A 72089-nucleotide genomic window follows, 5' to 3' on the forward strand; every position below is an offset into this window, starting at 1 on the left:
GAGCTATCCCCCATACCCCTGTATTCCCTCACTTGTACTGAGAGCTATCTCCCATACCCCTGTATTCCCTCACTTGTACTGAGAGCTATCCCCCCTACCCCTGTATTCCCTCACTTGTACTGAGAGCTATCTCCCCTACCCCTGTATTCCCTCACTTGTACTGAGAGCTATCTCCCCTACCCCTGTATTCCCTCACTTGTACTGAGAGCTATCTCCCCTACCCCTGTATTCCCTCACTTGTACTGAGAGCTATCCCCCATACCCCTGTATTCCCTCACTTGTACTGAGAGCTATCCCCCCTACCCCTGTATTCCCTCACTTGTACTGAGAGCTATCTCCCCTACCCCTGTATTCCCTCACTTGTACTGAGAGCTATCCCCCCTACCCCTGTATTCCCTCACTTGTACTGAGAGCTATCCCCCCTACCCCTGTATTCCCTCACTTGTACTGAGAGCTATCTCCCCTACCCCTGTATTCCCTCACTTGTACTGAGAGCTATCTCCCCTACCCCTGTATTCCCTCACTTGTACTGAGAGCTATCTCCCATAACCCTGTATTCCCTCACTTGTACTGAGAGCTATCCCCCCTACCCCTGTATTCCCTCACTTGTACTGAGAGCTATCCCCCCTACCCCTGTATTCCCTCACTTGTACTGAGAGCTATCTCCCCTACCCCTGTATTCCCTCACTTGTACTGAGAGCTATCTCCCCTACCCCTGTATTCCCTCACTTGTACTGAGAGCTATCTCCCCTACCCCTGTATTCCCTCACTTGTACTGAGAGCTATCTCCCCTACCCCTGTATTCCCTCACTTGTACTGAGAGCTATCTCCCCTACCCCTGTATTCCCTCACTTGTACTGAGAGCTATCTCCCCTACCCCTGTATTCCCTCACTTGTACTGAGAGCTATCCCCCCTACCCCTGTATTCCCTCACTTGTACTGAGAGCTATCTCCCCTACCCCTGTATTCCCTCACTTGTACTGAGAGCTATCTCCCCTACCCCTGTATTCCCTCACTTGTACTGAGAGCTATCTCCCCTACCCCTGTATTCCCTCACTTGTACTGAGAGCTATCTCCCCAACCCCTGTATTCCCTCACTTGTACTGAGAGCTATCTCCCCTACCCCTGTATTCCCTCACTTGTACTGAGAGCTATCTCCCCTACCCCTGTATTCCCTCACTTGTACTGAGAGCTATCTCCCATACCCCTGTATTCCCTCACTTGTACTGAGAGCTATCTCCCCTACCCCTGTATTCCCTCACTTGTACTGAGAGCTATCTCCCCTACCCCTGTATTCCCTCACTTGTACTGAGAGCTATCCCCCCTACCCCTGTATTCCCTCACTTGTACTGAGAGCTATCTCCCCTACCCCTGTATTCCCTCACTTGTACTGAGAGCTATCTCCCCTACCCCTGTATTCCCTCACTTGTACTGAGAGCTATCTCCCCTACCCCTGTATTCCCTCACTTGTACTGAGAGCTATCTCCCCTACCCCTGTATTCCCTCACTTGTACTGAGAGCTATCTCCCCTACCCCTGTATTCCCTCACTTGTACTGAGAGCTATCTCCCCTACCCCTGTATTCCCTCACTTGTACTGAGAGCTATCCCCCCTACCCCTGTATTCCCTCACTTGTACTGAGAGCTATCCCCCCTACCCCTGTATTCCCTCACTTGTACTGAGAGCTATCTCCCCTACCCCTGTATTCCCTCACTTGTACTGAGAGCTATCCCCCCTACCCCTGTATTCCCTCACTTGTACTGAGAGCTATCTCCCATACCCCTGTATTCCCTCACTTGTACTGAGAGCTATCTCCCATACCCCCGTATTCCCTCACTTGTACTGAGAGCTATCTCCCATACCCCCGTATTCCCTCACTTGTACTGAGAGCTATCTCCCATACCCCTGTATTCCCTCACTTGTACTGAGAGCTATCCCCCCTACCCCTGTATTCCCTCACTTGTACTGAGAGCTATCTCCCATAACCCTGTATTCCCTCACTTGCTAAACAGCCATTTAACCCCTTCTTAAAGCTATCTAATGTATCAGCTTGAAGGTTCACCTTCAAGTTAACTTTCAGTATGTTATAGAATGGCCAATTCTTAGCAATTTTTCAATTGGTCTTAATTTTTTTTTAATTTTTTTTTTTCATTATTATTTGCCTTGACCCCAGCAGCCTATTAACTATTGCTCTAATAGGCTACAATGTGATTGTTAATGTATTTATTTATTACTTATCTTTCGATAAAGGCCCAGGCCTAGGGCGGCAGAATTTTAGAGGAAGCATGTCTCCTAGCCGCATCTGAATTCAGTCCCAAGTACTGGGGAAGTGTGGGAAATTTGATAGCTCTTTAAATCTCCTTCATGCTAGTCCACAGTGCTCCAGACGCGAGAAAAAATACCTATGTGTGTGCATGCGTTTAACACCGGGGAGAGAATGGGGGGCTTAGGGACGCCTGCAGTTTAAATCTGGCCCTGTTCAGGCCTTCTCCTACTTATATTCCAGTATCTCATTCAGACCACTGACTGGTTGCTAGACTAAATTGGACCCTAGCAACCAGATAGCTGCTAACATTTCAAACTGGAGAGATGCCAAAGAAAAAGCTAAATCATTTAGTCCTGTGGCACATGGGGAATCTGCACTACCCATGGTACCCAATACTTGAAATATCTTAGCATCAATGTCAGTGGGAATCAATGGTGGTCACCACTAAGAACTGTCCTAACCAGGGGTATAAATAAAAGAAAATGCATAAAAATACAGATTTGACATCTGGAGAGCAGTGGTTTATTTATTTATGAGCGGTAGCTTTAATATAAATACAGCCGGAGAGTTCCTGCAGAATTCTGCCAACGGAGTTTGAAGGATGAGGGGGTAAGCGCCCGTGACATGCAAAAGTGATGGGTGAAAAGGGTGGCCCCGGCCCTAACTACAGCCTTTCTGAATAGGTAAGTGTGGAATGAATGGGGCAGCAAGGGGCAACCTCAGGTGGATGTAGGGCCAAAGCGCCCCTAGTATGTATTTGTTTATAGAGCAGGGAGACGGACAGATACTTATAGGGTAATTGAGATTTTAGCCTATGTGATTACTTACTATTACTTTGTCTGTGCAACAATGAAAGACAATAAGAGACTCAAATAAAATGTTCCTGTGTCAGGCAAATAGCGAGGTGTGATTTCTAGAATGAAGAAAGCAAGTGTGATTCTAAGTATTGGGTCTGAGGTTAATATGAACAGCACCAAGGCTGAAAAACTTCCTCTATGCCCATGTATTTGTATGCACAATGTGCCGTGCTGCTCAGGATGTGGTGATTCTATTCTCAGAACCAGGGACTCAGGTCGGCTTCTTCTGAATGGCTCATTAATGTGCGAGGCTATTGGCTGCCACACTGGGCAAAAAAATATTTTTATTTCTAATGGCAAACGTCTGTGCACCAGTGTCAAAGGGGAATGTTGTAGGCCTAACTACTCTGCTGCTATTGTGTATGTGATGTCCAGCCGTTCCCAGTACTACAAGCTTATACAAAGTACCCCAAGCAAATGAAATTAGCCCCTTAATGTGGCTTAGAATGTTATTTGGCATTTAATATGCAACTAAAGCCATTACTTGCAGAGTAAAGTGCTATGTGCTCCTATTGGGGAATAATCCATTTATTCTATAACATAGGAATTATCAGACGTAGTGTATTGGTTCAATCCTTAATAGCAACGTTTTCGACCACCAGTATAAACGTCTATCCCCATATGTAATTAAAGGCACTAAGTTTGCCCAGTAGCAGTAACCCATATCAACCAATAAGATGTTTGCTTTTAAACAGATGACCAGTAAATACTATCTGCTTATTAGTTGCTATGGGTTACTGCTCCTGGGCAAACTTAGTGCCTTTTATTACATAAAGTAACATTACCAAAAGTGTTTGCTCACATAAACCCTATGGAGCGGCCAGACTGATTGTAAAGTCGTATAGAGTATGGGATTCCTTATCTGAAAACCCTTTATCCAGAAAGGGTGCTGGGCACGTACCTCTTCTGCCTACGCTCGCCTAGTTTGGATCCTGGAGGATCTAAAATGCCACTTTCAGTGGTCCCCAGCACTCTCCCGCGGAGATTAACATGGGTTGCCTAGGGTGCCTGTTGAAATTGGCCCAGCCCTGATATCATTTGCTGTTAATTTTATATTGTTTTTTGTGTTATAGGTGGGCCTGTACGGCAAGGGTTAACATGCAGAGCTGTGCGCTAGTACAGTTTCAAGTTGCCCATGACATACTTTGTGGGCAGTTTATAGGTGCCCTGCATTCCTGAGTGCATCCTGAGCATTGGGCCTTATCAGTTATTGTGCATTTACGGCCGTAGGCCCAGCTGCAAGGTCACACTCCTGAGACTCCCCTTTGGTTCCCAAGGTTTTGCTGTTCCCTCACAGTTCCCTCCCTAACACTCCCTTCTACAGAGCCTGGTACAGGTATGTTTGAGAGGGTATAAACCCCTCCCAGTCCTTTGGGCTCTATTCTCACTGTCTTTTGTTCATTCATTTCGCCATCGGTGGATTTTTTTAAACGCGCAATTTTTTTTGACACAAGCAAAAAATGTTTTTTGACGTCATCTTCCGAGTTTCATAAAATTTTTCAGCGAAACAGGACAGATTCGCTAATCGCTAGTGTCGGTACCTCCAGAGATCTCCTGCCTTTTGAAACTCCACAACATGTGCAAACGGATCTTTATATATACAGGTATAGGACCCATTATCCAGAATGCTCGGAACCAAGGGTATTCCGGATAAGGGGTCTTTCCGTAATTTGGATCTCCATACCTTAAGTCTACTAAAAAATCAATAAAACATTAATTAAACCCAATAGGATTGTTTTGCATCCAATAAGGATTATTTATATCTTAGTTGGGATCAATTACAAGGTACTGTTTTATTATTACAGAGAAAAGGGAATCATTTAACCATTAAATAAACCCAATAGGGCTGTTCTGCCCCCAATAAGGGGTAATTATATCTTAGTTGGGATCAAGTACAGGTACTGTTTTATTATTACAGAGAAAAGGGAATCATTTAACCATTAAATAAACCCAATAGGGCTGTTCTGCCCCCAATAAGGGGTAATTATATCTTAGTTGGGATCAAGTACAGGTACTGTTTTATTATTACAGAGAAAAGGGAATCATTTAACCATGAAATAAACCCAATAGGGCTGTTCTGCCCCAATAAGGGGTAATTATATCTTAGTTGGGATCAAGTACAGGTACTGTTTTATTATTACAGAGAAAAGGGAATCATTTAACCATGAAATAAACCCAATAGGGCTGTTCTGCCCCAATAAGGGGTAATTATATCTTAGTTAGGATCAATTACAAGGTACTGTTTTATTTCTACATAGAAAAAGGAAATCAGTTTTAACATTCTGAATTATTTGATAAAAATGGAGTCTATAGGAGACGGGCTTTCCGTAATTCGGAGCTTTCTGGATAAGGGGTCCGATACCTGTATATATCAACAGATATAGAATGGCTTATTCAATAAGTCTTCATTTTTAATGTTTTTTTTTATAGTTTTTGATTTATTTGCTTTCCTCTGCTGACTCTTTCCAGCTTTCAAATCACTGGCAAAAAAAAAAAAACGATTGCTCAGTGAGGCTACAATTGTATTCTTACTTTTTATTACTTATTTTTCTATCCAAGCCCTCTTCTATTTATAAACAATAAAAGAAACCAAAAAGAAAAAGAAATTATATATTCATTAGTGTTACATCCAAGTGGATATTAGGGCTCTGGCACATAGGGAGATTAGTTGCCCGCGACAAATCTCCCTGTTCGCGGGCGACTAATCTCCCCGAATTGCCATCCCACCGGCGACAATGTAAGTTGCCGTTGGGATGGCACATGCTGCGCAGGCGATTTCGGCAAATCACGCCGCCGTGTGTGCCATCCCACTGGCGACTTACATTTTCGTTGGTGAAATGGCAACTGATGTCAACTCGGGGAGATTAGTCACCCGCGAACAGGGAGATTTGTCGCGGGCGACTAATCTCCCCGTGTGCAAGAGCCCTTATTGAAAGCTGTGGCAGATAAAGTTAAACAAGTATTGCTGCAAACACAATACCTAAATAATAAATTAGCCAGGGTGTCCAAACCCCGGGCTCCTCACTCCACGTGTGCACAGACAATCTGCAACAGTTTATGAAAAACTCACCGCAGTCGATATGTGGTCCGGGTGCTTCAAGCCTCGGACCCGTAGCCCAAGGGAACTGATCCAATTCCAATCATATACGGCTTAACGTACACCGGATACCCATAGGATGTTAAAAGCTTACAACCTTTATTCACATCTTTAAAAACAGAGTGCCTGACACATTTCATGCGTGTGCGCACTTAATCATAGGCATATATCCAGAAGCTTAAATAGCCAATCAGTACATGACATCACAATATTAAAAACATATGCAAAAATGGAATACAAAAAGCAAAAACAAACAAAGGGAATATAACAATTTATGTCAAAGATAGAATTCAAACCATTAGGCTGGCGTGTGCCTAAAATAAATATCCACTTAACTTCCGTCCGTAGCAATTTGGTCCACATATCACTATTTCTCTCATCTGGGAACACCCTGTCAATCACTTGAATTTGTAACTACGTCACATCACTAGTGCAACGCGTCAGGCACTGAACAAAAAGCTAAATGAACAAAAAGCTAAATGAACAAAAAGCTAAATGATTCAGAAACAAATAATAAAAAATCAATACCAATTGCAAATTGCCTTAGAATAACACAGAATTCTACTTGTTGTGCTTTGCGCTCTACGAATCGCTCCTACAAATAAGCTACAAGATTCGGTGGTGCCATAGAATTGTCTCTCTAAACCCACATGGTAATAAATCTGTGGGACATGTGAGTTTTACTGAAACAAAGTGTTAATTCCCACACCTTGTGTCTCAACCCTTTCTCCTTGTAGATTGTAAGCTCTTTTGGGCAGGGCTCTCTTTACCTCTTGTATCGGTTATTGATTGCTTTATATGTTACTCTGTATGTCCAATGTATGAAACCCACTTATTGTACAGCGCTGCGGAATATGTTGGCGCTTTATAAAGAAATGTTAATAATAATAATAACAAGGAGAGAGGATATTCATCTACACCGATGATCACATTTTTATTTTAAAAAGTGTTTAGTAGTGCGGCGACATCCACTGGGCACATTGCATACTGCAGCTTAGCAGGCTAGTACATTAGATTTAACCTTATGCTGATGGCGCACACATCTTCTTATCAAGTTACCCATGAAATATGGAATTCTCATCTTGTCTTGAAAATTCCTCTACTCTACTCTATATATCCCCCATACATCCCTTCCCTGCCCCAATCTCCCCATACACTCTTTAACCCTCCCCATAACCCGCTCTTCGAACTCCAGCAGAGCTCATCGACTCATATAATCTGAAGCAAAGAGTCTCTCTGTCTCCTCTGCCCCAGAATCTGCATCACTCTCATCTGAGGTACCCGCTTCCTCTGAACTGCCCTCCCCCGAAACTGGCACCCAGCAAGCACCCAGGTTTAGTATATTAGTATTGAGCCTGAGATCATGGGGACCCTGAGGGACATTGGGCGCATCCCCGGCCGCTTTATCTACTTGTTCCTCTATGAGGGGCATCTTGTTTTTGCAGCCTGTCCCCAGAACTTCTGGATTTCCCACAGACACAGAGTTCAAGCTGATTTTCAAGACCTTGGGGGTGTTAGACATCATGGGGCTTGGGGAGGGGGTATCAGCCGCCTGGGGCAGTTCTGAACCAGAGGCAACGCTCTCACAGAGATCCAACAGCGGTTCCTTTGGAATTCCCTTCTCAGCAGAACTACAGATTTGCCCGCTGGATTCAATGGAAAACTGAACAGCTGAGCTCTCCCCTTCGCTGGAGTCATTCTGAGCACTGTCCAGAACCGTATTCCTTTTGGCGTAACCTTGCATGCACATTCCCGTATCACTAGCGCTGCGCTCCTCCTGCTCAGTATTACTGAGTATCTCTACGGGCGCAATCGGTGCAAGGCAGACATATTCCTCCGTATTTCTATCCATGCTCACTGATGCTGGAAAGGATTTCTAGATATTAAACACAAAATGAAAGAAAACACTCATAATGGAAATGACTGGATGCATTTGCTTTGTCTGTTTAAAAACAACTTCATATCAGTGACACCCCCTCCCAACCCCCCCCCCCAAAAAAAAATGACAACAGCTCAATGAATGGCCAAGAATCAGGGGGCCAGTCCAAAGTTACGCTGGAAGTATCAGTGTCAGCATTTGCTTTTTTTATTACACTAAAGGGCAACTAAAGCTCTTAGCACACCAAGGGCATATTGTACATTGCCTGGGCTTAACTGACCGCTCATTTTTAGCAAGCATTCTATAGTTTATTTCCTACCATGCATTAATCATTGTTTTTGTAAGAATACCAGCCTCACTCCTTCTCTAGAGGTGAAAAGCACGGGAAGCAGATTCTGCAAATGTAGGGTGGGCACAGAAAGGCATAGAGGCTTCATGATTTGGCAAATTTGAATATACTATATATACAGGGGGACTGGTACCCCAATGTTTCTATATATCTGTAACCTTGTTATGGGCTAAGGGGGCCCAGCCTGAAGGCCAGTTAGGGGGGGATTTGGGGTGAGTGCTTATTTGTGCCCTGGGTACCCCTGGAACTATAGCGGGTGACTGTTACCCCAATGTTTCTATATATCTGTAACCTTGTTATGGGCTAAGGGGGCCCAGCCTGAAGGCCAGTTAGGGGGGATTTGGGGTGAGTGCTTATTTGTGCCCTGGGTACCCCTGGAACTATAGCAGGGTGACTGTTACCCCAATGTTTCTATATATCTGTAACCTTGTTATGGGCTAAGGGGGCCCAGCCTGAAGGCCAGTTAGGGGGAGATTTGGGGTGAGTGCTTATTTGTGCCCTGGGTACCCCTGGAACTATAGCGGGGTCACTGTTACCCCAATGTTTATATATATCTGTAACCTTGTTATGAGCTAAGGGGGCCCAGCCTGAAGGCCAGTTAGGGGGGGATTTGGGGTGAGTGCTTATTTGTGCCCTGGGTACCCCTGGAACTATAGCAGGGTGACTGTTACCCCAATGTTTCTATATATCTGTAACCTTGTTATGAGCTAAGGGGGCCCAGCCTGAAGGCCAGTTAGGGGGAGATTTTGGGTGCTTGTTAGTGCTCTGGGTACCCCTGGAACTATAATAATCTGCCCCTCAGATATGTGGTATTTTTTTCTTCAGTGCTACCCTTGACAAAATATCATAGTATGAGTATCTCAACTGATTAGAGAAATGAACATTAAATATAATGTATGGATATAAATATATCTTGAAACCTCCTAATCTATTCTTACTACAGTATGTAAACCCTTGTTTAAGTATTGTAAGATCCCTGTTCATTATAAATTAATGTTAAGCTCTGTGTAAATAAATGAAAATGATAATGATGAAAAAAAGGATAAAATTGGATATTCCCCTATGGAAGAACAAGATGAAGGACTGTATATGCCCCAACAACACCCCTCAATCAGAGACTCTGATGGATGTGCACCTTTAGGGGGTTGAAGAGTAAATGGGTTTGGTATTAATTGCGCCATTTATTTGATGGAGCCGCCTGTAAGTTATACAGTTTTAGGCTAATTGGGAATAAAGCATTTGTGGCTCAATTTAATTAAATTCTTTAATCCACCTTTCCCTGAACATATGAAACAAACCCAAAACAACCACATGTAAGAGTGATATAAAGGTGTACAGAAACATACCAAAACTTTGGGGAAAAACCTCCATCCCATGCAAATGTACCCGGCTCTGTCGAGTGCAAACAGTACACACACTAATCCAATCAGTATTAGGATGGCAACGACAACAGCAATAACATATGGAGACAGGGAATCTGCGGAGAGAAACAGGACAATACTTATATGGATATTCTTACGAGGGTTTATGTGTTTGAACATTATTTACTGCTAAATTAATTTAGCATTGTAGCTGTGGGATAGCAGGTAAGGTAGGGAGAGATGGTGCCTATAGTAGCAGTGGGGAGATAATAGCCTCTGGGAAGGGACTGGGGCTGTGGGATAGCAGGTATAGTAGGGAGAGATGGTGCCTATAGTAGCAGTGGGGAGATAATAGCCTCTGGGAAGGGACTGGGGCTGTGTGATAGCAGGTATAGTAGGGAGAGATGGTGCCTATAGTAGCAGTGGGGGGGGATAATAGCCTCTGGGAAGGGACTGGGGCTGTGGCATAGCAGGTATAGTAGGGAGAGATGGTGCCTATAGTAGCAGTGGGATAATAGCCTCTGGGAAGGGACTGGGGCTGTGGCATAGCAGGTATAGTAGGGAGAGATGGTGCCTATAGTAGCAGTGGGGGGATAATAGCCTCTGGGAAGGGACTGGGGCTGTGGGATAGCAGGTATAGTAGGGAGAGATGGTGCCTATAGTAGCAGTGGGGGGATAATAGCCTCTGGGAAGGGACTGTGGCTGTGGGATAGCAGGTATAGTAGGGAGAGATGGTGCCTATAGTAGCAGTGGGGGGATAATAGCCTCTGGGAAGGGACTGGGGCTGTGGGATAGCAGGTATAGTAGGGAGAGATGGTGCCTATAGTAGCAGTGGGGGGATAATAGCCTCTGGGAAGGGACTGTGGCTGTGGGATAGCAGGTATAGTAGGGAGAGATGATGCCTATAGTAGCAGTGAGAGGGGATAATAGCCTCTGGGAAGGGACTGGGGCTGTGGGATAGCAGGTATAGTAGGGAAAGATGGTGCCTATAGTAGCAGTGGGGGGATAATAGCCTCTGGGAAGGGACTGGGGCTGTGGGATAGCAGGTATAGTAGGGAGAGATGGTGCCTATAGTAGCAGTGGGGGATAATAGCCTCTGGGAAGGGACTGGGGCTGTGGGATAGCAGGTATAGTAGGGAGAGATGGTGCCTATAGTAGCAGTGGGGATAATAGCCTCTGGGAAGGGACTGGGGCTGTGGAATAGCAGGTATAGTAGGGAGAGATGGTGCCTATAGTATCAGTGGGATAATAGCCTCAAGTTGCAGTCTTACCAGCAGTTTGGGCGGATGAGGTAATTACACATTGCCGAGTGGATGGGAATTTCTTGCCTTTTGTATTTGTAGCCGCTAGTGTGACTTTAACAGAAACACAGTAGTTTGTTTTTGGAGGCAAAAAGGGTTCCACAAAAGTATAGTTATCCTCAAAGACCATTTTGTCATAGTCTGAAAGCTTCTAAAAATAGAAGAACAAAAACTGTTAGAAGGCAAGTTGTCAGTCACTCTCTTCACTTGACAGTGGGGGTGCAGGGAGGGCCTAGAGAGCCCAATGAAATGAGCAGTTTCAATATATATTAATAAAAAGAAGTTAGCTTAGTGACGTTTTTGGAGGATCCTAAAATGAATTTGCTGTGGGGCCCAGTGACATCTAGTTACACCACTCCAAGGCACCACTGAATCATGGGAGAGGGCCTGCCCATTCACTCAAACAGCCCTGTATCACTGTGTCACTGTGTGGCACGGCTGTATCTGTATAGCCAAATCTAGAAGCCTTTTAACTTCTAATAAACCACCATACCGCCACCACGGGCACCAACCTCCCTCCTGAGCAGCGCAGCACAGGGGTATATCTATACTAAACAAAGTTAGGGGTTTGCTCTAGGTTTGCACCAAATCCAATATTCATGCTTAAGCCTATTATTATGGGGCAGATCAAAATGTGAGTTTAAACTTACCGTAATACATAAATACTCACCCATGTTCTATTCATTCCTATGGGATTTATCAATGGGTGTAAGTAACAACTCACTATTTTATAAATATAGTTATAAAAGGAATGAATAGAACGTGGGTGAGTATTTCTGTATTAAGTTTGCCTAGGGTAGCAATGGGCCTAAATACAGCCCTGGGCCTGACCACTGATAGATTAACTAAAATGGTTAAAGTGCTGTAAAACATACCTGGTCGCCTTGCCAACGCTCAATGCCATAAGTTAATATTGGGTAGACGTCGTCATGCAGCATGGAAGGGGCTCCCTTAAAGTAGGATATTGGTGGGCGAATATTAATGGTCACGTTGCTGCCTTGGGCAGATAGTTTAACTAGCGGAGGACCCAGGTCGGCTACAGAGAAACACATAAGATTATCGGCACGCAATGATTCTCACATCTTAAAGGAACAGTTCAATGTAAAAATGAAACTGTGTAAAATGAATAGGCTGAGCAAAATAAAAAATGTTTTAAATGTTAGTTGGGCAAAAATGTCATCTATAAAGGCTGGAGTGAGCAGATGTCTAACATAATAGCCAGAACTCTACTTCCTGCTTTCAGTTCTCTAAACTCTTAGTTAGTCAGTGACTTTAGGAGGGGCCACATGGGACATAACTGTCAGTTAGTTTGTGAGCACGCAGGTCAAATTCAAAAGCAAACTAACTAGCAGTTATCTCCCCTTAAGTCACTGATTGGTTACTGACTGCTAACAGCTTAGAGAGCTGTAGAGGAGGAGTGTTCTGGCTATTATGTTAGACATCTGCTCACTCCAGCCTTTTGGATAGGTCACTAAACTAGCGGATCTTGGCCTAATTTGGACACCTATGAGCAGACCAGCAACATCATCATCAATCACATCTTACAGTGTGTAAGAAATTGCTTATCATGGTTTTGTCATTATTTATATATATATTTTCTATGTGTGTGTGTTTGTATCCACCGAGTATATGGGTAATGTTGGCCTAGTAGAGAACCTGTTGTCCAGGAAGCTTACAGCTCACACCCACAGTCAGTTTTCCATATCAAAGGGGTTCCCATAACTGGTAGTCCAACTGTTTGTGGGTTACAGTGACCATAAATCATGTGAGAAACTCTCTCAACAGTCTTAGAACAATCTCACAAGAGTGGCCTACAGAGATGATGAGGACCTTATCAAAGTGCCGGTGTCTTCATCCAACGGGATATTCAAACCTGGTGGATATTTAGCTGCTTTTCAGTGGGACAGCCCTGTCTGTGGGCACCATATGTGCGGCATTAAACTTTTATTGGTCTGTGTATGACCAGCTTTGCTATGTCTGTAGAACTACAAGAAAAACCCTTGTCCGTACTATGCAGAGTAGGGATGCAGTAAATCCAGTTCTCTGGAACCCTTCTGTGGCAAATTAGGATTTGGACTCAGTTCAGTATTTTCCCAAAATAGTGGATTTGGTGCATCTCTTATGGAGAGTGTCCTTTGTAATCTCGTTCAGTTGGCCATAGCTCATACAAAAAACAAAACACTTAGAGAGAAATAACTCAAAATCCAAGGATATACACAAGGACTTACATCCTTTTATACATTGTAAGGATATTAGAAGTCACTAAAGAATTCCAGAGCCAAATAAAGGCACAAGGCTGCAGGCTGAGTTATACAGTATCCTCTTGTATTATATGTTCCCCCTACTGTAAATGATAAGGATATTAGAAGTCACTGAGGAGTTCTGTGCCCATATAAAGGCACAAGGCTGCAGGCTGAGTTATACAGGGAACTCTGAGTATCACTCATGTATTATAAGGGATAATGTACCCCCTACTGTAAATGATAAGGATATTAGCAGTCACTGAGGGGTTCTGTGACCATATAAAGGCACAAGGCTGCAGGCTGAGTTATACAGGGAACTCTGAGTATCACTCATGTATTATAAGGGATAATGTATCCCCTACTGTAAATGATAAGGATATTAGCAGTCACTGAGGGGTTCTGTGCCCATATAAAGGCACAAGGCTGCAGGCTGAGTTATACAGGGAACTCTGAGTATCACTCATGTATTATAAGGGATAATGTACCCCCTACTGTAAATGATAAGGATATTAGCAGTCACTGAGGGGTTCTGTGCCCATATAAAGGCACAAGGCTGCAGGCTGAGTTATACAGGGAACTCTGAGTATCACTCATGTATTATAAGGGATAATGTACCCCCTACTGTAAATGATAAGGATATTAGAAGTCACTGAGGGGTTATGTGCCCATATAAAGGCACAAGGCTGCAGGCTGAGTTATACAGTATCCTCTTGTATTATATGTTCCCCCTACTGTAAATGATAAGGATATTAGAAGTCACTGAGGGGTTCTGTGCCCATATAAAGGCACAAGGCTGCAGGCTGAGTTATACAGGGAACTCTGAGTATCACTCATGTATTATAAGGGATAATGTACCCCCTACTGTAAATGATAAGGATATTAGCAGTCACTGAGGGGTTCTGTGCCCATATAAAGGCACAAGGCTGCAGGCTGAGTTATACAGGGAACTCTGAGTATCACTCATGTATTATAAGGGATAATGTACCCCCTACTGTAAATGATAAGGATATTAGAAGTCACTGAGGGGTTCTGTGCCCATATAAAGGCACAAGGCTGCAGGCTGAGTTATACAGTATCCTCTTGTATTATATGTTCCCCCTACTGTAAATGATAAGGATATTAGAAGTCACTGAAGGTTTTTGTTACCATGTAAAGACACAAGGCTAATATATATAATCATGGAAGTCGTTTGTATCATGTGGCTGCAAGGGACCACTGGAAAGTCACAGTATAATATAGGGGTATATGTATATATATATATCAGAAGCCCAATATGTAAATATGGCAAAAAGTAATGACTAACTAGAAAGCCTACAAGGGACAATACATACTATGGGAAGCTGGAATGAACATTTTTTTGGAGGTCGTTGCATTTGAAGTCTCCTTATGCGTAAAACTGACAACTTGCACTATGTAAGATCCATGCGGGTTTTTAAAATAATCCGTCAGATCACATCGCTGCTCAGTGATATTGGTGCAAGTGGAGACACTGTCCCAGCCGGAGCTAAAGAGAAAAGCAAGAAGGAGACGTTAATAATACAGTCAGCATTATAATATGCCATGACAGCAAATAAGCAATTCACAAAGTGTCTCTTCTAGAAGCCCCATTCCCATACTGCCTGATGAAACATTGCTGCTACACTTTCATAAACACACAGGGGCTGAGCCCCGCTTTCACTATACTCGTTGTGCCAGTCATATTCTTGTTATTCCCATACTGCAACACTGCCATATTAAGTACTACTATTAAGTACTACAGTCTGTTCTTGCCCACACACACACCAAGGACTCACACACTGATAGGTTTCATCAGCCAATCAATGGACAGAGGTTTGTCTTTTACTGACACGTCTTCCTGTTATATTGAGCAATTGCATTATTTCCTGTCAGGTGATCTGTGAGGGAGCACACAAAACATCACAAAATGGCGGCTCAAATTAGAAGATGTAAGTAGGCAATATTCACTGATGTGTGCATGCCCATTTGATATCTTGTTTAACATAAACTCTCAGCACCTGACAAGGGCTTGCTGGACATCTGTGAACATCCAAAGTATAATTGTATTACCCTAAGGTTGGACCTACCTAATATCTTTATATTGTACACTGTAGTAGACAAGAGAGCTATTGTTGTTGTCCTCCCATGTCAGTATGTGCCGGAAATTATCAGAATGGATCTGGACATTCTCCAGACTCCTCAGGGCAGCCAGAACTACAAAAGAAAAGAAAAGTCATATTTATAGTAGGTTTGCCACCTGGCCGGTAAGAATAATGCTTGATCCCAATGTTATTAATAGGGAAAAAAAAGATAAAAATATAGGAAGGCTGGTATTTTTTCTCAGAAAAGGTGGTAACTCTAATTTATAGTCATGGCTGATTAAAGTTACACACATGCGCAATGACTGGGATTGTGTAGAGCAGTACTGTCCAACTAGTGGCGTCACACCTCAGACTGAAGCAGTACTGGTATTGTGTCACTGTATGTACTGCCCGCCCTATGCTGCCTGTGTGTGCCATACTCTGCCTGCCCTATGCTGCCTGTGTGTACCATACTCTGCCCGCCCTATGCTGCCTGTGTGTGCCATACTCTGCCTGCCCTATGCTGCCTGTGTGTGCCATACTCTGCCTGCCCTATGCTGCCTGTGTGTGCCATACTCTGCCTGCCCTATGCTGCCTGTGTGTGCCATACTCTGCCTACCCTATGCTGCTTGTGTGTGCCATACTCTGCCTGCCCTATGCTGCCTGTGTGTGCCATACTCTGCCTGCCCTATGCTGCCTGTGTGTGCCATGCTCTGCCTGCCCTATTCTGCCTGTGTGTGCCATACTCTGCCTGCCCTATTCTGCCTGTTTGTACCATACTCTGCCTGCCCTATGCTGCCTGTGTGTGCCATACTCTGCCTGCCCTATGCTGCCTGTGTGCCATACTCTGCTTGCCCTGTGCTGCCTGTGTGCGCCATACCCTGCCTGCCCTATGCTGCCTGTGTGCGTCATACTCTGCCTGCCCTATGCTGCCTGTGTGTGCCATACTCTGCCTGCCCTATGCTGCTTGTGTGTGCCATACTCTGCCTGCCCTATGCTGCCTGTGTGTGCCATACTCTGCCTGCCCTATGCTGCCTGTGTGTACCATGCTCTGCCTGCCCTATTCTGCCTGTGTGTGCCATACTCTGCCTGCCCTATTCTGCCTGTGTGTACCATACTCTGACTGCCCTATGCTGCCTGTGTGTGCCATACTCTGCCTGCCCTATGCGGCCTGTGTGCCATACTCTGCTTGCCCTGTGCTGCCTGTGTGTGCCATACCCTGCCTGCCCTATGCTGCCTGTGTGCGTCATACTCTGCCTGCCCTATGCTGCCTGTGTGTGCCATACTCTGTCTGCCCTACCCTGCCTGTGTGTGCCATACTCTGCCAGCCCTATGCTGCCTGTGCGTGCCATACTCTGCCTGCCCTATGCTGCCTGTGTGTGCCATACTCTGTCTGCCCTACCCTGCCTGTGTGTGCCATACTCTGCCAGCCCTATGCTGCCTGTGTGTGCCATACTCTGCCTGCCCTATGCTGCCTGTGTGTGCCATACTCTGCCTGCCCTATGCTGCCTGTGTGTGCCATACTCTTCCTGCGCCATGCTGCCTGTGTGTGCCATACTCTTCCTGCGCCATGCTGCCTGTGTGTGCCATACTCTTCCTGTGCTATGCTGCTTGTGGGAGGGTTACAGATTTACAATACGCTGCTGTATGCAGACTAACAAATAAATATTGTAAGATATAAATCTAGTATATACAGATACACAAAGGCACACACACAAGCACACTGTGTATTCTTTTTATGGTGCTTTTTCCATTTCACTTGTGCCCACAGTCCCACGCTTTCTGTTATGGTGGTTCCGACTGCCTGACTGCATGTACTCTATTATTTGAGGTGGTCTCTGGGGACTGTCCCTTTTGCCATCAGTATTACAGTGACAAAGGAAACTATATTCACACAGTTTATAGGTCCAAACTGAACGTGGTGACATTTTTTCCCAGTTGCAAAGGCAACTTTAGTATAGTCTAGCCCAGCAGTTCTCCCTAGAAGGAACACTTTTTAAAGCCATTACTTACAACACATAAATATGCAATGGTGCCATGTTAGGAGTAATGGGGGATAGCAAATTACTATGTAGGGCATTCTGATAAATCTGCTCCTAAGTCTTTCATTTCAGCCAATATAACTGCTGTAGGTTTCCCATAAAACACCTACCAGAAGTGCTTAGATGGCAGATCAGCAGCAGAAGACACAGCCCTGCCATGGTGCCTGAATATCACAGCCAATGAGATATCTTTATTATAACCTTCGCCCAGTCCTGTTGAAGGAAATACAAACTGTGGCAATGAATATGTCAGCAAGGAAGCAGCAATTTCCCACAGCCCAGCAAGTGTCTCATACACACACAGCTACAATAAAACATTCTAAGGGGGTTCTTTAAGATGTAGCAAGCATCGGGTAAATGACTAATATTTTCTAGAATTGATATGGCCTAATCCGACCTTAATAGTTCTTAAACAAGTCCCTAAGAGTTGGATGCAATGTCTTTCATAGCTTGGTGCTGGATATTATACACACAACAAGTAAAGTTATACCGGATATTTGTTACCCCAAGTCTGAGACATAAGGATATACGATGCAACTGCTTGCAAGGTCACTTAGATGGACACGTTATGGGCACTTGTTAAAGCAATCCTGTCATGGGAAACTCATCAGTTAATAGAGCTTCTCCAGCAGAATCCTGCATTGTAATCTGTTTTTCAAAAGCACAAACAGATTTTTTATATTTAATTTTGAAATTTCAAATGGGGCTAGCCATATTCTTCATTTCCCAAGGTGCCACAGCCATACAGCCATATGATCTGTGTTCTGATAAACTTTAGTCACACTTTACTACTGCGCTGCAAGCAGCCGATCAGCAGAACAATGGGAAGGGAGCAAGACAGCAGCTCCCAGTAGGTATCAGAATAGCACTCAATAGTAAGAAATCCAAGTCCGGCTTGGGACTCCTCCAGTTACATGGGAGTAGGAGAAACAATAGGTTAGCTGAAAGCAGTTCTAATGTGTAGCGCTGGCTCCTTCTGAAAGCTTAGACTCAGGCACACTTTACTGCTGCGCTGCAAGTTGGAGTGATATCCCCCCCCTCACCCCCAGCAGCCGATCAGCAGAACAATGGGAAGGGAGCAAGATAGCAGCTCCCAGTAGGTATCAGAATAGCACTCAATAGTAAGAAATCCAAGTCCGGCTTGTGACTCCTCCAGTTACATGGGAGTAGGAGAAACAATAAATACACATACAGAAAAAAACAAATTTAAGTAAAAAATTAGGAAATCTTATAGGCTCAAATATAGCAAAAAGCGCTACTATGCTTAGTTAGTTAATTCGGTTCGTAACAAGTGAGAAAAGAGACACAGGTGTATAAACCCTGGGTCCGTTGCTAGTGCATCAGTCACAAACCACAGCAACGCGATGTTAACTTTTAGTTAGTGAAGCCCCGAACCTGTAGCTTAAAGTGATACTGACACGAAAAAACTACTTTTTAAAATATGAATCTACATAGAAAGTTACCTATATGTCATGTTGATCATTTTTCACTGATAGGGCTGGTTTTGTAAGTAATTGTTACTAGGAGTCCCAAAACCTGACTGTTTTGCCAGCCTGACTGTCCCTTCTCAGCCTGTCAGTAGACATAGAGGGACATGGGGGATCAGATAGGGAATGTAAAAGCTTGGACAAATAATTTTATGGCAAAAATGAAGGTCTTGTAAAGACAATGTTATGATAGATGTAAAAAAAAGGTTTAATTTCTGGTGTCAGTATTGCATTAAGAGGGAAATAAACCAAGTAACAATTGAAGACTTCAAGAAACACCGGAGAAGCGAGGATATCACTGCCTATGACTAAGTGCGCTTGCGCACGAAACGCGGCAGGTGTGATGTTTTTAATGGATGAATAAAGTCATTTTTTAAGTGGATATCCTCGCTTCTCCGGTGTTTCTTGGAGTCTTCAATTGTTACTTAGGAGAAACAATAGGTTAGCTGAAAGCAGTTCTAATGTGTAGCGCTGGCTGAAAGCTCAGACTCAGGCACAATGCACTGAGATGGCGCCTACACACCAATATTACAGCTACAAATACATGTGTTGGTTCAAGAATAAAAGTTTAAATGGCAGAGGGAATTATTTGCTATGTAAATAGTGTAATTTAGAAATAAAAAGTGCCCCATCAAAATCATGACAGTATCCCTTTAAATATGGTTGCCACTCAACAGACAAAAGGCTGCCTAAAGCTGCCCCATTTGGTTGGCATTTTGGAGATTTAGATCATATAATAACCTTTCTAATGTTTTATTTACCAGTAGGTCCTTCCAACGGACACGAGGGCACCCACTTCGTTTAGAAGAAGGGAGGTTCCATTTAAACATTCGGAAAGGATTTTTTACAGTGAGAGCTGTGAAGTTCTGGAATTCCCTCCCCGAATCAGTCGTACTGGCTGATACATTATATAACTTTAAGAAGGGGCTGGATGGATTCTTAGCAAGTGAGGGAATACAGGGTTATGGGAGATAGCTCTCAGTACAAGTGAGGGAATACAGGGGTAGGGGAGATAGCTCTCAGTACAAGTGAGGGAATACAGGGGTAGGGGAGATAGCTCTCAGTACAAGTGAGGGAATACAGGGGTAGGGGAGATAGCTCTCAGTACAAGTGAGGGAATACAGGGGTAGGGGAGATAGCTCTCAGTACAAGTGAGGGAATACAGGGGTATGGGAGATAGCTCTCAGTACAAGTGAGGGAATACAGGGGTATGGGAGATAGCTCTCAGTACAAGTGAGGGAATACAGGGGTAGGGGAGATAGCTCTCAGTACAAGTGAAGGAATACAGGGGTAGGGGAGATAGCTCTCAGTACAAGTGAGGGAATACAGGGGTAGGGGAGATAGCTCTCAGTACAAGTGAGGGAATACAGGGGTATGGGAGATAGCTCTCAGTACAAGTGAGGGAATACAGGGGTAGGGGAGATAGCTCTCAGGACAAGTGAGGGAATACAGGGGTAGGGGAGATAGCTCTCAGTACAAGTGAGGGAATACAGGGGTAGGGGAGATAGCTCTCAGTACAAGTGAGGGAATACAGGGGTAGGGGGGATAGCTCTCAGTACAAGTGAGGGAATACAGGGGTATGGGAGATAGCTCTCAGTACAAGTGAGGGAATACAGGGATAGGGGAGATAGCTCTCAGTACAAGTGAGGGAATACAGGGGTAGGGGAGATAGCTCTCAGTACCAGTGAGGGAATACAGGGGTAGGGGGGATAGCTCTCAATACAAGTGAGGGAATACAGGGGTAGGGGAGATAGCTCTCAGTACAAGTGATGGAATACAGGGGTAGGGGAGATTGCTCTCAGTACAAGTGAGGGAATACAGGGGTAGGGGAGATAACTCTCAGTACAAGTGAGGGAATACAGGGGTATGGGAGATAGCTCTCAGTACAAGTGAGGGAATACAGGGGTAGGGGGGATAGCTCTCAGTACAAGTGAGGAAATACAGGGGTATGGGAGATAGCTCTCAGTACAAGTGAGGGAATACAGGGGTAGGGGGGATAGCTCTCAGTACAAGTGAGGGAATACAGGGGTAGGGGGGATAGCTCTCAGTACAAGTGAGGGAATACAGGGGTAGGGGAGATAGCTCTCAGTACAAGTGAGGGAATACAGGGGTAGGGGGGATAGCTCTCAGTACAAGTGAGGGAATACAGGGGTAGGGGAGATAGCTCTCAGTACAAGTGAGGGAATACAGGGGTAGGGGGGATAGCTCTCAGTACAAGTGAGGGAATACAGGGGTAGGGGAGATAGCTCTCAGTACAAGTGAGGGAATACAGGGGTAGGGGAGATAGCTCTCAGTACAAGTGAGGGAATACAGGGGTAGGGGGGATAGCTCTCAGTACAAGTGAGGGAATACAGGGGTAGGGGGGATAGCTCTCAGTACAAGTGAGGGAATACAGGGGTAGGGGAGATAGCTCTCAGTACAAGTGAGGGAATACAGGGGTAGGGGGGATAGCTCTCAGTACAAGTGAGGGAATACAGGGGTAGGGGAGATAGCTCTCAGTACAAGTGAGGGAATACAGGGGTAGGGGAGATAGCTCTCAGTACAAGTGAGGGAATACAGGGGTAGGGGAGATAGCTCTCAGTACAAGTGAGGGAATACAGGGGTATGGGAGATAGCTCTTAGTACAAGTTGCCCCAGGGACTGGTCCGATTGCCATCTTGGAGTCAGGAAGGAATTTTTTCCCCTCTGCGGCAAATTAGAGAGGCTTCAGATGGGGTTTTTGCCTTCCTCTGGATCAACTAGTAGTTAGGCAGGTTATATATAGGCATTATGGTTGAACTTGATGGACGTATGTCTTTTTTCAACCCAACTTACTATGTAACTATCTGGGAGGTCGTGTGATTCTGGTGCATTACGGATTATCCAACCTGATGAAACATTTCTATCATTTGTTCAAAAGGAAGTGAAGAGGAAATCTGTGGCTTTAACACTTGTTACCACTGCACAGGTTAGCCTGTTATGACCATTTTAGCTGGAGTCTGTGTTAAAAATGTATCAGCAATGCATTTACCAGTAAAAGAAAATATAGCCTTAACAGTTGTTATTTGCTCAAGCCTACACGGTTACTTTACCAATATGAGATTCATAAAGTATTATTACACGCATTTCTAACTGTGCATTTTTATTTACAGTAGTAAGAGCTCCCATACTGGTTCCTCTGTAGAAGTTATATATATATAATACACAAGAGCCTAGAATATCTTGTAAATTATATCCTTATAAACAGAGTGTAGTTATGTCATCGGTTATAATTGGTGCTTAGTGATGTCATTTCGGTCACATGACTCACTGAAACTTGTGTATTATAATTAATAATGTACTCCCTGTTTTAAAATATGAGGATATATTATATTATATTATATGGTCATGGAACTCCTGGGTGACTTATAATATCCCTATATTTTACAACAGGGGGTACATTATTCACTATATGTTAAATAAAGGGTAATAATAATATAAGTGATGTAAAACGGTGTGGGATTGATATAATTGCTGAGGTTTTGTGCCATTTAGGGGCAGTGGAACAGCTCTGATAGGCTAATGTCACACCATGGGGCCCATTTATCAAAGTCCGACTTCTAAAAGTACGATACAAAAAATTCGTATTAAATCCAATATTTTCTGATGTGTGCTAAAAGCGCAAAAATTTTGCATCGTTGTCGTACGAAAATATCGCGGTATGATCGGAAAGTTCCAAAATTTTCGTATCGGAATGATTGTAAACAGCATGAAAAACTTTCTGACTTTGATCCTTCTGTGCATGATTTTTGAAGTCTCCCATAGGGCTCAATGGCACTCTGCAGCTCCAACCCGGCCCAAGGAAAGTCTCCCATAGGGCTCAATGGCACTCTGCAGCTCCAACCCGGCCCAAGGAAAGTCTCCCATAGGGCTCAATGGCACTCTGCAGCTCCAACCTGGCCCAAGAAAAGCCTCCCATAGGGCTCAATGGCACTCTGCAGCTCCAACCTGGCCCAAGGAAAGTCTCCCATAGGGCTCAATGGCACTCTGCAGCTCCAACCCGGCCCAAGGAAAGTCTCCCATAGGGCTCAATGGCACTCTGCAGCTCCAACCCGGCCCAAGGAAAGTCTCCCATAGGGCTCAATGGCACTCTGCAGCTCCAACCCGGCCCAAGGAAAGTCTCCCATAGGGCTCAATGGCACTCTGCAGCTCCAACCCGGCCCAAGGGAAGCCTCCCATAGGGCTCAATGGCACTCTGCAGCTCCAACCCGGCCCAAGGAAAGTCTCCCATAGGGCTCAATGGCACTCTGCAGCTCCAACCCGGCCCAAGGGAAGCCTCCCATAGGGCTCAATGGCACTCTGCAGCTCCAACCCGGCCCAAGGAAAGTCTCCCATAGGGCTCAATGGCACTCTGCAGCTCCAACCCGGCCCAAGGAAAGTCTCCCATAGGGCTCAATGGCACTCTGCAGCTCCAACCCGGCCCAAGGGAAGCCTCCCATAAGGCTCAATGGCACTCTGCAGCTCCAACCCGGCCCAAGGAAAGTCTCCCATAGGGCTCAATGGCACTCTGCAGCTCCAACCCGGCCCAAGGGAAGCCTCCCATAGGGCTCAATGGCACTCTGCAGCTCCAACCCGGCCCAAGGAAAGTCTCCCATAGGGCTCAATGGCACTCTGCAGCTCCAACCCGGCCCAAGGGAAGCCTCCCATAGGGCTCAATGGCACTCTGCAGCTCCAACCCGGCCCAAGGAAAGTCTCCCATAGGGCTCAATGGCACTCTGCAGCTCCAACCCGGCCCAAGGAAAGTCTCCCATAGGGCTCAATGGCACTCTGCGGCTCCAACCCGGCCCAAGGAAAGTCACCATCCCGAAGCTTGGATGAATAACGAAACTTTGTACTCCTTGCGACAAATACGATTTTGAATTGTCGCAAAGTACAAAAAGTTGTGCAAATTAACGGAAAAAATCACAGAAAATACGCACAGTTCTAAAACTTAGAAAAAGTACGAATTTTTAGTATTCAATCGTACTTTGATAAATGGGCCCCCACGTGTTTCCTGCACCAGTGCAGAAAATTATAATGCTGTGTCTTGTGTGTACAGGTATGGGACATGTTATCCAGAATGCTTGGGACCAGGGGTTTTCTGGATAAGGGATCTTCCTGTAACTTGGGTCGCCATACCTTCTGTATAAGCCCCACCTACAATATTTTGCCCATTCATTGCAATGATCAGCTGCCCCACAAATCTCAATGAATTCCTTATGGTGCAAAACCGCATACAAGAGCTGTGCTAGAAAGTCATGTTTCAGAAGATTTGTGCAATAACATAAATAATAATAATTATAATAGATAATATAAATGATAAATTCTAGATTCTAAATAAATAATAGTAATATATTATAAAGTTATACACACATACATACATAGAGAGACTATAGGCTAGATGCACCCAGTTACAGTCAGACTTACCAGCCAGGTACGAACTTGCTCTCTGTCTCCCTCCTCCCAGCACTGACAGTCATCAATACAGGTATGGGATCCCTTATCCGGAAACCCGTTATCCAGAAATCTCCGAATTACGGAGAGCCCGTCTCCCATAGACTCAATTTTAATCAAATAATTCAGAATTTTAAAGCTGATTTCCTTTTTCTCTGTAGTAGTAAAACAGTACATTGCAACTGATCCCAATTAAGATATAAATAATCCTTATTGGGTGCAAAACAATCCTATTGGGTTTATTTAATGGTTAAATGATTCCCTTTTCTCTGTAATAATAAAACAGTACCTGTACTTGATCCCAACTAAGATATAATTACCCCTTATTGGGGGCAGAACAGCCCTATTGGGTTTATTTAATGGTTAAATGATTCCTTTTTCTCTGTAATAATAAAACAGTACCTGTACTTGATCCCAACTAAGATATAATTACCCCTTATTGGGGGCAGAACAGCCCTATTGGGTTTATTTAATGGTTAAATGATTCCCTTTTCTCTGTAATAATAAAACAGTACCTGTACTTGATCCCAACTAAGATAAAATTACCCCTTATTGGGGCAGAACAGCCCTATTGGGTTTATTTAATGGTTAAATGATTCCCTTTTCTCTGTAATAATAAAACAGTACCTGTACTTGATCCCAACTAAGATATAATTACCCCTTATTGGGGGCAGAACAGCCCTATTGAGTTTATTTAATGGTTAAATGATTCCCTTTTCTCTGTAATAATAAAACAGTACCTGTACTTGATCCCAACTAAGATATAATTACCCCTTATTGGATGAAAAACAATCCTATTGGGTTTAATTAATTTTTTATTGATTTTTTAGTAGACTTAAGGTATGGAGATCCAAATTATGGAAAGACCCCTTATCTGGAATACCCTTGGTCCCGAGCATTATGGATAATGGGTCCTATACTTGTACTGTAGCTGTAGGGAACTCTTCCCTACTAACCCCACCCCATGCTTGGCCCTTATTGGCTATAAAGCAGTGTGTGCAGTTTGTGGTATCAAGTAGCTTCATTCATCTATTCTCTAAAGGTTTTACAAATCAAATAAATGCTTCTTTATGCAGCCACAGGCATAGAGGCAGGGCAGGCAATATATGATTGACAGATCATATTTTTCATTACAGTTACTTTCACTGTCCATTCTGCACTTCCTACATGTCACCTAGATGGTGCATACACAAGATTTTGGGGTTATACAAAACTTTCCTCAATAAAATGGTGCCTGCCCTATTGCTGTTATTGTTCATTTTAAGACTGAAGGAAACAAAATAAAAATAATTTATATAGTGTAAGTAAAATAGATTTTGCTTGACTAACACAACAGAAAAGGATTTGGAATGATTTCTGTGTTTAAAGCATCAAAGGATACGACGCACGTCCCCAGTTCTGCTGTAGTTGGACGTGCTGGAGTAGTAAGGGTCTTTCTGTTGTTCTGCTATGAGATTTATAGAGAAAAGGACTCACCTGCAGGGTCCCGAGGTGCCGGAAAGCAGTGGATGAAGGGGATCTGTCACTTAGGGTAAGGTAGGGATCTCTTCATAGTTTTGGAACTATAACTGATAAATACATGTTTTATATATCTCTAAGCTATGAAATGAGGGACCACTAACAGCAAATAGTGGCTTGAAGCAAAAACATTTTTCAAAACAACTTATAGGTGATGGCGACAAAACTTGACACCATCTATTTCCTGTGGTATTTCCTCTCATCTGCTCTCTACAGAGTCTAACATTGAATAATACAACAAACTGCACTTTGGGCTATTAGATACCAATACTGTACAGCACTTTGGGCTATTAGATACCAATACAGTACAGCACTTTGGGCTATTAGATACCAATACAGTACAGCACTTTGGGCTATTAGATACCAATACTGTACAGCACTTTGGGCTATTAGATACCAATACAGTACAGCACTTTGGGCTATTAGATACCAATACTGTACAGCACTTTGGGCTATTAGATACCAATACAGTACAGCACTTTGGGCTATTAGATACCAATACAGTACAGCACTTTGGGCTATTAGATACCAATACTGTACAGCACTTTGGGCTATTAGATACCAATACAGTACAGCACTTTGGGCTATTAGATACCAATACAGTACAGCACTTTGGGCTATTAGATACCAATACTGTACAGCACTTTGGGCTATTAGATACCAATACTGTACAGCACTATGGGCTATTAGATACCAATACTGTACAGCACTTTGGGCTATTAGATACCAATACTGTACAGCACTTTGGGCTATTAGATACCAATACTGTACAGCACTATGGGCTATTAGATACCAATACTGTACAGCACTATGGGCTATTAGATACCAATACTGTACAGCACTATGGGCTATTAGATACCAATACTGTACAGCACTATGGGCTATTAGATACCAATACTGTACAGCACTATGGGCTATTAGATACCAATACTGTACAGCACTTTGGGCTATTATATACCAATACTGTACAGCACTTTGGGCTATTAGATACCAATACTGTACAGCACTTTGGGCTATGAGATACCAATACTGTACAGCACTTTGGGCTATTAGATACCAATACTGTACAGCACTATGGGCTATTAGATACCAATACTGTACAGCACTATGGGCTATTAGATACCAATACTGTACAGCACTTTGGGCTATTAGATACCAATACTGTACAGCACTTTGGGCTATGAGATACCAATACTGTACAGCACTTTGGGCTATGAGATACCAATACTGTACAGCACTTTGGGCTATGAGATACCAATACTGTACAGCACTTTGGGCTATGAGATACCAATACTGTACAGCACTTTGGGCTATTAGATACCAATACTGTACAGCACTTTGGGCTATGAGATACCAATACTGTACAGCACTTTGGGCTATGAGATACCAATACTGTACAGCACTTTGGGCTATTAGATACCAATACTGTACAGCACTTTGGGCTATTAGATACCAATACTGTACAGCACTTTGGGCTATTAGATACCAATACTGTACAGCACTTTGGGCTATGAGATACCAATACTGTACAGCACTTTGGGCTATTAGATACCAATACTGTACAGCACTTTGGGCTATTAGATACCAATACTGTACAGCACTTTGGGCTATTAGATACCAATACCGTACAGCACTTTGGGCTATTAGATACCAATACCGTACAGCACTTTGGGCTATTAGATACCAATACCGTACAGCACTTTGGGCTATTAGATACCAATACCGTACAGCACTTTGGGCTATGAGATACCAATACCGTACAGCACTTTGGGCTATTAGATACCAATACTGTACAGCACTTTGGGCTATTAGATACCAATACTGTACAGCACTTTGGGCTATTAGATACCAATACTGTACAGCACTTTGGGCTATTAGATACCAATACCGTACAGCACTTTGGGCTATTAGATACCAATACCGTACAGCACTTTGGGCTATTAGATACCAATACCGTACAGCACTTTGGGCTATTAGATACCAATACTGTACAGCACTTTGGGCTATGAGATACCAATACTGTACAGCACTTTGGGCTATGAGATACCAATACTGTACAGCACTTTGGGCTATGAGATACCAATACTGTACAGCACTTTGGGCTATTAGATACCAATACTGTACAGCACTTTGGGCTATTAGATACCAATACTGTACAGCACTTTGGGCTATTAGATACCAATACTGTACAGCACTTTGGGCTATTAGATACCAATACTGTACCGCACTATGGGCTATTAGATACCAATACTGTACAGCACTTTGGGCTTTTAGATACCAATACTGTACAGCACTTTGGGCTATTAGATACCAATACTGTACAGCACTTTGGGCTATGAGATACCAATACTGTACAGCACTTTGGGCTATTAGATACCAATACTGTACAGCACTTTGGGCTATTAGATACCAATACTGTACAGCACTTTGGGCTATTAGATACCAATACTGTACAGCACTTTGGGCTATGAGATACCAATACTGTACAGCACTTTGGGCTATGAGATACCAATACTGTACAGCACTTTGGGCTATTAGATACCAATACTGTACAGCACTTTGGGCTATGAGATACCAATACTGTACAGCACTTTGGGCTATGAGATACCAATACTGTACAGCACTTTGGGCTATGAGATACCAATACTGTACAGCACTTTGGGCTATGAGATACCAATACTGTACAGCACTTTGGGCTATGAGATACCAATACTGTACAGCACTTTGGGCTATGAGATACCAATACTGTACAGCACTATGGGCTATGAGATACCAATACTGTACAGCACTTTGGGCTATGGGATACCAATACTGTACAGCACTTTGGGCTATTAGATACCAATACTGTACAGCACTTTGGGCTATGAGATACCAATACTGTACAGCACTTTGGGCTATTAGATACCAATACTGTACAGCACTTTGGGCTATGAGATACCAATACTGTACAGCACTTTGGGCTATGAGATACCAATACTGTACAGCACTTTGGGCTATTAGATACCAATACTGTACAGCACTTTGGGCTATTAGATACCAATACTGTACAGCACTTTGGGCTATGAGATACCAATACTGTACAGCACTTTGGGCTATTAGATACCAATACTGTACAGCACTTTGGGCTATTAGATACCAATACTGTACAGCACTTTGGGCAATTAGATACCAATACTGTACAGCACTTTGGGCTATTAGATACCAATACTGTACAGCACTTTGGGCTATGAGATACCAATACTGTACAGCACTTTGGGCTATGAGATACCAATACTGTACAGCACTTTGGGCTATTAGATACCAATACTGTACAGCACTTTGGGCTATTAGATACCAATACTGTACAGCACTTTGGGCTATTAGATACCAATACTGTACAGCACTTTGGGCTATGAGATACCAATACTGTACAGCACTTTGGGCTATTAGATACCAATACTGTACAGCACTTTGGGCTATTAGATACCAATACTGTACAGCACTTTGGGCTATTAGATACCAATACCGTACAGCACTTTGGGCTATTAGATACCAATACCGTACAGCACTTTGGGCTATTAGATACCAATACCGTACAGCACTTTGGGCTATTAGATACCAATACCGTACAGCACTTTGGGCTATGAGATACCAATACCGTACAGCACTTTGGGCTATTAGATACCAATACTGTACAGCACTTTGGGCTATTAGATACCAATACTGTACAGCACTTTGGGCTATTAGATACCAATACTGTACAGCACTTTGGGCTATTAGATACCAATACCGTACAGCACTTTGGGCTATTAGATACCAATACCGTACAGCACTTTGGGCTATTAGATACCAATACCGTACAGCACTTTGGGCTATTAGATACCAATACTGTACAGCACTTTGGGCTATGAGATACCAATACTGTACAGCACTTTGGGCTATGAGATACCAATACTGTACAGCACTTTGGGCTATGAGATACCAATACTGTACAGCACTTTGGGCTATTAGATACCAATACTGTACAGCACTTTGGGCTATTAGATACCAATACTGTACAGCACTTTGGGCTATTAGATACCAATACTGTACAGCACTTTGGGCTATTAGATACCAATACTGTACCGCACTATGGGCTATTAGATACCAATACTGTACAGCACTTTGGGCTATTAGATACCAATACTGTACAGCACTTTGGGCTATTAGATACCAATACTGTACAGCACTTTGGGCTATGAGATACCAATACTGTACAGCACTTTGGGCTATTAGATACCAATACTGTACAGCACTTTGGGCTATTAGATACCAATACTGTACAGCACTTTGGGCTAATAGATACCAATACTGTACAGCACTTTGGGCTATGAGATACCAATACTGTACAGCACTTTGGGCTATGAGATACCAATACTGTACAGCACTTTGGGCTATTAGATACCAATACTGTACAGCACTTTGGGCTATGAGATACCAATACTGTACAGCACTTTGGGCTATGAGATACCAATACTGTACAGCACTTTGGGCTATGAGATACCAATACTGTACAGCACTTTGGGCTATGAGATACCAATACTGTACAGCACTTTGGGCTATGAGATACCAATACTGTACAGCACTTTGGGCTATGAGATACCAATACTGTACAGCACTATGGGCTATGAGATACCAATACTGTACAGCACTTTGGGCTATGGGATACCAATACTGTACAGCACTTTGGGCTATTAGATACCAATACTGTACAGCACTTTGGGCTATGAGATACCAATACTGTACAGCACTTTGGGCTATTAGATACCAATACTGTACAGCACTTTGGGCTATGAGATACCAATACTGTACAGCACTTTGGGCTATGAGATACCAATACTGTACAGCACTTTGGGCTATTAGATACCAATACTGTACAGCACTTTGGGCTATTAGATACCAATACTGTACAGCACTTTGGGCTATGAGATACCAATACTGTACAGCACTTTGGGCTATTAGATACCAATACTGTACAGCACTTTGGGCTATTAGATACCAATACTGTACAGCACTTTGGGCAATTAGATACCAATACTGTACAGCACTTTGGGCTATGAGATACCAATACTGTACAGCACTTTGGGCTATTAGATACCAATACTGTACAGCACTTTGGGCTATTAGATACCAATACTGTACAGCACTTTGGGCAATTAGATACCAATACTGTACAGCACTTTGGGCTATGAGATACCAATACTGTACAGCACTTTGGGCAATTAGATACCAATACTGTACAGCACTTTGGGCTATGAGATACCAATACTGTACAGCACTTTGGGCTATGAGATACCAATACTGTACAGCACTTTGGGCTATTAGATACCAATACTGTACAGCACTTTGGGCTATTAGATACCAATACTGTACAGCACTTTGGGCTATGAGATACCAATACTGTACAGCACTTTGGGCTATTAGATACCAATACTGTACAGCACTTTGGGCTATTAGATACCAATACTGTACAGCACTTTGGGCTATTAGATACCAATACTGTACAGCACTTTGGGCTATGAGATACCAATACTGTACAGCACTTTGGGCTATTAGATACCAATTCTGTACAGCACTTTGGGCTATTAGATACCAATACTGTACAGCACTTTGGGCTATTAGATACCAATACTGTACAGCACTTTGGGCTATGAGATACCAATACCGTACAGCACTTTGGGCTATGAGATACCAATACCGTACAGCACTTTGGGCTATGAGATACCAATACCGTACAGCACTTTGGGCTATGAGATACCAATACTGTACAGCACTTTGGGCTATTAGATACCAATACTGTACAGCACTTTGGGCTATTAGATACCAATACTGTACAGCACTTTGGGCTATTAGATACCAATACCGTACAGCACTTTGGGCTATTAGATACCAATACTGTACAGCACTTTGGGCTATGAGATACCAATACTGTACAGCACTTTGGGCTATGAGATACCAATACTGTACAGCACTTTGGGCTATGAGATACCAATACTGTACAGCACTTTGGGCTATGAGATACCAATACTGTACAGCACTATGGGCTATGAGATACCAATACTGTACAGCACTTTGGGCTATGGGATACCAATACTGTACAGCACTTTGGGCTATTAGATACCAATACTGTACAGCACTTTGGGCTATGAGATACCAATACTGTACAGCACTTTGGGCTATTAGATACCAATACTGTACAGCACTTTGGGCTATGAGATACCAATACTGTACAGCACTTTGGGCTATGAGATACCAATACTGTACAGCACTTTGGGCTATGAGATACCAATACTGTACAGCACTTTGGGCTATTAGATACCAATACTGTACAGCACTTTGGGCTATGAGATACCAATACTGTACAGCACTTTGGGCTATGAGATACTAATACTGTACAGCACTTTGGGCTATTAGATACCAATACTGTACAGCACTTTGGGCTATTAGATACCAATACTGTACAGCACTTTGGGCAATTAGATACCAATACTGTACAGCACTTTGGGCTATTAGATACCAATACTGTACAGCACTTTGGGCAATTAGATACCAATACTGTACAGCACTTTGGGCTATTAGATACCAATACTGTACAGCACTTTGGGCAATTAGATACCAATACTGTACAGCACTTTGGGCTATTAGATACCAATACTGTACAGCACTTTGGGCAATTAGATACCAATACTGTACAGCACTTTGGGCTATTAGATACCAATACTGTACAGCACTTTGGGCTATTAGATACCAATACTGTACAGCACTTTGGGCTATTAGATACCAATACTGTACAGCACTTTGGGCAATTAGATACCAATACTGTACAGCACTTTGGGCTATGAGATACCAATACTGTACAGCACTTTGGGCTATTAGATACCAATACTGTACAGCACTTTGGGCTATGAGATACCAATACTGTACAGCACTTTGGGCTATGAGATACCAATACTGTACAGCACTTTGGGCTATGAGATACCAATACTGTACAGCACTTTGGGCTATTAGATACCAATACTGTACAGCACTTTGGGCTATTAGATACCAATACTGTACAGCACTTTGGGCTATGAGATACCAATACTGTACAGCACTTTGGGCTATTAGATACCAATACTGTACAGCACTTTGGGCTATTAGATACCAATACTGTACAGCACTTTGGGCTATTAGATACCAATACTGTACAGCACTTTGGGCTATGAGATACCAATACTGTACAGCACTTTGGGCTATTAGATACCAATACTGTACAGCACTATGGGCTATTAGATACCAATACTGTACAGCACTTTGGGCTATTAGATACCAATACTGTACAGCACTTTGGGCTATGAGATACCAATACTGTACAGCACTTTGGGCTATGAGATACCAATACTGTACAGCACTTTGGGCTATTAGATACCAATTCTGTACAGCACTTTGGGCTATTAGATACCAATACTGTACAGCACTTTGGGCTATTAGATACCAATACTGTACAGCACTTTGGGCTATGAGATACCAATACCGTACAGCACTTTGGGCTATGAGATACCAATACCGTACAGCACTTTGGGCTATGAGATACCAATACTGTACAGCACTTTGGGCTATGAGATACCAATACTGTACAGCACTTTGGGCTATTAGATACCAATACTGTACAGCACTTTGGGCTATTAGATACCAATACTGTACAGCACTTTGGGCTATTAGATACCAATACTGTACAGCACTTTGGGCTATTAGATACCAATACTGTACAGCACTTTTGGCTATGAGATACCAATACTGTACAGCACTTTGGGCTATGAGATACCAATACTGTACAGCACTTTGGGCTATGAGATACCAATACTGTACAGCACTTTGGGCTATGAGATACCAATACTGTACAGCACTTTGGGCTATGAGATACCAATACCGTACAGCACTTTGGGCTATGAGATACCAATACCGTACAGCACTTTGGGCTATGAGATACCAATACTGTACAGCACTTTGGGCTATGAGATACCAATACTGTACAGCACTTTGGGCTATTAGATACCAATACTGTACAGCACTTTGGGCTATTAGATACCAATACTGTACAGCACTTTGGGCTATTAGATACCAATACTGTACAGCACTTTGGGCTATTAGATACCAATACTGTACAGCACTTTGGGCTATGAGATACCAATACTGTACAGCACTTTGGGCTATTAGATACCAATACTGTACAGCACTTTGGGCTATGAGATACCAATACTGTACAGCACTTTGGGCTATGAGATACCAATACTGTACAGCACTATGGGCTATGAGATACCAATACTGTACAGCACTTTGGGCTATTAGATACCAATACTGTACAGCACTTTGGGCTATTAGATACCAATACTGTACAGCACTTTGGGCTATGAGATACCAATACTGTACAGCACTTTGGGCTATTAGATACCAATACTGTACAGCACTTTGGGCTATTAGATACCAATACTGTACAGCACTTTGGGCTATGAGATACCAATACTGTACAGCACTTTGGGCTATGAGATACCAATACTGTACAGCACTTTGGGCTATGAGATACCAATACTGTACAGCACTTTGGGCTATTAGATACCAATACTGTACAGCACTTTGGGCTATTAGATACCAATACTGTACAGCACTTTGGGCTATTAGAGACCAATACTGTACAGCACTTTGGGCTATGAGATACCAATACTGTACAGCACTTTGGGCTATTAGATACCAATACTGTACAGCACTTTGGGCTATTAGATACCAATACTGTACAGCACTTTGGGCTATTAGATACCAATACTGTACAGCACTTTGGGCTATTAGATACCAATACTGTACAGCACTTTGGGCTATTAGATACCAATACTGTACAGCAGGGACCTTCTCCTGCTGCTTCTGTTGTGCTCTGAGTAATGAGCTCCCAAAGGCGCTGCTCCTTACTCACTCACTGCCTGTTTATGGGACAGGGAGGTGCTGTTTTCCCAAGTAGCAATATGCTCCCCCATCTTCCCTGTTGTAGCACAGAAGAGGTAAGCAAGGTGGGCGAGGGCAGCAGAAAAGAAAACCCCCCAGTTTAACATTTTGTAGAAATTGTTTGTAATATTTAAAAATCTTCCTCTATGCCCATGTATTTGTATGCACAATGTGCCGTGCTGCTCAGGATGTGGTGATTCTATTCTCAGAACCAGGGACTCGGGTCGGCTTCTTCTGAATGGCTCATTAATGTGCGAGGCTATTGGCTGCCACACTGGGCAAAAAATATATATTTTTTTTAATGGCAAATGTCTGTGCACCACGTGTCAAAGGGAAATGTAGTCATTAGTCATTTTGTGCTTAACTTTCTTTTGTGCAGCTTTCCATTGAGAGAGAAATCAGTAAGTATAGTAAGTAAATAACCAGCGAATGTGCTGCCCAGCCGTGCCCCGGTACAGAGCAGGGTTGGATGCCTAGACTCTAGACAATGATATTCTGAGACAACTGGCAGTTAGTCATCATTTTTTAAGTTATTTAACTTTTTGTTCATCAGTTCTCCAGTTTGGTAATACAGCAGCTATCTGGTTGCTAGGGACTTATTCTTTCCTAGCAACCAGTGAGTGGTTGAAATGAGAGACTGAATAATGAATAGGAAGGGGACTAAATACAAAGATAAGTAATAAATAGTAACAATAAGAGTAAAATTGCAGCCTCACAGAGCTGCCGGGGTCAGATATCCCCACTTGAAATCTGGAAACAGGTAGAAGAGGAAGGTAAATAAGTCTAAAACTATAAAGAATAAATAATGAAAACAAATAACAAAGTCATCTTAAAGGTAACCCACCCCTTTAATAATATTTTTCTAGTTTTCACTATATTAATAGTTTTTACACTGAATTTAAATTCATAAATTAAATAATGCATTTAAAGGTGGAGGAAAGGTATAATCAAATGAGGGTGGGGGCAGTGCTAATATATCAGTATTAACAGTACTTTAACCCTTTGCGGCATTAAGTTTGCCCAGATACAGTAACCCAATCGGCAGATAGAATTTACTGATCGCCTGTTTAAAAGCACACTTCTTATTGGTTGCTACAGGTTACTGCTACTGGGCAAACTTAGTGGCTTTTATTAGATATAGAGGGGAATATCTTGGAATTATAAAACGAATGTAAATTGCTAAAGTGCTTAGAATAGCTCTCATCAATTTTAAATCAAATTATTTCTTCTCCTTCAATGAAAGCGGGCCTCCTTTGCCTCCGGCATACATATCCAGAGCAGTGGGGTGAGTAGGGTTTAGTAACAGGGTCGGACTGGGCCACTGGGACACCGAGAAAAAACCCTGTGGGCCCCGGCGGCCCAGACCCAATCCCTGTTGCCACTTTCCCTGGCCCCGATATCCTCCCCTAATGAATTTCACTTACACACGCTCAGGGGAGGACGTTGGACAGGGGCCCTTGCAGGGGGTGTGGATGAAGCGACCAGTGGGGGCACCTTGGGGGGTGCGGGGCCCGTGGGGCGGCAGCCCTTGTGGGCCCTGCATACCCTAGTCCGACCCTGCTTAGAAACCTGGCACACTGTGTGTGTATGGAACTGCAACTCTCTACAAACCTCTTGTTGTTCAATGGTGTCTTCTCTTCGTCCCCTTTTCTGCCTCCACTATCCCTTTGTCTCTTATGTCTTTCCCCCAGCGTTTCTCTTATTCTTTCCTTTTCGCTTCTGTATCCTCCGACCGTGGGAAGGCCCGCCCCTACATGCCCCACAGAATACGCTCAGCTGGAAAGACCGCATGCTTCTTGAAAAATTAAAAAATGCGGTGAAAGTGAAGTTCATGCGAGTTGAATTCCCACCTTGTGTTGCATTTAGAGAAGCATGTGGTCTTTCCAGTTGGAAGTGTTGTGTTCCATCAGGCCCAGTACGGACAAGCGTTTCTTTGTGAGCTGCGGCTTCATATTGTGTCTGTAAGGTAGGCGCAAGCGTGTAAGCCTTTAGATGTAGCGTGCCCACAATAAAGCAACACTGTCATGGGAAAACATGTTTATTTCCAAACCCATCAGTCAATAGAGCTTCTCCAGCAGAATCCTGCATTGTAATCTGTTTTTTTCCCATGGGGCTAGCCATATTCTTCATTTCCCAGGGTGCCACAGCCATGTGACCTGTGCTCTGATAAACTTTAGTCTCACTTTACTGCTGCGCTGCAAGTTGGAGTGATATCCCCCCCCTTCCAACAGCCGATCAGCAGAACAATGGGAAGGGAGCAAGATAGCAGCTCCCAGTAGGTATCAGAATAGCACTCAATAGTAAGAAATTCAAGTCCAGCTTGGGACTCCTCCAGTTACATGGGAGTAGGAGAAACAATAGGTTAGCTGAAAGCAGTTCTAATGTGTAGCGCTGGCTCCTTCTGAAAGCTCACACTCAGGCACACTTTACTGCTGCGCTGCAAGTTGGAGTGATATCCCCCCCCCCTGTACCCCCAGCAGCCGATCAGCAGAACAATGGGAAGGGAGCAAGATAGCAGCTCCCAGTAGGTATCAGAATAGCACTCAATAGTAAGAAATCCAAGTCCGGCTTGGGACTCCTCCAGTTACATGGGAGTAGGAGAAACAATAGGTTAGCTGAAAGCAGTTCCAATGTGTAGTGCTGGCTCCTTATAGTTAGTCCCGAACATTTACTCACTTTGCTTTTCCCTCTGGTCCTTCAGCCACTTCCACCTTCAGTCTCCAGTACCTTTAGGGGGATTTGTACTTAACCCAATGGTACCAGCAGTGCCTGGTGCTATTTCTTTCTTCTGACAACTTCCTCCACAAGGTCATGGTTGGAAACTGACCAGCAGGTGGTGCTATTGTGACATAGTTCATTCATATTGACAGTTATTTATTAGTAGTATGCCCTTTAGGGTGGCCACCTTTACCAGTGGCGCAACCCGAACAATGGGTGCAGGGCTTATGGCATTGGGGGGAAGTGATGCTGGGGGGGCATGATGATATTGGGGGGTTATGATGCTGGGGTGGGGTTATTGCACCACTTAGTTGCAGTAAGTTTATTCTTTTAATTAAGGTATGGGATCTATTATACAGAAACCAGTTCTCCTAAAAGCTCAGAAATACAACAATGGTAATTTAGAAAAACAATTCCACATTTTGCTTTTTCTTTCTGTAAGAAATGAACTGTATTTAATGGTAACTAATCCATGTTGATAGAAAGTATCATGGTGAGTATCTTAATATAAAAATGTATTTAATTTATTGGCCATTGATTGACTGCTGAGACCTGAACAGGTCTGAGGAAAACTGAACTGTTTTGGTCAAAACCAAATAGGTGGCAACCCTAATGCCCTTCCTCCCAAACATTTGATCCTATAGCACTTGTCATTTTTTGTTTTGGGAAATTGAGTTAGTTAGAAAGGGATTATGTTGTTATGTTCTTTGCTTAGCTCTGACCAAGCCAAAACATTATCCCAAATACAGTTTCCGGAAATAGGGAAAGAAGCTATTCATCTCATGCAGTCAGAAATGTATTTCTGTAAGTCTTGCATAGTGAAATAGAGCCATCTACTGGGCATATTTGATATTGCAACTTAGTTGGATAGAAAGTGTTCACCCTTGAGTTAACTTAAGGGCCTATTCATAGCAACTATTCGATTGGTATTTTTTTTTTTTTGTCGTTTTTAAATTATTTGTGTGGTTTTCCATTGAGAAGGGAATATGACCATGTAAATAAGGATGTGATGCCCAGGTGTGCCCCAGTACTAGCCCATTATCAGATCACATGTGCATTATAGTAAAATAATGAAAAGTCTGGGTAGGTTGTGTTCTGTAAAATGGGCCTCTAGTTGGACTGCCTTTTTTAAAAGGGCTCTGTTGAGGACCAAGAAGCCATAGCAGCCTTGGCACCTGGGGTAAACTGAACCCTAGCAACCAGATAGCACTTTGCTATAGTTTTGTTTCTCCTTAGCTTCTATGAAGGTAATACAGGCTCAGCTTGCAGTTTCAGTCTTACATAAACTGCCATTGTCTCTGGATGCTAAAGGCCTCTTCCTATTGTGTTATTTTTCACTTGTAAGAAAATAGTAGAGGGAATGGTCTGTAGGATGTAGACTGGCAGACTGTGTATTCTGGCAAATGCCAGAGAGGCTGCTGTAAGGTGCCATAGACAGTCACTATTTATTGGGCTGGGGGGCTGTTTGTGCCTCTGGGTACTGGGAATGCCAGGGGGGCTGTAAGGTGCCACAGACAGTCACTATTTATTGGGCTGGGGGGGCTGTTTGTTCCTCTGGGTACTGGGAATGCCAGGGGGGCTGTAAGGTGCCACAGACAGTCACTATTTATTGGGCTGGGGGGGCTGTTTGTGCCTCTGGGTACTGGGAATGCCAGGGGGGCTGTAAGGTGCCATAGACACTCACTATTTATTGGGCTGGGGGGGGGGCTGTTTGTGCCTCTGTGTACTGGGAATGCCAGGGGGGCTGTAAGGTGCCATAGACAGTCACTATTTATTGGGCTGGGGGGCTGTTTGTGCCTCTGGGTACTGGGAATGCCAGGGGGCTGTAAGGTGCCATAGACAGTCACTATTTATTGGGCTGGGGGGGCTGTTTGTGCCTCTGGGTACTGGGAATGCCAGGGGGGCTGTAAGGTGCCATAGACAGTCACTATTTATTGGGCTGGGGGGGCTTTTTGTGCCTCTGGGTACTGGGAATGCCAGGGGGGCTGTAAGGTGCCACAGACAGTCACTATTTATTGGGCTGGGGGGCTGTTTGTGCCTCTGGGTACTGGGAATGCCAGGGGGCTGTAAGGTGCCACAGACAGTCACTATTTATTGGGCTGGGGGGGCTGTTTGTGCCTCTGGGTACTGGGAATGCCAGGGGGCTGTAAGGTGCCACAGACAGTCACTATTTATTGGGCTGGGGGGGCTGTTTGTGCCTCTGGGTACTGGGAATGCCAGGGGGCTGTAAGGTGCCACAGACAGTCACTATTTATTGGGCTGGGGGGGCTGTTTGTGCCTCTGGGTACTGGGAATGCCAGGGGGGCTGTAAGGTGCCACAGACAGTCACTATTTATTGGGCTGGGGGGGGCTGTTTGTTCCTCTGGGTACTGGGAATGCCAGGGGGGCTGTAAGGTGCCATAGACAGTCACTATTTATTGGGCTGGGGGGGCTGTTTGTGCCTCTGGGTACTGGGAATGCCAGGGGGGCTGTAAGGTGCCACAGACAGTCACTATTTATTGGGCTGGGGGGGCTGTTTGTGCCTCTGGGTACTGGGAATGCCAGGGGGGCTGTAAGATGCCACAGACAGTCACTATTTATTGTGCTGGGGGGGCTGTTTGTGCCTCTGGGTACTGGGAATGTCAGGGGGGCTGTAAGGTGCCACAGACAGTCACTATTTATTGGGCTGGGGGGCTGTTTGTGCCTCTGGGTACTGGGAATGCCAGGGGGGCTGCTGTAAGGTGCCACAGACACTCACTATTTATTGGGCTGGGGGGGCTGTTTGGGCCTCTGTGTACTTGTAATGCCAGGGTGTATTTTGACTCCCATTCCAGACCTGCTGTCTAGTGTCCCATGAGACTGGAAGGGCCACGTGCTCCCTCCCCATGAGTGTGAATAAGGCAAGTGATGAGTTAATATCTTTCTCTTGGGTCCCCTTATGGATAAAAATGTGTCCAGAGACTGGTATAGGCAAGCCCCATTACAACCCACTCTAGGGAAGGAAGAGCCGCTTCCCCTATTTGTTCCTCAGTTACCCGATTTTGCATTCTCTAAAGCCAGTTCAGGGCTTGATCAACTGTAGTTTTAGGAGCATAAGGTACCCAGGGATATGGCTAACCAGACCTGTCAGCCTTCCAGAATTTGTCATGGGTCATGCATATTTATACCCCCTGCTGGGGTGGAGTAAGGGCTAGTGCCCAGGTGCAAAAGGGCATAGTGGGGTGTAACTGGATGTGACCTGGCATAACTACCCATGGCCTGGGTGGGTCATAGGAAATTATGTATAGAGGCTACTAAATAGCCAATCACAGCCCTTATTTAGCATCCCATAATTTTTTATGATGTTTATGTTGCTTCCCAAGTCTTTTTACATTTGACTGTGGTTTATAAGTATGGTTTATAAGTAAGAAGGATTGGGGATCCTGGCATTTGATGAACCTGTGACCCAAAGTCTGACAATCTGTGCTGTCTCTTACTTATATTGGAGCTCTATAAATAACATAATGGTGATGCACAGGGCTGTTTTTAAGTACAGCAACCTAACCTATAATAACTCCAAAGCCAATCCAAGTCATTTCTTACTTTGAACACAAGGTGGCACTGTTGCGCTGAAAAAGCTGTATTAACAAGGGTGTCAATCAACTCCTATTGCAAACTTCCTATCATTAACATGTCCTAGCAAGCACAAACAACCTGGCCATACACGGGTAGATGGCGATGTCGCCAAGCGAACGGATCTTCACCCAATATCCCCACCTACGGGTGGGCGATATCGGGGAGGCGTGTAGGCGAATTCTACACGCGGCAATGGGGCAGTCAGTTTGGGGACAGCATCAACGAGCCGATGTGGTCCCCAATCCGAATGGATTTTCTAACCTGGCCGATCGATATCTGGCCAATTTCAGGGCAGATATCGGCCGGCCAGGCCCCTCGCTTCTGCCCCTACACGGGCCGATAAGCTGCCGAATTGGTCCAAGGGACCCATATCGACAGCTATATTCGGCCCGTGTAAGGTATGTATGTATGTATAACTTTATTTATAAAGTGCCACAAGGGTACGCAGCGCTGTACAGTTTACAGAATACAAAATTACACACAGGGAGGACAAGTGATATAATAAATAAATACAATAAATACATATATGTATATATATATAAGTGCCATGTGGTATGAGACACAGTAGGAAGGAGGTCCCTGCCCCGTAGAGCTTACAGTCTAAGTAGGTCCTCAGCATTCACCCATTATCTATATATATAGGACATTCTGAGCATTAAGCTACCAATAAATGCTCTCCCCTTTAAACAAAACAGGGATTGGGAACTGGGAAGGGTGGGAGCTACAACATGGAGCTGGTCACTGCTCCTGTATAAACTATAATAAGGGAAAGTTGTGCTCACAACTAAATTTTTCACCATTAGGCGGGTGCAAGAGATCCTCTGCCCTCACCCATTATCAGTATAAATAGGGCATTTAAACATAATGTATATTAGGCTGCCAAGCAATGCCCTCCTCTTTACAAAACAGGGATTGTTTGTCCATATATTGCAATATATACAAGCTGGCCAACAATGTCAAAGTCATCCCCGGTCCCAATAATGGCACATTTTCCTGCCTCATTTGAAAGAGAACATCACCTTGTAACAATAAACAGCAGTTTAGAGCTCACATATATCAGCTGGGATTTCTCTGTGCAGCCTCTACATCCAACTGGGACCAATCATGTCACTGGTAATTATGCAGCTTCCAGCTATAAATGAACAGGCTGTTTATCCTTCCAAAACCTTATGGTACTGTATGTTACTGCCTGTTGGCCTTTCGTTTGCTCTACAAAAATATGGTGTTAAACATAGATCAGTGCCTAATATATAGGGGCAGAGACAGGGGAAAGTGTTGGAAGGGTTACTGCCTGCCCTGCTCTCATTTCCCTACAGAAATAGGGGTTGGTAGCACTAGGTAGGTACCTAATATATAGGGGCAGAGACAGGGGAAAGTGTTGGAAGGGTTACTGCCTGCTCTGCTCTCATTTCCCTACAGAAATAGGGGTTGGTAGCACTAGGTAGGTACCTAATATATAGGGGCAGAGACAGGGGAAAGTGTTGGAAGGGTTACTGCCTGCCCTGCTCTCATTTCCCTACAGAAATAGGGGTTGGTAGCACTAGGTAGGTACCTAATATATAGGGGCAGAGGCAGGGGAAAGTGTTGGAAGGGTTACTGCCTGCTCTGCATTTACTGTCATTGGAAAACATGTTTTTTTTAAAAACCCATCAGTTAATAGAGCTTCTCCAGCAGAATCCTGCATTGTAATCTGTTTTTCCCATGGGGCTAGCCATATTCTTCATTTCCCAGGGTGCCACAGCCATGTGACCTGTGCTCTGATAAACTTCAGTCTCACTTTACTGCTGCGCTGCAAGTTGGAGTGATATCCCCCCCCCCTCCCAGCAGCCGATCAGCAGAACAATGGGAAGGGAGCAAGATAGCAGCTCCCAGTAGGTATCAGAATAGCACTCAATAGTAAGAAATCCAAGTCCGGCTTGGGACTCCTCCAGTTACATGGGAGTAGGAGAAACAATAGGTTAGCTGAAAGCAGTTCTAATGTGTAGCGCTGGCTGAAAGCTCAGACTCAGGCACAAGGCACTGAGATGGCGCCTACACACCAATATTACAGCTACAAATACATTTGTTGGTTTAAGAACAACATTTTAAATGGCAGAGGGAATTATTAGCTATATAGAAATAAAAAGTAACCATCAAATCACAACAGTATCCCTTTAAAGAAATAGGCATTAGTGGGAAATGTTGGAATCATTGCTCCCTGCTTAATCTACAGAAACAGGCAGAGCTATCGGCTGGGGCACAATAATATAAATTGCCAGACACCCTCTTGCTCTATTTACTCTTTCTACCAGTAGTAAGAACAGATAATAGGATTTACATTAGAAACACATGTTTGCTGGCAGAATAAATCCATTTCCAAGGTGGGTTTTGCAGAAACAGAATAACAGAATTATTGATATTTGTACATTTCGCATTTGGCCAATATTCCGTGTGTGCTGGCAGCACGTTCCCCTCAGTGCGCGGATATTTACTCACACTAGGTCTGTACATAATTTGCAGTAATGAGGCCCCAGATGACCCTGCTGCAGTCAATACAGGGAAATAAATAAATACAGCAATTACCCGGCACTACAGGGCAAGCAGCAAGCAGGACTCTATGGCAGCCTGATGATGAGACACTAGCGGCAGGGTTAGCTATTAGTGCCACTGTCGGTGCTGCTGTAGGCTGCCAGGCACGGTGCCCTGAGAGTCGGGTTGCTGTTTCACCCCTTTAATACTGGCCACATATTAAATCCACAGTCTGCAGCATGCCTCTAAATTATTTGCCATCGGTGTTGGACTGGCAGGGCACTGGATAAAAATATGGTGGGCCCCACTGACCCAAGCCCCTCTCCCATCACAGCCGCAAGGAGGGGGTACACGAAAGTGTAGCAGCTCCTGACTAGTGTGGGGACCCCCAAACGGCAGCCCCGGTGGGCCCCGGACACTCCAGCCTGACACCATGCACCATGCAGCATGTGGATTCAATATGTGACTGGTATTACAGGGGAGAGGTAGCAACGCTACCCAATAGGGAGCACAGGGGGGGTATGCAGGAGAGGTACCTGCCTGACATCCCCCATCATTGCACCCTAGGCAGGTCCTTCTTCTGCCTACTCCTAGTTCTGGGCCTGAAAGAGACCAAGGTTTGGGTGGGGGGTCAGTGAGAAGCCAAGTAGTTCTGCCTTGGAAACCAATAGTACTTGGCCCAGCCGCACATTATATCACTATTGCACCCTCTTCCCTAATGGGCACGTTTCATAGGAAAATTGTTCCCCCACTGGAGATGTGGGCATATAGGGTGCAGGCAGCATAGTGCTTGCTACAAGCATTTTTTTGGCAAAATAGTATCGTTTTCCCCCACTGGAGTGCAGGCTTTGCCCTTAAAGCGCACGTAGCCATAAAGGAATTAGCGGGAACATTGGCCCTGGGCCTGAGCTTGTAGCATATGTATGTATGTATAACTTTATTTATAAAGCGCCACAAGGGTACGCAGCACTGTACAATCTTACAATATACACAATTACACACAGGGAGGACAAGTGTTATAATAAATACAATAAATAAGTATAAATACACAGATTAATTGCCATGGGGTATGAGACACAGTAGGAAGGAGCTCCCTGCCCCGTAGAGCTTACAGACTAAGTGTAACCCTTTCCCATAGTCAGCGGGTAACTCAGTACGTAACTGGATAAGCACTTATCTCCCCCCCAAATTCTGCTGCGTGGCCATTAGTTGCCTAGGCAATGGCTTCTGTCCCCTCGCACCCCACTAGTCACTAAGTAGCTGCAGGCGGACAGAATGATCCATATCTGCCCACCCTACACACCTACGGTGACATTCACTCCCAGACAAAGTGGCAAAGAGGCAACATTCCGTCTCTGCAAATATTGTTCCGGGAAACAAAAGGAACAAGCGCCGCTTAATTGTGAAAAGAAACAACAAACAAGTGTCCTGGGGAGGGAGGACTGGCTGCTTTGCCAGAGCGGGAGATACAGATGTGCATCAGATCTGGGCCTGTCTGGGCAGGGGGGGCAATGATGCATGGGGGGCCTTTGACTCGGTTCCGCCGTGACATTGTCTGCGCTGCTATTCAGATGTGCACATACCCAGCAGGCAGGCGGGACAGCAACCCTCTACAGAAATGTGCACCAAAAGCATCATTGCATCAGTGTGTATTTGTTTTTATGAAGGGCAACTTAAACCTTCTAAAAAAAACCTACTATGGTGACAGCAGATTTAGTTTGTAACAACTTTCCAGTCTATATTCATTCAAACTTTGAAGTGTATTGTATGTGCACTTACTGTTGAAAACAGCATCTACCCTGCAGCCTTGTGCCTTTATATGGTCACTGAACCCCTCAGTAACTTCTAATATCCTTATCATTTACAGTAGGGGGTACATTATCCCTTATAATACATGAGTGATACTCAGGGTTCCCTGTATAACTCAGCCTGCAGCCTTGTGCCTTTATATGGGCACAGAACCCCTCAGTGACTGCTAATATCCTTATCATTTACAGTAGGGGGTACATTATCCCTTATAATACATGAGTGATACTCAGAGTTCCCTGTATAACTCAGCCTGCAGCCTTGTGCCTTTATATGGGCACAGAACCCCTCAGTGACTGCTAATATCCTTATCATTTACAGTAGGGGGTACATTATCCCTTATAATACATGAGTGATACTCAGAGTTCCCTGTATAACTCAGCCTGCAGCCTTGTGCCTTTATATGGGCACAGAACCCCTCAGTGACTGCTAATATCCTTATCATTTACAGTAGGGGGTACATTATCCCTTATAATACATGAGTGATACTCAGAGTTCCCTGTATAACTCAGCCTGCAGCCTTGTGCCTTTATATGGGCACAGAACCCCTCAGTGACTGCTAATATCCTTATCATTTACAGTAGGGGGTACATTACCCCTTATAATAATAATTGTTTTACATGCACACATTGATCCTGTGGTGCTGGTGCAGCATATATTGGGAAGCTTACAACACCATCACCAATGCAACCTGTGGTCCATTTATAAAACGGACTGAACCATTACACCAGGACTGACCCATCAGGTACATTTAGCTGTGGGAATCAGTTTTGTGGAGCCTGCATGTAGGCTGGAATTCTGGGCAAGAATACTGCATTGTGGGTAAATAATGAAGGTTTAATTTGAAGTGTGTTTTAAATTATCCTATAGAAATATATTTGTGTGTGGCTCTGGCTCACGTACCGGTGGCTAAAGATGGCCATACACGATAAAAGCCTAAGAGTCAGCAGCTTATTGGCTTGTGTTTGGGGACCTCCTGCCAGCCTGCCCCGCTCATATTTGGCATAAAACCGGGCAGATATCTATCAGGCAGATCTGAAAATTCTGTCCTGTTGGCAAAGTCACCAGTTTAGCGCATCTCTGGCAGCCCCCAATCAGATCATACTGTATTCAGAGTCTATAAAGACCAGATGGGTGAGGGCTGCATCAATATGCCAATGTGCCCAAACAGATCTCCATAGGCCTGCAGTAACTATGTCTTGGCCAACCCTACAGTTATTTAGTGCAAGGAGAATTCCTCTGGGCTGTCCCCCTCCATCATCCCCACAAAGCCCCCTGCAGTGCCCTGGCCCCCTGTTACAAGGCTTTGTAGCTCACAACAGGCTGTTCCTGCTGACTGAGCGTAAAGTTATCATTGCAAACGATCCTACTCCTCCTCCTCTGAGCCTTCAGATTATTTTAGGGAAATACCTGTCAATTTAGATTTCAGACACCCTGTGTATTAGCAGCAGTCGCTTTCCTTTATAGGGAATAAGCCCATTAATTGCAGGCAGCTTATTCCATGCTGATAGCGGTCGGCTCAGTCCCACACACTTTGCTGTAACCCACACAGGGGCAGAATGATTAACTCGCCGTGCCTACCCTGGGGCAATACCTTGGGGGTTACACATGGTCGAACAGACAGACATCAGGGGGCAAACAGATTCTCCTTTCATAATGGGGAAGACACAATTCCTTTATAGTTGATCAGTGTAAAACACCGAGTTTGGCTTTTTGTTTTCCTGTCTTTGTTTTGACTGCTGCTAATTGATTGGCTGATGTTCTTTCAAGTGACCCATGTGGCCGCTATCTGGGGAGACAGAGACATCCCAGCCAAGGACAGGAGAGGTTGCTAGGAGGACACTCTCTGGTTGCCCCCTATAGGGCTCCAGGAGCCGACTCGCTGGCTGTGCAGCCCACTGGCTTGTGTCCAGCAGCAGCGTCCGGCCTGTTCTGTGCCGCAATGTTACCCGTGGCACGCTGCCCTGAGCTGTGGCATTTCTTAATTAAGGCATGCCGCCCAGAGAGGCCCATCTGTTACTGAGGGCTTAAAGTTTCAGCAAATTGGGTTGTAGGCAAGAGAAGCAAAAGGATCTCACTCTCAATTAAACTGGGAGATACAGTATATAGTATAAGGGCACCTGGGTACAAAGCTGGCACTATATAATAAATTATAATAAATAATAATAATAATAACAACTGTCGTGGCAGCCAAACAGTGGCATCTGACAGCAACAGGTGTAGGTAGGGAGATGTAGTTGTCCCTAAAGGGGCTGATCACCTTTAAATGAAAGGGGTTGTTCACCTCTGAGTTAACTTTTAGTATAATGTAGAGAGTAATATTCTTGACACTTGACACTTGATCTTCATTTTTTATTATTTTCAGTTTTTTAGTTATTTAAGTTTTTGTTCATCAGCTGCTATTTGGTTGCTAGGATCCAAATTACATTAGCAACCAGGGTGTGGTTTGAATGAAAGACTGATATATGAACAGGAGAGGACCTAAATAAAAAAAAAAAGTAATATAAAAGAACAATGTAGATACACACATTGATATTCTGAGACAATTTGCAATTGGTTTTCATGTTTTTATATTTTGTTGTTTTTATTTTGTGGTAACAATAATACAATTGTAGCCTCACAGAGCACTAATTGTTGCCAGGTCAGTGACCCTCCATTCTGAATCTGGAAAATTTAGAAGAAGAAGATAAATAATTTAAAAACTATAAAAATAAATAATGAAGACCAATTGCAAAGATGATAGTTAACCCCCCCCCCACACCTTTTAAGGTTTTCTCCCATTCCCTCACCATGATCATTTCTCTGACCTTAGGCCATATACACCTGTCGGGCAGTTGGCATTCTATTCCAATATGGCCCTCATGGCCTTTGCCCGAATAGACTTGGCTAAGTCAGTTCTGCTTAATGAATAGGAACTCCCTACTGAAAAATATAAACAGCATGTACGGGTATGGGATCCTTTATCTGGAAACTCATTGTCCACAAATTTCCGAATTACGGGAAGGCGATTTCACATAAACTCTACTGTAAGAAGATAATTCTAATTTTTAAAAATGATTTCCTTTTTCTCTGTAATAATAAAACAGTACCTGTACTTGATCCCAACTAAGATATAATTACCCCTTATTGGGGCAGAACAGTCCTATTGGGTTTATTTCATGGTTAAATGATTCCCTTTTCTCTGTAATAATAAAACAGTACCTGTACTTGATCCCAACTAAGATATAATTATCCCTTATTGGGGGCAGAACAGCCCTATTGGGTTTATTTCATGGTTAAATGATTCCCTTTTCTCTGTAATAATAAAACAGTACCTGTACTTGATCCCAACTAAGATATAATTACCCCTTATTGGGGCAGAACAGCCCTATTGGGTTTATTTAATGGTTAAATGATTCCCTTTTCTCTGTAATAATAAAACAGTACCTGTACTTGATCCCAACTAAGATATAATTACCCCTTATTGGGGCAGAACAGTCCTATTGGGTTTATTTAATGGTTAAATGATTCCCTTTTCTCTGTAATAATAAAACAGTACCTGTACTTGATCCCAACTAAGATATAATTATCCCTTATTGGGGGCAGAACAGCCCTATTGGGTTTATTTCATGGTTAAATGATTCCCTTTTCTCTGTAATAATAAAACAGTACCTGTACTTGATCCCAACTAAGATATAATTACCCCTTATTGGGGGCAGAACAGCCCTATTGGGTTTATTTAATGGTTAAATGATTCCCTTTTCTCTGTAATAATAAAACAGTACCTGTACTTGATCCCAACTAAGATATAATTACCCCTTATTGGGGGCAGAACAGCCCTATTGGGTTTATTTAATGGTTAAATGATTCCCTTTTCTCTGTAATAATAAAACAGTACCTGTACTTGATCCCAACTAAGATATAATTACCCCTTATTGGGGCAGAACAGCCCTATTGGGTTTATTTAATGGTTAAATGATTCCCTTTTCTCTGTAATAATAAAACAGTACCTGTACTCGATCCCAACTAAGATATAATTACCCCTTATTGGGGGCAAAACAATCTTATTGGGTTTATTTAATGTTTAAATGCTTTTTCGGTAAACTCAAGGTATGGAGATCCAAATTACGGAATTACCCCTTATTCGGAAAGCCCCCGGTCCCGAGCATTCTGGATAACAGGTCCCATACCTGTATATTCTATGACTGCTCTGCCTCCAGCTTTCAAACCCAGAGCATGGGAACCGTTACCAATTCCGCTTCATTAGGGACGGACTGTAAGTAAAAAGACACATTAGCGTTAGCAATTTTGAAGACAATTACATGTAAAATGCTTTAGCGTGTTTATTAGCAAGTCACTGTGCTGCTGGCAACATCATGTAAAACACAGCAACTTGGCTCCGGCCCGTAATGATGGAAAGAGACTTGGCAGAGCTTGGGGAGTTTAATGGGGAACTGTCGCTCTTTAATCGCCTTGTAATATTTGAGATATAAATGGTATATTAGTGCCTTTCAACCTTTTTTCCTACTCTCTTACGGGTTACTGCATTTTTATCATATTGACATTTTCCCTTTATCTGAGATTATTCAGAGGTGACCTAGCACTGAAAGAAAATTATGACTAAAATGCTGTGTTTTATTTACAGAACTTCCTTTACCAGCCCAAAAGGTTCAGCAGCCCTATAGCAGTAATGATTCGGACCTTCAAGTTGTCCACAACATCTCCCCATTTTGGATTTTTTTAGGAAAGTCAGTGGCACTGCATCTGCTCAGAGGGCTCTGGGCTGCTGTTAATGATTGTTATTGTTATTAATCAGTTCTCATTCACAATGCACCTGTTTCTACACCACCAAGTTATTAAAATTAATTACTAATTAGCCTTGAAATGTGAACTTTTGTAATATATATATAGTATATTGTGAGTGGGCCCCTAAGCTCAGTAAGTGACAGCAGCACAGAGTATGTGCAGGGAATCAGCAGAAAAGAAGATGGGGGGCTACTGGGGCATCTTTGGGGCACAGATCCTCCCTGCTAACGGGCTGTGGGGGCCTTGGGCTGGTACACATGAGGTATAGCCAGGGTCGGGTTTTTTTACAGTGCCCCACCGGCTCAGACCCAATCCCCACTGGAGATACCCACTCGGGGGAGGGGGTTGGGCATGGGTGGGGGCCCCTTGGGGGGGTGGGCCCCTGTAGCAGCAGCGCCAGTGGGCCCTGCACCCTCCAATCCAACCTTGGGTGTAACTAGGGTTGTCACCCAGACAGTATTTGACTGGCCCGGCTGGTGAATGATCAGCTTGAGCTGGAAACAGATTTACTGGTTAGGTAATTGCTGGTAAATTTGTAATACCCTATAAATTCCTTCCTTCCCTGACCCTCTATGCTTCCAGGTTCCCCCTTATAAGTATAGTCCCACCTATGCCCCGCCCAGTTCCCCACCCAGCCTGCCCAGTCCGTCCACTTCTGCACCCCCATGTGACATCACCCCCTATTTACCCCACATTATAAAAAAGGTTACCCTAGGGGGCACATTTACTAAGACACGAATCTGAACCGAATTGGAAAAATTCCGATTTGAAAACGAACATTTTGCGACTTTTTCGTATTTTTTGCGATTTTTTCGGCGTCTTTACGACTTTTCGGAAATTGTCGCGACTTTTTCGTTACCAATACGATTTGCGCGAAAAAACGCGAGTTTTTCGTAGCCATTCCGAAAGTTGCGCAAAATCTGGCGATTTTTTCGTAGCGTTAAAACTTGCGCGAAAAGTTGAGCCTTTTTCGTAGCGTTAAAACTTAAAAGGTGCGACGTTTCGCGAAGTTTTAACGCTGCGAAAAAATCGCAACTTTTGGCGCAACTTTTTATGCTACGAAAAATCGGCAGATTTTGCGCAACTTTCGGAATGGCTACGGAAAACTCGCGTTTTTTCGCACAAATCGTATTAGTAACGAAAAAGTCGCGACAATTTTCCGAAAAAATCGCAAAATACCGATCATTACGAAAAAAACGCAATCGGACGCATTCGGCCCGTTCGTGGGTTAGTAAATGTGCCCCTAGGTGTAGCATATATTGCCTAATTCTTTTTTAGGCTTTAGAAATCCTTAATTTTAGTGGTACATTTATGGGCAGCCTAAGAAAATGCCTTCATTTTATAAGCTACAATATGGTTGGTTTAACCCCATGTCTGACACATGATTTGGCCTTCCCTTACCTCAGTCACACTCAAACTTTATTTATACTTACAAAATAAATTACATTTTACAATTAAACATTTCAGTCAAAGGTATGGTAGGTAGCGTCCTGCAGGGGGTTGGGTAGCCGTGGGTTTTGGGTAAGATTTTCAGATGCGGGTATAGATGTGGGTCGTGGGTCGGGTTGCGGGGCAATATTATCTGTCCTATACTTTTTGTTTAATGGTGGGTCATGGATCAAGTTGCGGTTTGGGTCAAAGCGAGTATAAATGTGGGTTGCGGGCGATGGGTCGGGAGCAGGACTCTAATTGTAGGTGCAAATTAATTACAAAAACACGTTATTGCCCCCATGCAATAGGTCCGCAAATATTCAGCATGTTCAGCGTTCTCTTAAAGGGGTAGTTCACCTTTTCATTAACTTTACAATTTGCAGCTGGTCTTCACTTTTTATTTTTTTCTTTGTTTTTTTCTTAGTTATTAACCTTTTTTTCTCCAGTAAAAAGAAACAAAACCATTAGGTAGGGAGGGAGATGTCCTTGATCACCTTTAAATTAACTTTTAGGGGCACATTTACTGATCCTCGAATCCGAATCCCGAATGGGAAAAAAACGAATTGGAAACGAAAATTTTGAGATTCTTTCATCGCCGTCACGATTGTCTCGTATTTGTCGCGACTTTTTTGGCGCTGTCGCGACTTTATCGTATTGCGCTATAGTAAACGGCGGAAAACCTATCCGAATTTTTCGCGACAGCGACGAAAAAGTTGCGGAAAATATACGATAAAGTCATAATGGCAACGAAAAAGTTGCGCAAAATACAAAACAATCGCGTCGGCGACGAAAAAATAGAAAAAATACCGATCATTACGAAAAAAGCGCATTCGGACGCTTTCGGACGTTCGTGGATTAGTAAATGTGCCCCTTAGTATTATGTAGACATTTTTGTGGTTTTTCTGTTATTTAGTTTTCTGTTCAGCAGCTCTCCAGTTTGGTATTTCAGCAGCTATCTGGTTGCTAGGATTTCATTTACCCTAGCAACCAGGCAGTGGTTTAAATAAGAGACTGGAATCTGCAAATGAGAGGGACAGAATAGGAAGTTAAGTAATAAGAAGTAACAATAATAAAATGCCGGGGTCAGTGACCCCCATTTGAAAGCTACTGTAGAAAGAGGCAGAAGAGGAAGGAAAAAAAATAATAAACCTTAAAAAAAAACCAATTGCAATGTTCCAGGAACAGGACATTCTATAACAAACTAATGTATTTTTTTCCGCAATTCATATTTTTTTGTGCTAATAATCTCAGTTTTAAAAACATACCCCCGTATGTAATAAAAGGCACTAAGTTTGCCCAGGAGCAGTAACCCATAGCAACCAATATGATGTTTGCTTTTAAACAGGTGACCTACTTGCTGATTGGTTGCTACGGGTTACTGCTCCTGGGCAAACTTAGTGCCTTTTATTACATAACCCACAAAGATCAATTTTTTGTTATTTATTAAGCAAAAAAGCCAGTGGGAGCCGTTCCATTTTTCTAACTTTTTTGAAGCTAATCGAGCTATTAAAGTGATGAAACGTTCACAATTCAAAGTATTCAAGTATTTTTTTTTTTCCTTTTTTGTGATCTAGTTTTTTTTAAATCAGATTTCTAAATAAACACGGTACCATTTGTGTTTTTTGTATTTAGCTGAAGTAGAAATAAATTCAGAAATAGGAAAGTCTGAATTTTGATAAATCCGGCCCCTAGAAATGTGAAATAAATCTCTTAATCGTAAACTAGAGATTGTTCTTTGCTTTTATATTGGCCGCCCCTATGAACTGCAATGAACTGCTCTCACAAACCTCATACACAATAACTGATATCTCCTGTATAAATGTAAATGGCAAACGTTCCCTGATCTCCACAAAGAATTGATTTTATTGGAAAAGCTTTGGTGCAACCGCGGCACAAAGGAGCATATTGGCCGGGGGATTTCTTTTCATACCAATCTCTAATATGATGCAGTAAAATATTGAAGTAGCAGGTCGGGCGTAAGATGGCATATGAAAGCCAGTGATGGAATATTAGCGTTTGGCTTGCTGCAGCCTGGACAGAAGGCTGCAATGGGCTTAGCATAAACAGCGGCAGCTGGTCACACAGCATGGGGCAACCGGCCCCCGAACTATGGCAGATGCAATTTCAGCTGTTACGGGGTGAAGAGCATCAGCCTCTCGGCCCTGGGTCAGGCACAGGCCCATTTCAGCGGTGACAGTGCGGTGTCAAACTGCCACTCTCTTTCTGAAGCCTGCCAGATTTCCCCTAACTGCAAAATCCCAGCTTCTCAGGGCCGGGGGGGGGGGGGGGGGGGGAACGCAAACCTAATAATTTAGGGATTACATGCACACAATAGTTTTTTGATAAGGACGGACAGAATGTTTTGTATTACTGGACTACTTCAATTTCCTGCACCCTCAACCCGCCCCTTGGACTCAAATTAGCGGCACTTTCGGAGTCTGTGTTTAGGCAAAGTGGGCCTATTTCTGCTCAATGACAACAGCCTAGGACCGCAGACTCGGCAATTTCGCTTCTGTGCTTTTTTTTTTTTTCTTTGAAAGAATGTTTCTTATTGGTTAGCGTGGGCAATTAGCCTTAGATCATTAGAAGTGGCAGTTTTGCCCTTTTTTTTACCCTCCCAGTTACTAAAAGTGTCCAACATTTACACAATGCTAAATGGCTAAATCAGTTCCTTTCAGTTCTAAAGCCCCTCCAGATTTTTTTGGGGGGGGATAATTTGGCTAAATGAAGTCCTTCTCTACTGATACTTTGGAATCCGACTCCTGAGTGTCTTTAGAATCAGATTTGTGAGACTAAACAGCACTAATTAAAAGTGACATGTAAGATCTCCCATTAATCAGATTGCCCTCATATTGCCTGTGGTTGTCATTCCAAAATTTATAAGGAAATCATTTTTAGGTTCATTAAACCCCAACTCTATTACCATTTTGATGTGCCCCAGACAAGAATACAACAATTACAACTTTTCATGCAGATTTTGGGGCAATTTATTATCAAAATTCTAAATTTTGAAGAGTTTCTGCAGGTTGAATTTTTCTCACAATTATAAGGGTTTTCCCAAAATTCTGGTTATAAAATGGGGAAAGAAAAATATTTTTTCCCAAGGAACAGATTTATTCAACTGACAAAATTTTGTTACCGCCACTACTGCATTTTTCTTCAGGCGGTTGTTAATTTATTTAAGAAAGAGCTCGGCCTTATTTTGGTGCATAAATTCACGTAAATGAAAATCCAAGGGGCGGATTTACTAAAAACTCCATCGTTTCACTTTTTTTTTTACTTTCAAATTCAACTACGCTGAAATGTCTAATATTTACTAAAAAAAAGTTGCATGGAAAAGTTGCTGCAAGAAAAGCCGTAAAAAAACCTTGACTTTTCTGAATTGTCCCAATTGTATTGAATTGTCGCTGCAACACTTAAAAAAAAGTTGGGATTTTCGGACAAAACCCAGGGAAATCTCTAAAGTTTCGAGACAAAAGACAGAACTTCAAGGGAAAGGAAGGGACCTCTGCCATTTATTTCTACAGGAACTCGGCAAGTTTTATCTGGCGAATTCCGATTTTTAGCCGCATAGTAAATCTTGAAAAAGTTGCAGCGTTCTTTGTCAAGTTTAAAATTAAAAATCGATGGTTAATATATGAGCCCCTTATTGTTCCATTCATTTGTAATGAGGCTGTTAAAAAAACCTCCAACAAACCTTGAACAGAAAGTGGACGGTTTTAGGTTTTTTTTTAATGAATAAACTTATACAGGTATAGGACCCATTATCCAGAATGCTCGGGACCAAGGGTATTCCGGATAAGGGGTCTTTCTGTAATTTGGATCTCAATACCTTAAGTCTACTAAAAAATCAATAAAACATTAATTAAACCCAATAGGGCTGTTCTGCCCCAATAAGGGGTAATTATATCTTAGTTGGGATCAAGTACAAGTACTGTTTTATTATTACAGAGAAAAGGGAATCATTTAACCATTAAATAAACCCAATAGGGCTGTTCTGCCCCCAATAAGGGGTAATTATATCTTAGTTGGGGTCAAGTACAGGTACTGTTTTATTATTACAGAGAAAAGGGAATCATTTAACCATTAAATAAACCCAATAGGGCTGTTCTGCCCCAATAAGGGGTAATTATATCTTAGCTGGGATCAAGTACAGGTACTGTTTTATTATTACAGAGAAAAGGGAATCATTTAACCATTAAATAAACCCAATAGGGCTGTTCTGCCCCCAATAAGGGGTAATTATATCTTAGCTGGGATCAAGTACAGGTACTGTTTTATTATTACAGAGAAAAGGTAATCATTTAACCATTAAATAAACCAAATAGGGCTGTTCTGCCCCCAATAAGGGGTAATTATATCTTAGTTGGGATCAAGTACAGGTACTGTTTTATTATTACAGAGAAAAGGGAATCATTTAACCATTAAATAAACCCAATAGGGCTGTTCTGCCCCAATAAGGGGTAATTATATCTTAGTTGGGATCAAGTACAGGTACTGTTTTATTATTACAGAGAAAAGGGAATCATTTAACCATTAAATAAACCCAATAGGGCTGTTCTGCCCCAATAAGGGGTAATTATATCTTAGTTGGGATCAAGTACAGGTACTGTTTTATTATTACAGAGAAAAGGGAATCATTTAACCATGAAATAAACCCAATAGGGCTGTTCTGCCCCCAATAAGGGGTAATTATATCTTAGTTGGAATCAATTACAAGGCTCCGTTTTATTTCTACATAGAAAAAGGAAATCAGTTTTAAAATTCTGAATTATTTGATTAAAATAGAGTCTATGGGAGACGGGCATTCCGTAATTCGGAGCTTTCTGGATAACGGGTTTCCGGATAAGGGGTCCGATACCTGTATTATCAAGACTGGTGACCAAGACTGGTGGGCCCATAGGCCACTTGCACGCTGCCCTCCCATGCTTGTATCCCCCAACTCCTACCCCCACCCCCTTTTACAACCCCCACCAGCTTGTATCTCCCTCGCCTAGCCCAACACTGCTGCCGCCATTCAACCAATATGCTGCACTGGGGACTGTATGGGCAGGTTATTCAAACTGCTGTCAAAATCACCCGTGCAGTCCCCAGTGCAGATACGGTCAGTGGCCAGAACTCCGCCCCCAGTTCTTTGCTGCCCTAGGCCCGGGCCTTTATGGCCTGCCCACCAATCTGTCCACTAATTGGCTCATGTGACCTAACAGTATGTGTGCCTTGGCTTGTTTGTGTGCACTGTGAATCGTACAATCCCAGGGGGCGGCCCTTAGTACTTAAAATGGCAGTTTTCTATTTAGCACATACTGCTAAAAATATATATAATTATGAAGATTTTTATTTAGATTTAGGGTTTTACATATGAGCTGTTTTATGTAATATATTTTTATACAGACCTACATTGTTTGTGGGTTATAGTTTCCCTTTCAGGAAAAACTCAACTTTTTCACTCTACTGCACATGCACTGGCCCAGGGCTATTGGAAAATGAAGAATGAGATGTATGTGGCTCTGTGGTGCTCACTTTGGGCCGGTGGAGTTTCTGCTAACAGGAGCCCAGGGTATCAAATATATCTATATTTTTTTGCAATATGATTTTGTTGCAGAAAAAAACGTAATTTTTTTCACAATTGGTTGCGACAAAACTGCGACTAATCCGAAAGAAAATATATGCCATCTAAAAGCTGTGGCGGCCGTGTAGACGTCAGTGGCAGGGCTCCTTTTTAGAATTGGAAGATCTTTCTTTGCTTCGTGGTTTTAGAGGTTTTTTCTTTGTCTTTTTTTGCTCGTGCATTTTCGATTTGGATCTTTTAATAAATGACTAGACATTTTGTGATATTAGTAGGAAATGAGTTTAGTAGTGGTTTCAAAACACTCTAAAACCACAAAAATCATATTGATAAATCTGCACCCAAATGTTCCCCTAGAACAAAAATAACACCTCATTTTTTTCACCATTCACCCACCTGAATATTCATTGTAATTCACTGTAATTCCCAAGCAAACTGGCACTGAGTGGCTTCATGCCCACGTCTGATCACTCAAGGAGGCGCATCAGTTGCTTCCCAGAGGATGTATGGCTAGCGGCTTCACTGGCCACGTGTCAGAGGCACACTCCCCTTCTGCTGATTGACAGTTTTTCCTGGGAAACATATGTTTGTATGGGATACACAGAACAATGAATGTGGACACACACTTTCCCTAGGTGAGAGGTACCTAAATAACTGGATGCTCTGAGCCAAATGATGTGTGCGAGTGATAATATTCCTGGTGCCTTTCAGCCCATATCTGACTGCTAAATGAAGTCTATTTTGTAAAGGAATACTGTCATAGGAAAACAGTTTAATAGTAGGCATAAAAAGTGCCCCATAAAATCATGACAGAATCCCTTTAATAAATTGTAGCACAAAATACCACCCCAAAAGGATACTTTTATTCCAACTTAATTTTGTGTATATATTTTTTGTATGCACTTTTAAAAACCTTTTAAAACTAGTTTGGAGTTTTTCTTACTTTGTACAATGGGCTGCCACCAACAGCCAACTGACCAGCCGGCCAACCACCCACATTTGTGTATGTACACACAGACGCCCCACCCCTACCCCACCTTCTCCTAACAGACCTGGCCAGAATCAGCATGCTGTCATCTCATATAGCAACGCCCAACCTGTCTATTAGGGACCTACGGGTTTACCCACAGGTTTGGCAGATTCAACTTGAAATGTGGGTTCACCATTGCGGGTTCAGGTTGAGTGCAGGTCAGCCTCCAGGCATTAGGGGGAGTAGAAGTTTTGGGAAAGTGGAATAGAAACCCCAGCCAGGAGAGGGTGATAGAGTACAATGAGTATAAAAACGGTGGACATACCCAAGTCAGGATTCATTCCGGCTACAGCAAGCTAGATAGGAAGGGTGTTCTAGATAGAGAGGATGTTTAGAATGGGTAGCAGCCACCACAACGAGGAGATGGCTTAGTAGCCATGGCTCTGCCACAGATAGGGATCGAGAGGAAGAGTAGGGACCAAAGGGAACGACCTTCAGCAGGAAATGATATGCCTATCCGGGAAGGGCAGAGGGATACTTGGATGATACTGTACTGCTAGGACCAGAATGTAACATGGAATTCCCTGTGGGTGAAGCTGGTCCATGGAAAGTTGGTTCCTACATCTGATATCACCAGGGGCAGGATATATAAGAGCTTGTGGCTGACTGAGTTGAGGAATTTGAGATGAAGGGGCCTGTGAGGACTGGGCCCTGCTGGGTTTTTCCCAGTACCACGGTGAGCAAGTCCAACACTGCCCTCAGGACCCATCCAAGAGCATTTGCACCCATTGAATTTGTTGTGCTCTGCATCTTGCTGCCTGATTGATAATATGGCACAATGTTGTGCTTTTTAGTGCAACAAAACCAGAATTATAACATTTGCTATAGGCAGTTAATAACAACAGGACTCTTTGGCAACTTTTGCCCCTTGGCACTCACTAGATGTGCATGGTGGGGGTCATCTTGGGGGCTGCAAATATGTCTCCCTGAGCCCATCCCTCATGAGTACAGTCCTGCTCCCAAAGTAGAGAGCACTGAGCGCATGGAAAGGGGGCACCCTGGAGCGCAAAATCTTGCTCCAAAGGGCACAATCCATGTAGCATGGGGCAATAAACCTGCATTTGGACCACAGAGGTCTGAATAATCTTTTATAAAGATAGATGGAGTCTCAGCCATAAAGCATGTCAGAATTGTTGATGTATGAGAGAAAGGAAGGAGAATGAACCATTTCATTTCATATCTAGTATAAATAAATCTAAAGCAACTGGACTTGTTAAGTAATCATTGAAGACGTTTCACTACTCATCCGAGCAGCTTCTTCAGTATGAGTAGTACTGCTCGGGTGAGTAGTGAAACGTTTTCAATGATTACTTAGCAAGTCCAGTTGCTTTAGATTTATTTATACTAGATATACCATGACCTGGATGAATGAAAATCTTCATAGTCATTTAATTTCATGTATACTCTGCAAGCCGAAAAGTCTTTATAATATCGTGTCCAATTAAATTACCTAAATGAATTCAATAAAAATGACTATTTTAGCTACACAATCGTATCTATATAATGTTTCTATGGATGGGCTTCTGTCCTTATACAGTTCTATGCTTCAAAGTGAAACATTAGGCCGAGTTTGATGAGTACTGAGTGCCATGACTGCAAACACGGGCGCATTATCACATAATATCACATCATATTCGCACAAGGTGCCTTTCCTCTGCAAACATCTGCTCCCTGGATGGGTTGTTACTGTTTCCGTGTCTCTCCTGGCAGCCGCTCCCTGGGACATTGTGAGCCCTGCGCCACACACGCTGCTAGGGATCTGTTCTCCAGTCGGTGCAGGGAGCTCGCCGTATGATGACAATTAGGAGCAGTTAGTGTGCAGATGAGACGCACGAGAAGCAGGTGGCGAGAAGGGGACACAATTAACTCGGGTGCACAGAAACCTTCCTTAATGAGCAGAGCCAACTTCAATGAGCCGGGGAGGGAGAGAGAGTGCAACTAACACTGACTCTAAATCCGCCAGAGCCCAGAACTAGTCAACAGGTAGTTTCATCATCCGACATAATCCTGGGAAGAAATATAATACTTTAATAAGGGATCTATTCTTACGCAGGCAAATAGAGCAATGCTGCAAAGCTAGAATATAAAGGAGCAGACCCTGGGAGATTGCTGGGGGTGATACCCAGCGTGGTATTAATACAGGAAACATAATTACCCCAAGACTTTAATGTTAGGATCATTTGCTCAGTAGGGGGTTACTGCAACCAGATTGGCTGCACCTACTTATTGGGTAATACAGATATGTAGATAATAAGAGTTATTCTGCAGAATATAACTCATGCCAATGCATGGCACAAAAAATGGGTGCAATACTGGGTTCATTTAGTTGGGTCCATGTAGGGACAAAAATGGGTGCAATATTGGATACATGTAGCGAAAGGCACAAAAAAAGCAAAAGTACAAAAATAAGTGCAATATTGGGTATATTTAGTAAAAGGCATAAAAAAAATGTAAAGGCACAAAAATGGGTGCAGTTTGGATTCCATGAAGTTAAAAGCACAGAAATGGGTGCAATATTGGGTGCATTTAGTTAAAGGTGCAAAACATTTAAAGACACAAATATGGGTGCAGGCTTGGGTCCATGTAGTTAAAGGCATAGAAATTGGTGCAATATTGGGTGCATTTAGACACAGCAAAATCAGTGTAGAACAGGGGGCTCAAACTCAATTTACCTGGGGGCCGCAGGAGGCAAAGTCAGGATGAGGCTGGGCCGCATAAGGGATTTCACAAAAAATTGGCTTTCAAGGGATAATGCAAGGCACGGCGGGCGGGAGCTGCTGATTGCGGAAATGACGTTATGCCATCATAACAGTTATTATGGGAAGACGTTCTGTGTGCACAATTAGCTCCTTAGCAGCTAATTGTGCACACAGAACGTCTTCCCATAATAACTGTTATGATGGCATAACGTCATTTCCGCAATCAGCAGCTCCCGCCCGCCGTGCCTTGCATTATCCCTTGAATCGCAATAAAAATCGCGATCCATTCATTGCTTTTGAGAAGGCGTTGGTGCGGGCCACAAAATACTGTACCGAGGGCCGCAAATGGCCCGCGGGCCGCGAGTTTGAGACCCCTGGTGTAGAACCTCCCTTCAGCATAAGACACTTTTCATGAACACATTTTTAAATGGCTTATCAGTCAGTGCCTCCTGGACACCCCAACAGTGACTGGGCCTGCTTTCTCTATAGTTACACCCCTTTACTGAATAGTTATTACACAGTATATAGATTATGAACACGTTGCCTTTGCTATAATGGAATCTGGGTGTAGGTGCAGAGCTGAGCTTATTACTTCCATTAGATCAATGATAAGACCCTTATCTCTGCCCCTAGATTTGCACTCATGAGAAAGGCGGCAAACACTGATTTGGTACCAAAGGGCTGAAGCTGGCAGGTTTCCAGCAATTAGAACCGTTAGCGTGCCATTTCTCTAATGCCTAAAGACAGACTTCAAGGTGCCCATTTGTCTCATATCCGTATGGTGACCTCTGCATTGTGTGCCATGGCTTGGCTTCTAACTTCCAGCCAACAGTTCAAAGGCCCCGCTCAGTGTTCTGTGCAAGCCAAGCCCCAGCCTCCTCTGCTAATGAGACATCGGGAGTCAAAGTTAATTTGGTGTAAAACATTTCCCTGTGTAATGACATTTATGGGTAATTAAGCACGTTGTAGGAAGCAACTCCCAGTGCCTCACACACATATCTGCCTTCCTTTTTCCATGGCTGAGAGCTGCTCCTCCTGGGATTAGAGTCTCACACTGAAGCCTGTTATTCTGACAACACCTATAAGTTACACTCACCAATATGGCTGCATAGATAATAAGAGGTACTGGGGGAAATTCCCACTGTGCTTTTAAAGGGATAAGGAAAATGTATTTATAATCGGTTACTAGGGTTGCCACCTGTCCGGTATTGGCCCAGACAGCCCAGGTTTTCAGAAGGGCTGTCCAGTCAAAATCTCCTACCTGGCTTTGCAAATTAGGTAAAATCGGACAGGACTCACTGAGATTGACACGACGATTGGGCAATTGCCACGTCATAGCAATGTCCAGTGATGTCACTGTCCCGCCTCTTTCCGCCCCATGACATCACAGCCCTGCCTCTTCCTCACCATCTGCCCCCTGTCCGGTGAAAAAAGCCGGTAGAGATGGCAACCCTATCACTTACTATATATATATATATTATATAGTGCTGACAGATTTATACAGTTATTTACACTTTATTGATTGCCCCATTGGAGCTTACAATCTAAGCTCCCTATGACACTATATTGCACATATGAAAATAAATTCAAAAAGCGAGGGGAGGGTAAGAGAGAAGTAATTCCATTTATTGGCGGGAGCTGAAATACAACAGGAACTTTCTCTTAGTCCTGCCTATGGGAACTGGTGCATCAGGTAAAAGTTCCTACCTCAGCTGTGTACATTGGTTCCCTCTGCAGCAGCAGCAGAAAGTGTTACTGGAAAATGCAGTCTCCCAGGAAACAAATTAAAAGTAAGTGTTGAACTTTTATTAGTGGGGTGCGTAATAACCTTGGAGTCTGCAAGGGGTCTTATTAGATTTTACCTTCCATGCCATCAGAACAACTGGAATGCAGTGTAGTTTAATGCATGATTCTAGTATCAATTCCCAGAATTACCAGTAAGTGGCGCTGTTTGCTGAGGGAAGCATAACTGTAGCAAGGGCAAGCCGGGATGCTGAATCTGCCAGCTGAATGGCATTACTGACAGGTAACGGCTTTTATAGTATTGGGCAAATCCAGTGACATATAAACATGATAAGAACTGATATGCACAGTCTAATGTGATTAGAACTAGGATCCGGGCACACAAAGGGCCCTGTCTGGTAACAGCTACTTATGATCAGGGGCAAGTCTGGGGCTTTGAACCATTAAACATTAAGGGGCTGATTTACTAAAACTCCATAATTTCTCATTTAATTTTATTTTCAAATTAGACTAAACTCATTTTCCCGAATGTCTAATATTTATCAAAAAAAGTAGCACGGAAAAGTCGCTGCGAGAAAAGTAAAACAAAAAAACAACTTTTTCGAATTGTCAGTGCAATTTGAAAAAGTCTGGATTTTTGGGCAAAACCCCATGAAAAACACAAAAGAAAAAAAAGGGACCTTTTCCATTGACTTCTACATGAACTTGAGTTTAACCTGGCAAATTGTCGAATTTGGATTTTTAGCTGTTTAAATGTATAGTAAATCTCGGAAAAGTTGCCACGTATTTTCTCTGCGACATTTTAGATAAAAATTTTTAATCAAGTTTAAAATTAAAAATTGATGGTTAGTAAAATAGCCCCTAAAGGTTGAAAGGAAAATCGTAACACTAGTATGGGGCACTTAGTGGAGTAGCTTTGCTTCCACAGAAAGAAATTATTGACCATGTACAAGGAAAGAATGGAGGAGGTTTTTGGTAATGAGATTGTAAGCCCAGGGGACAGGCACTGAAGAATGATCTCTGTAAATATGTCTTTTCCAGGAACTCAGATTATCACTCATGTATTATGACAGATCATGTACCCCCTACTGTAAATGATAAGGATATTAGAAGTCACTGAGGGGTTCTGTGCCCATATAAAGGCACAAGGCTGCAGGCTGAGTTATACAGGGAACTCTGAGTATCACTCATGTATTATAAGGGATAATGTACCCCCTACTGTAAATGATAAGGATATTAGCAGTCACTGAGGGGTTCTGTGCCCATATAAAGGCACAAGGCTGCAGGCTGAGTTATACAGGGAACTCTGAGTATCACTCATGTATTATAAGGGATAATGTACCCCCCTACTGTAAATGATAAGGATATTAGCAGTCACTGAGGGGTTCTGTGCCCATATAAAGGCACAAGGCTGCAGGCTGAGTTATACAGGGAACTCTGAGTATCACTCATGTATTATAAGGGATAATGTACCCCCTACTGTAAATGATAAGGATATTAGCAGTCACTGAGGGGTTCTGTGCCCATATAAAGGCACAAGGCTGCAGGCTGAGTTATACAGGGAACTCTGAGTATCACTCATGTATTATAAGGGATAATGTACCCCCTACTGTAAATGATAAGGATATTAGCAGTCACTGAGGGGTTCTGTGCCCATATAAAGGCACAAGGCTGCAGGCTGAGTTACACAGGGAACTCTGAGTATCACTCATGTATTATAAGGGATAATGTACCCCCTACTGTAAATGATAAGGATATTAGCAGTCACTGAGGGGTTCTGTGCCCATATAAAGGCACAAGGCTGCAGGCTGAGTTATACAGGGAACTCTGAGTATCACTCATGTATTATAAGGGATAATGTACCCCCTACTGTAAATGATAAGGATATTAGCAGTCACTGAGGGGTTCTGTGCCCATATAAAGGCACAAGGCTGCAGGCTGAGTTATACAGGGAACTCTGAGTATCACTCGTGTATTATAAGGGATAATGTACCCCCTACTGTAAATGATAAGGATATTAGAAGTCACTGAGGGGTTCTGTGCCCATATAAAGGCACAAGGCTGCAGGCTGAGTTATACAGGGAACTCTGAGTATCACTCATGTATTATAAGGGATAATGTACCCCCTACTGTAAATGATAAGGATATTATGCTATCCATTAAAGTAGGTTCATTTAATACACATGTATCTGGGTACATATAGATATGAGGGTGCATTTATGTATCTAGCCACAGTGTGCAATTTTGCTGTGCCTACTCAGTTGCGTCCAATTCGCCAAAATGCAGACAACTTTACATGCACTTTGTTGCAAATTAGCTCCAGTTCCAGCTTGCGAATGATGTCCGTGCCCAGTTCTTTAGGTGCAAATGTGCTGTGCCTATTGATGCCGCTGAGAGAACCCTGGAGCTACTGACTGCTCAGAAGGAGGCTGTAGCTCCTGGCTTCCCCTACATCAGTAGGCACAGTTGCGCCTGATTCAGGGCAGAAGGCTCAGTGCAACTATACGGAAAAGCAAAGAGCGCATGTTGCCCATTGTGCTTAGGGACGTAAATGAGCCCTACAGTGTAGCTAGGAGCCACTATCATAACATGTACGCAAGTTTGCATCATGCTAAACCCCTACTGGGCTTTCCAAACTCCTGGACCCCTAGCAGCCTTTGGGCCTTTATCCTTTACCATTATCTGGGTGGCTTTTTCTTACATTTGTTCCCAAGTGTAGCCTGTAATATAAATATAAGTGCAGGATTTCATTTTAGCTCCAGAAATCCACCAATAGCAGCAAAGGGAGGGCCAAGTACTTATTAATGCCCTTTGTGCCAGAATGAGATATGGGCAGCTATCTGGCTCTTACTGCTAATATTGTGTATATGTAAAGACTCAGTGTGCCCTCTTACTAACTAGCTGTGAGGAATTATCAGAGGCAGAAGTGTGCATGGTGCCAGCTGTGCCGGGAATATTCTCCTAGTAAAGAAAGTCCCAAATACTTATTGCCTTATTGCATGTATGTGTCATGCTCTGCCCTATATACTAATGGCTTGGGCAATACTTGGGGAATGGTGGTGGCGGTCAATATGGAAAGGAACATCACAGTGCAATGCATTGTGGGTTTTAGTCCCTCCTCCCCTGCCAGGATTTCAAATGATGCAGAAAGAGAAGAACTGTTTTGCAGCTGGATTTCAGCATATAAAATGGTATTTATTCCTACTTTTTGAAGGAACAGATTACAGTGATAGGTATATTAGGGTTTTCTGTGTGAGGCTCTTTAAATTTTGGTTTGGAAACCAGAGTTCCCCTTTAAACAGACCTGTCTTTAGGGGTTCCAGATAGGTAGGTGCAGCAGTTGTATGTAGGAAGAGTGGGAACGTAGTAGGTCTTGCAGGTCAATATGGAGACTTTAGGGCAAGAGGGCGGCAGTAACACCAACAGTGTTTGGCAACCTGTCGCCCTTCAGCTTTACAACTCCAGTAGCACCCACTGACCAAAGATGGCCCTGATGATGCTCAGCACCCCAACACGCTCCCCGTTTATACTATTTTACAACTGCTCCATGGATCTCTGTTTATCTATAACATTTAATCGTAGCTCTGTTCTTTTCAGCTGTTGCTCTTTGATGGCAACAGGCTTGGTTCTTCTTTCCCCCCACCCCTCCGAACTGAGGCACCCAGTGTCATGAGTAACTTGTCAAGCGAGGAAACTATTTGCAAGAATGAAACAGACTTGGACTTTGGCTCTGGCACGGAAGAGAAAGAAGCACTTGTCTGCGACCCATGGGGACAGACAAAAAAGCCTGCCGCAGGTGCCGAGCCATCAGTAAAATGTTGTTTTAAAGGACGCCTGCAGGTGCTGCCTTCGAGAATGGACATGCACTTCCTGGGCCCCAGCACCAGGGATCCGAGCCTGCCAAGGGAAGACAGAATGCCTCTGTTGCCTTAAGAGCTGACAAAAAGATGGTTCAGTGTTGCAGTCAGATTTTTGGATGGTTCGCCACCCGAGACAAAAAGTCTCCTATGAAATCTCATTTAAATAGTCCTATCTCACTTGTGCTCTCAGTGACCAGATTCCATTGTGCCGGTGTCCCCTGTGTGGCATGATATCATAGCCTAAGAGGAAGGCTTTATGCAGAGGTCACATTCGTTTGTACTGGGAATATAATCATTTTTTTTCTTGCCCGAGACAATGTTTTACTGTGATGCTATGGGCCAGATGGCTGAGCCACTTTGCCATCCACACTCACACAGTGCCTTCATTGTCGCCCAATAAACAGATTTCATTGTGTTTCTTCTGCAACTTCAGTGTCCATCACTTTCTAAAGATGAAGAATACAAATTTTCACAGCGCGGTAAGATATGCAAAGCAAAAACCCATTTTGAAGAATACGTTCCTTGTAAGGGTTGTTTAGTATGGTTTTCTTTTTTTTTCCCTTTTGCCTCTTTTTTACACTACTGATGGCTGCAGACCCCGCTCGCTGTCCCATTGATCTCACAATAGAGCAGTGTTGCTTGGTGCACGGGGGCACTTTCCCAAGGGAACAAACATCGAAAATTGGGTAACAGAGTTGGGTTCTGCCACCGGATGGATAAAGCCCTTGCTAGGAACTAGAATCTATGAGGGTAATCAAGAAGGAGGCTTGAATACTTATCATTCAGCCATAGGTTTGTATAATAACATCTGTCATTAATGGGGAACCCCTAAAATACCTATCACTGTAATATGTTCCTTCAAAAAGTATGAATAAATACCATTTTATATGCTGAAATCCAGCTGCAAAACAGTTCTTCTCTTTCTGCATTATTTGAAATCCTGGCAGGGGAGGAGGGACTAAAACACTGATGTTACAAATTGTAACAACTTCTCCACAGCTTACAGACAGCATGCAGGAACTACATAACCCACAATGCATTGCACAGTGATGTTCCTTTCCTTATTGACATCACGTGTGCAGGGGATTGTGGGATTGGGAGGCTGCAGGCTGAAGGCAGGCTGAGGACAGGCGACTACTGTTACATTTTATTTGAGTCACAAAGTAGTCAGCCAGATCAGCAGGGGAACAGGGGGCGGGGCTTAGGGAACTGCTCCAAACCATATTATTACATTAAATATCATGAAAAGGCTGCATATTTTCATTGATGTATATTGCTAACTTGCGTGAAATTATGTTTACTTTTCAAAAAGTTATGTTTGGGTGGCGTTCCCTTTTAAAACAATGACTTTTTATCAGTGTAAGTGTGCTCGGTATTAAATTTGCATAAACTGCTAATCAAATTACCCTTGTATCATGGCACTTTGGTTTCCTTCTCCCTCTTCTGTCAGCAAAAATGCCTCTAGGATCCCAGAGCAACTTATGCATCTTGGCTTCATGTTTAGAGTAGGGATACACCTAATCTGTTTGGTATTCCACCAAAACTGAAGTCGAACCCATGTAAAGGAGATAAAACCCCCCAAAAAATAATTGGCGTAAACTTATTTTGAGTGCTACATTGAGCAGTTTTGCAGTTTGCATTCATTTTCCACAAATATGGGTGCTGGGGGACACTGGAGCTTCTGCCACCATTGGTGTTTCAGGGGTTCCCACAGGGAGTTGCATCAATAGGCTCAACAGCTCTCTCTCAAAGCCAGTGTAACTGACAATTTAGAAAGTGCTGCCAGTTAGTTTGGGGACCATTTGTTGAGATAAATGCCAGTCTAAAACTGCTAATATCTCAGAAACCTCTAAAAACAGAAACTGAATCTAAATTGCTAAAGTGCTCCAATCTTAGTAAGGTTTCACTTTTTTGGTTCTGGATTCACTTTAAAGCTCTGAACACTTCATCTGTTTCCATAAATGAATCCTGCTGTCTGAATAAAGTGCAACTACTACCTAAAAATGGTTTCCCCCTGTGTAGGTGTGGGCCAACTGAGCCTGCTCTCCGGATGAGGAAAATAATAGCCCCCTAACGTGCACCCTGGCCAGGCCTGGACTTGGATTTAAAATAGGCCCTGGCATTCCCAGTACCCAGAGGCCCAAACAGCCCCCCAGCCCAATAAATAGTGAGTGTCTGTGGCACCTTACAGCCCCCCCGGCATTCCCAGTACCCAGAGGCACAAACAGCCCCCCAGCCCAATAAATAGTGACTGTCTGTGGCACCTTACAGCCCCCCTGGCATTCCCAGTACCCAGAGGCCCAAACAGCCCCCCAGCCCAATAAATAGTGACTGTCTGTGGCACCTTACAGCCCCCCTGGCATTCCCAGTACCCAGAGGCACAAACAGCCCCCCCAGCCCAATAAATAGTGACTGTCTGTGGCACCTTACAGCCCCCCTGGCATTCCCAGTACCCAGAGGCACAAACAGCCCCCCCCCCCCCAGCCCAATAAATAGTGACTGTCTGTGGCATCTTACAGCCCCCCTGGCATTCCCAGTACCCAGAGGCACAAACAGCCACCCCAGCCCAATAAATAGTGACTGTCTGTGGCACCTTACAGCCCCCCTGGCATTCCCAGTACCCAGAGGCACAAACAGCCACCCCAGCCCAATAAATAGTGACTGTCTGTGGCACCTTACAGCCCCCCTGGCATTCCCAGTACCCAGAGGCACAAACAGCCACCCCAGCCCAATAAATAGTGACTGTCTGTGGCACCTTACAGCCCCCCTGGCATTCCCAGTACCCAGAGGCACAAACAGCCCCCCCAGCCCAATAAATAGTGACTGTCTGTGGCACCTTACAGCAGCCCCTCTGGCATTCCCAGTACCCAGAGGCACAAACAGCCCCCCAGCCCAATAAATAGTGAGTGTCTATGGCATCTTACAGCAGCCCCTCTGGCATTTGCCTGAACCCACAGATTGCCAGTCCGGGCCTGGCTCTGCCCCCCATACCAGAAGGGAATGGCCAGTGCAGGGGAACGTGTTGGGGCACAATCATTAATTAATAGGTGCCCTTTAAAAAGGGAAACAACTTTCAAAAGGTTTGAGCTTTCAGGATAGGGGTTCGGAATACAGATTGCCTCTATAGCATTACAGCATTATAGCAATATGTACACTGTTTATTCACACACAGCCCTTGGGAAATATATGTATATAATATATAATAAACTGTGTTGGGGAGTGTCCTACCAGCCAAGGGTTAAAGCTTTCCCAGCTGTGCGTCAGTGTAAGAAATATCCTTTTCCCCCCCTGAAGCCAACCTTGAGTGGAAGGAGAAACCCACTGACAGTTTGGTTGTGTTCCAGCCCTTCTCAGTGCCGCCTTGCCAAGTGCCTGACAGTATGCAAATGTATGCAAATTGGCGGACATTGGAGGAACACCTGCAGAAAGTGCCCATCCCCAATTGTGCGCTGCCCCCATGTGATTAGGGTTGGAAATGCTTGTCTGTTCGTCTCTCTGACAGTTAATTCTGCATTTGTCAGCGAATTATTGGACTCCTGAAAATTGTTCTCTATGTGCTTATGAACTGGCGAGCTCCACGCGGGCCTGTTAGTGCCAGGAATAGCAAGATGGCTCCGCGCCAGCCCTTCTGAATCCCTTTCTATGTCTTCAGGACCTCTGCCTTGACATAAGAACTTGTGGGATTGTTTGCGTGGAGGAAGGAAGGCCTTCTGTTGTCCCCGGTGCCATCACATAATTCTGGAATGTGGTAGATGGCAGCCAAGAATATAACTAGCAGGACTTACTGACAACATGAGCAATAGAGGAATATGGCCATGATGGCTGCCCCTTGTGACTACTGGGCTACGGTCTTAAACTGATTCTCTGAAACTCATTTTTTTGTGCAGGAATAAAATCATATAGCTATAGGAGTTATTATCCCCCAAAGCAGGATTCAATTACAGGCATAGGACTCATTATCCAGAATGCTCGGGGCCAAGGGTATTCCGGATAAGGGATCAGTAATTTGGATCTCCATAACTTGTCTACTAAAAAATCAATAAAACCCAATAGGATTATTTATATCTTAGTTGGGATCAAGTACAGGTACTGTTTTATTATTACAGAGAAAAGGGAATCATTTAACCATTAAATAAACCCAATAGGGCTGTTCTGCCCCCAATAAGGGGTAATTATATCTTAGTTGGGATCAAGTACAGGTACTGTTTTATTATTACAGAGAAAAGGGAATCATTTAACCATTAAATAAACCCAATAGGGCTGTTCTGCCCCAATAAGGGGTAATTATATCTTAGTTGGGATCAAGTACAGGTACTGTTTTATTATTACAGAGAAAAGGGAATCATTTAACCATTAAATAAACCCAATAGGGCTGTTCTGCCCCAATAAGGGGTAATTATATCTTAGTTGGGATCAAGTACAGGTACTGTTTTATTATTACAGAGAAAAGGGAATCATTTAACCATTAAATAAACCCAATAGGGCTGTTCTGCCCCCAATAAGGGGTAATTATATCTTAGTTGGGATCAAGTACAGGTACTGTTTTATTATTACAGAGAAAAGGGAATCATTTAACCATTAAATAAACCCAATAGGGCTGTTCTGCCCCAATAAGGGGTAATTATATCTTAGTAAGGATCAAGTACAGGTACTGTTTTATTATTACAGAGAAAAGGGAATCATTTAACCATTAAATAAACCCAATAGGGCTGTTCTGCCCCAATAAGGGGTAATTATATCTTAGTTGGGATCAAGTACAGGTACTGTTTTATTATTACAGAGAAAAAGGAAATCAGTTTAAAAATTCTAAATTATTTGATTATAATGGAGTCTATGGGACACAGACTTTCCGTGATTCATAGCTTTCTGTATAATGGGTTTCCAGATAAGGGATCCCGTACCAGGGTTTCTATAGCCAACACAATTTCCCTCATCTGTATTTAATTTATGGTCTGCACTTGTAGCCACAGACATGCTTCCAGATTACATGGAAGCTATACATCACTATTAAGAGATGATTTTTGCTCACAATAGTCAACATATTTAGCATGAAATCTGGAAAAAAGGGAACTGTGGAGGTGACATCATCAACTCCCTTAAAAAGCGCCACTGCCACCAGTAGACTATGTCAGTTTGTGTGGTACCTTGCTATAGGGAGGCCCTTGAATTCTTTTGTTCTTGTATCTGATCTTATGAACCTGTTATTAAACTTGGCCTTTCCTGACTGTCTGTATGCTACCTGCCCTCAACTATTGCCTGGACCTTGTTATCCCCCTGTAAGCAGAACTTTGGACCCGCTCTAGCCTTTCCTAGTGTCCTGCCCATGCTTCTATACAAGTCCTGCCCTGCCTTCTTGTTTTCAAGCTCCGCCTCTTTATAGGCTCCAAATACTAAGCCCAGTGGTCTCTGGGACTCTGCCGTCACCCCTTG

General features: G+C 43.4%; 1 protein-coding gene across 5 annotated transcripts; it reads right to left on the reverse strand.

The window, feature by feature from the left end:
• Positions 1–6296: 6296 nt before the first annotated feature.
• ifnar2.2 (interferon (alpha, beta and omega) receptor 2, gene 2) lies at positions 6297–36643 on the reverse strand. Of its 5 annotated transcripts, none has more exons than XM_004912142.4 (9): positions 36531–36643; positions 25887–25978; positions 17583–17685; positions 15437–15563; positions 14684–14856; positions 11985–12145; positions 11080–11260; positions 9794–9924; positions 6297–8095 (listed from the first exon to the last, which is right to left on the reverse strand). In XM_004912142.4, exons 3-9 carry the CDS (start codon positions 17629–17631, stop codon positions 7421–7423), a joined length of 1497 nt encoding a protein of 498 aa, XP_004912199.1. In that variant the 5' UTR covers positions 17632–17685; positions 25887–25978; positions 36531–36643; the 3' UTR covers positions 6297–7420. The 5 variants fall into 5 exon arrangements, with proteins under 5 accessions (XP_004912199.1, XP_031752427.1, XP_002943533.2 ...); XM_031896567.1 differs by having other exon boundaries at positions 17583–17704; XM_002943487.5 differs by lacking the exon at positions 25887–25978.
• Positions 36644–72089: the final 35446 nt, after the last annotated feature.

Source organism: Xenopus tropicalis, chromosome 2, assembly GCF_000004195.4.
Source record: "Xenopus tropicalis strain Nigerian chromosome 2, UCB_Xtro_10.0, whole genome shotgun sequence".
NCBI classification, from domain to species: domain Eukaryota; kingdom Metazoa; phylum Chordata; class Amphibia; order Anura; family Pipidae; genus Xenopus; species Xenopus tropicalis.

What these genes read in the sequence shown, in the direction of transcription:
- ifnar2.2 (XM_002943487.5), bottom strand. Translation starts at nt 17,631, where the DNA reads ATGGCAGGGCTGTGTCTTCTGCTGCTGATCTGCCATCTAAGCACTTCT. An exon ending in CTGCCATCTAAGCACTTCTG is followed by an intron (nt 15,564 to 17,582) that starts GTAGGTGTTTTA and finishes TTTCTTTTGTAG; the next exon opens with TTCTGGCTGCCCTGAGGAGT. An exon ending in GTTCATTCCAGCTTCCCATA is followed by an intron (nt 12,146 to 14,683) that starts GTATGTATTGTC and finishes GTTTCTCTGTAG; the next exon opens with CCGACCTGGGTCCTCCGCTA.